General features: G+C 40.7%; 1 protein-coding gene and 1 long non-coding RNA gene across 3 annotated transcripts; one reads left to right on the top strand and one right to left on the bottom strand.

Moving 5' to 3' along the window:
• Positions 1–14,089: 14,089 nt before the first annotated feature.
• Positions 14,090–14,338, top strand: LOC124875487. The gene is made up of 2 exons (XR_007040038.1): positions 14,090–14,202; positions 14,307–14,338. It is a non-coding gene; the product is annotated as an uncharacterized LOC124875487 (long non-coding RNA).
• Positions 14,339–16,064: 1,726 nt separating this feature from the next.
• Positions 16,065–64,004, bottom strand: LOC124875486 (cytohesin-3). Of its 2 annotated transcripts, none has more exons than XM_047377689.1 (13): positions 63,606–64,004; positions 45,937–46,019; positions 45,436–45,500; positions 42,899–42,965; positions 42,594–42,712; positions 37,060–37,140; positions 36,858–36,970; positions 34,645–34,793; positions 34,392–34,503; positions 24,067–24,143; positions 20,219–20,290; positions 19,951–20,105; positions 16,065–17,883 (listed from the first exon to the last, which is right to left on the bottom strand). In XM_047377689.1, exons 1-13 carry the CDS (start codon positions 63,622–63,624, stop codon positions 17,811–17,813), a joined length of 1,185 nt encoding a protein of 394 aa, XP_047233645.1. In that variant the 5' UTR covers positions 63,625–64,004; the 3' UTR covers positions 16,065–17,810. The 2 variants fall into 2 exon arrangements, with proteins under 2 accessions (XP_047233645.1, XP_047233644.1); XM_047377688.1 differs by lacking the exon at positions 63,606–64,004 and adding an exon at positions 46,189–46,252.
• Positions 64,005–72,089: the final 8,085 nt, after the last annotated feature.

Genomic DNA, 72,089 nt, shown 5'->3' with positions numbered 1-72,089 from the left:
AAGATGAAGAATAATATTGTAATATTGTCTCATATTGTTTCTTATGAAGCTGTGGATGTTGTGTCTGAAAACACATTTTATGTAGATCTAAATGTGAATGTCATGGCCCTGGTGTGTGAGTGTGGTTAGGTGTACTTGTGTGAGATCTTTTAAACAGATGATCTATGCTGGAAGGTGTGGCTGCCTGATGAACAGCTGTCAGCAATCCTCCATTTGGCTGCTGGGGATTTAAGGAGTTGTTGGTCGACCAGACATCGTCTGATGATCAACCATTCTTTGTAGAACCAAGCCCAAGTATCTCATTGCTGAAATTCTTTGAGCATTTTTCATATTCTGTGGAAGATTACTTACGTTTGTTCATTTATTTCGTCTTGAGCTCACTTCCTGTGTCTTCTGCGCCTTTTAGGTTCAGCCCTTAGCTGGTTACAACCCCAAATTCGGATCTCTTTAGCAAATCTTCTCTTTGACAAGTTCTCTTCTTGAAAATCCACCCATGGCTGTCCATTGCAGCTCCACTGTCTCTACCCATCACCTGCCTGCCTGCTCCTTAGTGGTCCTAACTGCTCCTCTCTTCCACCAGACGCAGAACAATCCCAAGCATAGAAACCTTTCTTGTTGTACAGTTTCCTCTCTTCACTTTGTAAATAAACATTTATTGGTTTTATCTAGTGTCTGGAGTTTGATTGTGCATGTTGGTCAGGAAACTCTCTAGAAACATGACAGAATCATCAGGCCAGTCTGACCCAGCATAATCATCATTAACTCTGCCTCCGAACAGATGACTCTTAACCAAACACAAAGGCAGATTAGAATCTGTGTGAACTGGGGTTTTCTGCTATTTTTGCCAATCTCCTCAATCCTTCCCTGGCGATGCCTCCCAGATTTCCAATGTAATTGGATTACTCAGAGAAAGAACTTCAAGATACAGTATATGCAAAGTATGACCATTATGGCCCTTTTCCATTAGTACCCATTCGGCTCGACTTGACTCAGCTCTACTCAACTTTACACAGTTGAGTACCACCTCAAAGTGGGTGGGATTGTCACAGCAAGGCGGCCTTAGAGTCCAAAAAGTAACTTGACGTGATTTTTATGTGACATAAACACAATGCAGCAAAGGAGGATGTGGAAGCAACGTTAAACCTGCTGCTTGGTCTATGGCTTTTTCAGACTCAAAGTAAAAGAAGAGAGCCAGAGAAAGCTCCGGGCGGCAAGATGAAACACTCTGGTCATATTATATTTCTAAACACAAGGTGTGCATCCCAGGTGTAAAACCATCACACACACATATATGGAGGTGATAGTGTGATAGTTTGAGTCTGCTTTGCCACTTCAGGAACTAGACTACATGCTAGACAGAGCCACAAACTGGTTCCTTAAGGAGATTTCCCCACCATTGGTTTGGGCCAATAGCTTTTCATGGCACTATATGTACATATATGCTGTCACCATAGTGACAGTCCTCATTGGAAATACTCTGATATGGGTTAAAAATATCTTCAAAGAACATCATCACAATGAAAATGGTGGGGTTCTGAATCACTAAACACAATTTTTTGGGTTGTTGACTCTACCTTGAAATAGATTGTCATCATTATGGGAAATATTCCTGCTAAAATGTCACCAGTGCTGTTCAGATGTGTACAAGCAGTGAGTGTACAGAGGTAGTCATGCAGGAAGAATGACAATGAGTGCTGTTAAATGGAAGTGTGTTAACTAAACGTGACAGCAGAGAGACAAGTGTCATTAGAGCTTCAAGGAAGGCCAGCAGACAGCCAATAGCATGGATCCGTTCTGACTTCAGGTCACCAGAGGATGAGTGTGGGTGGAAGACATCCTGCAGAGGAGCCTGTGGCTTTGGAAGGTGATCTGGTTAGGTTTCCATGTGTGAGCTTGGAGTGGGGAAAAAGTATACCCTTTAACATCCTATCAAACATGTATATCATTAGCTTTTTGAATCCTTTGGCAGCTGTTTACCCCTGGGATCACATTATTCCAGCTTTACCTGGACTTTTTCCTTTGTCCTCACACATTTGTACCACTTCAACCCAGCTCAGTGTCCCTGATGTGAAGCAGTCCTGGAACCCCAGAGCTGCATCTCCGTGACTGAACTAACTTAAAATGCCACTGGGAAGATCAATTGTTCCAGGTCGATCCCAGGTCACGCAATTGGAAAGCCATTCAATGCCATTTTTTCTACTCTGTACTGAATATTAGGTGATTATCTTCTCGATGTATTTTCCAGAACATCTACCTAGGTGACTAGAAATGCTCAGACAGCTATTTTGTTTCCTAGAAAACATTAGTTGATTATCAGTGCTTGCACACGCATGTCCTTGACTCATACCTATTTTCTCCCATTTTATCTTGGGCCAGGGCATAAGGAGGGAGAGGCAGAAATAAAGTTAGATTAAACAGTTAAAATACTTGCTTGTCTCCCACTCATGAGTGTGCTGTGACTCCCTGAGGGGAGCATTCACTGGGATCAGCAGAAACTGACCGCTGGAACTCTGAAGGAATTATCTGCAGGAGCTCCCTTAGAAATCTTCAAAGGGAGATGAAATTGCGTTGATAGTTGTGTGTGGGCGTAGGAAGCAATGAGCGGCGTTTGTTTTTATGGTGTCACTCTACTCTCGTAATTACAGTCCCTCTGTCCTCCATAGTGTAGGCGTGTGCGTGTAGGATTATGTGCATGCTACTGATGAGGACCGATAAGTTCTCATATGTAGGAGTGGGGGGTTAAATACGCAACTCACTGTTGCTACAAGAAGCCTTTAGAGAGTAAGTGAAACCATTTGTACTTACATGAATATGCAGTTCTTGACTGGTGTTTTTACATGGAACATGTATAGAACATTAGAAACTACAAGCACATAATTGGGTTGTGGTAGGAAAATTATACATGGTTGTCTGAAAAGTGTGGCCTGGTTTTGTGGTCCCCTAATCTAAAAAGTTGTCCTCAGAAATCACATACTTACTAATACAAAGTACAAAGTTTTATATAAACTTCTGTTTTATTTCATTACTACTCAACTGACTGAACAGCACTTCACCCTAAAAGCAGAGATGTACAAACAAGATTGTGGAAGTACTAATAAAATCTTATCAGCTTTTGTACTGTAAAACAGATGGACAGGAATAAAACTAACACAGCTAGAACTGACTCTCAACACTTTCTTACTGCTTACAGACTACCTAGCTAGGAAAAGGTCCCTAAGTTTTAGAAGTTGTTTGATAAAACCGGCTGATTCTCTACCTCTATATTCTAGTGTTACCACTGCAGCAGAACTAGCTGCCACAGACCGCTAGAAAAGTTGTTTTAAAAACGTCCTTAAGTTTTAGAAGTTGCAGGATTATTCACAGTATGGTCCATTTAGAGATTTCATTTTCTACATGGCAAAAATGTTGTTTGATAAAACAGACTTTTCTTTTCTACCTGTATATTCTAGAGTTAACACTGCAGCCTAGCTAGCTGCAACAGGAAGTTAGAAAAGCAGTTAGAAACTCTTTTAAATCTTTATTTATTTTAAAACATTGCTAAGATTTTATCAAGTCTGTTCAGTTGTTAGTAACACTGTTGTTAACAAATCTGTTGTTGATATTGGTGATTCTTAAAAAATAAGACTCCTATTGAGTAGCTTTGCCATTTACCAATTTAGTTTCACTTTGGGACAGTGCTAGCAGAGTAAAACAAATTATATTTATTAAAATCATTAACAGGTTAATTGTCAGATGTTGAAATTTCCAAATGAAATAAAAAAAAGAAAGATTTGTCACTAAAGCTCTCCTATTTTAATAAACCTTATTCTGAGTAAACTGCTGCTTCAGGTTGTCCGTGATTTTTGTTTAAGCCATTGGTTAGGATAATTGTAGCTTTTTGGCCCAAATAGGCTCCCTTAACACTAATGAATCTCAGGAAGGTTTGATGGGTTTAAAACCTGAGGAAATTTGCTTTCACTGAGATAATATAGCATAATTTATCATGAACAGAACAAAAGGTATATTTATTTATTTTCTTCTTTTTTTTTACCGTGTCCTGTCCGGCAAAGTATCGCACAGAATTGTTGTCTGAGTGCCAAGAAATTGCCCAACAGATTTACTTTCACAAGCAGAGCATCACAGCTAATGCTTTAAAGCTCTGCTTGATATTTATAAAAGAAACTTTATTATAAACTTCTTTGGGAATATTTCAATTGTTACGGACACGGAGACTGAAATAAAAAGGAAAAAAGAAGCTCAAAAAAGAGAGAGATGGGAGAAAAAGGGGAAAAAATGAGGAAAGAGTGGAGGAGAGAAAGAAGGATGAAGAGAATACAATATTACACCCTGCTTGCTTATACACCTGCAGCTGTTTTTTTTTTTTTTTAACAAAATAGTACACGGTAATTCTGAATGTAAAATGTACTTATTGAGAGGTGCAGCCCAATATAGAACATCTGTGTATCTGTCAACACCTGAAGCTTAACACCTGTGAGTATGGGTGTGGACTCGCTTTTGTATACAAGGTTTCTCCACAAAAATATGCAATAGCGAGTGTGAGGACCCACAGGCCTGCCCCAAGGTCCCTGGATGGACACTGAGGAAATCCAAGCCACAGACATCTAAAGGCCCCCCAAAGCACAGGAACCCCAGGAGAACCACCGCCGGGACTACTGCAACCCCCCCAGAGAAGAGCAGTGGAGAGTCCCAGGGAAACCACCCAGCAGCGACAGTGCAGAAGCCCCAGGGAGCCGCAGCGACGAGCCCCACAGGCCCCGCCGGCAGCCGTCCACGCCCAAGCAGATCCAGCCATGGACCCAGAGGCCCAAGACCCCGGGACACACCACTCCCCATGCAGAGGCTCGACAGAGTTCAGGGGGCCAGGCCCCGGCAACCAGCTACTGGGAGTGAGCCAGCACACACCAAAGCAAAGCTGGACACCGAGAACCACAAGTACACCAGCGGGCAGAGACTCCAACCACCGGCAGGCGGTGTGGTGGGGAGAAAGCTGATCCAGGAGAAGGAGCAGACCAAGACCCAACCTGTCGCAAAAAAACAAAAAACAAACAGGTACACAGAGTCACAATCACCCACTCCCACCCTCATGCATACACATAAAATCACTCACACCCAACGTAAGGATAAACAACAACGGACGTCATACACTCACTCACACTCCCCATGCATACTCTATACTCCCAGGTCCAGGCGCCGGTACCCCCTTGGGGCAACCGGCCCCTGGACCCGGGAGGTGGTCCCCTTCCCTCCTGGGGCAGAGGCAGGCAGACAGCGCTGGTGCTGCCCAGACCCGGGCAACCCCGGCCCAGCTCCCGCCCCCACGCCCCGAACCCAGTCCCCAACAACCCATCCACCTCCGGAGAGGGGGCTATGTACAAAAGAGGGGTCCACATGGCCCAAAGCAACCCGGCAACCAGAGCCGCCCCAGGACGGAGCAGTCCCGACCCCCCAACGAGCTCAGATCCCAACCCCATGAGTCTCCTACCCCCAGTGAACCCCAACAAGAACCTCCCCACAGGGCCACCCCCAACAAGGACACCGATATCGAACACATCCCCCCGAACCCAAACGCCACGAATCCCCACCCCCACAGGGGCACACCCCCACAGGTGAACTCCGTGGCCGAGAAGCCGATGAAGCCACACCCACACAGTGCAAGCTCCACACACAGCCCCGCTCTAAAAACCCCCGCCGCACCCCGCTCCCCCACCACACAGCACGCCGCAACGGCAAGGCAAGGGCCCCGCGCAACACCACCCCCGCCCACTGGCGCAACAGGGCAGACCCCACCCAGCACCGCACCCACAACCAGACCCCCGACCCTGCACCATGACGGGACAAACTCATCCACCAAGAGGTCCCCGGCCAGCGGCAGGCACCCAGGGCCAGGGACCCCACCACGCTCCCCTCAGCAACAAAAAACACTACATCACTGCCACTGCAACGGCCGCTCAGGGAGAAACACTATCCAGCTCAGCTCCACCATCGCCGCCCAGCCAATCGAAATGCCAGTGACCCCATGCCCTAGAAGTGGACACAACCCCTCCACTCCACAGGCCGCAGCCCCTCCACGCCACCCCCCAGCCCACTGCCCCGATCCCCCCTCGGACAAGACAGCGAGCAGAGCAGCACACCTCCAAGCCCCCACAACCCCCCCAGACAGCGCCAGCAGCCCCAGCCCACCAGTCCATGAGAGGGATACATGCACCGGCCGGGGATCTGGGCCATGCAGGCCAACCGCTCCAGGCCAAACAATCCGCCAGCCGCCTCGGTGCAGTCACAAGACATGCTCCGCTGCCCCACCCACCCGACCGCCAACCACCCCAGGCCCGGACCACAAAAGGAAGCAGTGGAAAAAAGGCCACGGCGGCCCCAGTTACCAGGCACCCCACCAACCCCACCCCCAAACCCTGGGGGCGCCCCAGCCCGCCGGCCACCCGCACCACGGCCATGCGGGGTTGCGGGTGGCACCCCCGCATGGCCACCAAGCAGTCCAGCCGGCCAGCCCTTCCATCAAAGCGGGGCCACATCCCAATCAACGCCGGCGAAGACTCCCCTGCCGGAGCCCGGCACCCCCCCAGTCGGCAGACCAGGGCCCAAAGCCACGGGCCGAGATCCAAGGGAACCCAAGCGATCCTGAGAGAGCCGAAACGCCAGCCCCAGCACCAGACAATCCCCAAGACCCGACCCCCAACCCCAGCCTAGACCCAACTAGAGGGCCCACTCCCTCTCCTGGCCTCTGACCACAGATGGGAAAAAGCGAATGGGGGTGTGAAGAGACCCCAAGCCTGCCTCCGCCAGCTCAAATGTGGTGTTGATGCGTGTTGTTGTAGTGTGCTTTTAAAAAAAACGGTCCACGGCTGACCCCAATAGGCACCCCCATTTGCCGAGTCCCAACAAAGGAGGGAGGCCACAAAAGGTATATTTTAAAAAAGGAAAATATTTCATGGTGATCAGTCCATACCCAGCCGGTAATTACAGGTTTATTTCAGTACAAGCTTTGAGCTTTTGTTCTGCATGGGAACAAAGCCACTTACACACTACATTAGAAAAGCACAAAACGTGTTTCTGAATTCTGTCTCATGTTACTGTGTAGTGGAGGACTGAATGGAAAACTTAGACCTAGTTCAGCTTATAACTTATGGAAAGCCTTGAAGAATGGAAAATATTTCCAAATATATTTATGTTACGTTGAGGATTACCTACATTCCTTTATAAACCAAGTATACCCAAGGAAACTTGTACACTCTCAAGATGGAAGACCTAATAGTTTCTACAGCAACTTTTCACCAGCAACTGGAAAGGTCTTTGGTCAATTACTGGGCTAGCATGAAGACACACAACTATGCAAATACTATGCAAATAAAGTTCCGTGTACTAATCACTGCCATGAAGGTTCTTTTTTTTTTTTTTCTGGGTGCTCTGATAATACAACAGACAACTTTTTTCTGCAGTGATGCAAAAAATCTTATACCAAAAAGAATCATTTCATTTTTTTCCATATAAGTAAGATTTATCTTGTGCAATTCAACTAAAAAATGAATATTTCTGGTTAAAGGTAACACATAAAAAAAATCAATAATGCTTTGGAGAGGTGTGCACACGGTTAAACTAATACTTTGTTAAAAGTACCTTTAGATTCAGTTTCAGCATTCAGTCTTCTATGGTTGGAGTCCATAAATGTCCCACAATTTGACTTGGCAACATTTGCCCACTCTACCTTACAAAAATTTCACAAATCCTAGATTATGAGGTCACCACTTGTTCAAAAGTTGCCCTAGTGCATGATGCTGCCACCACCATCTTTCACTGTTGGAATGGTGTTCTTTTGGTGATGTACATTTTTTGTGCTAGACATGCCAAAGAAACCTGTTGCCTAAACTTCCATGTTTGGTTTCATCAAACGTCAAAACCTTGTTTCACAAGGTTCTGGGAGATAATGTAAGACTGGAATTTTTTGTTCTGGAAGAAAAGGCTGCTGTCCTCCTAGTTAGTCCAGACATATGGAGAAAATAGGAAATAATTTTCGCATGTAGAACACAGCTGGTACTTGTGGGAATTACTGCAGCTCTTTTTTTATGTTATAATGTATGTGAAAAATGTTTTGAAATAATTACTCAGATCAAGGGCGGCTTTACGCAGGGGCAAGAGGGTGCAATGCCCCTCAAACAAATTCTTAATCACAACGACTCTTCCCTCCAAAGGGCGAAACATCTACGCACGTACTTGTCTCTGCGGACTCAAGGCGGACGTCCGCCGGACATGTCCACGCATAGCTCAATTTTTACAGCCGCGTACGCAGTGTCACACAATAACTGCATATTATAGCGATGCTTAAAATAGCATGATGTTTCTTTAAAAAAGGCCACCTGCCACCTGCTGATAAACGCTTGCATTTTCTTCCAATCAGCATCCATGCATGAAACATTTTGTAAAATCTGTGATTTCAAAACCTTGTCCAACTGTTTGTCATGTTTAATGAAGAGAGAAAGAGAGGGAGATAAACAGACAGACAAATTGGACCATTTTACTCATTTCCCTTAATTATTTTAATGTTAAAGCCTGAAGAAGAAAAGAAAAATCATGGCCATAACCATTTGTCTGAATGTCTTGTAACTCTCACAATAAGGAGTTGATAATAGAAACAAACATACAGTATTTTAGAATTCCAGCATGCTGACCAACACTCTGTCCTTTGTAGGTAAAAGATACTTTAACTCAAGGAGCTCTTTTCATGCAAGCATTTCTACTTCAACAGTTGAGAAATCATTTTGCTCGGTAGTTAACATTACAGGCTAATGTATGTTGAAGGCTAAATATAATGCTCTATGATATAGAGCAGCAAACAAAAAATAGTAAAGTAGGTTTGTGATTTGAAATGAAAGTTGAGCTACATGAAAGTGTGGAGAGTTATATTGATGTTATATTGTTAATGTAATGTTTCAATTCTGTCAGAAAACAGTCAAATAATGTATACTGTTTTCTCACCTGATTCAGTGTCTCTTTTGATTATGCTGTATAGCAGAACATTGATTTATTTCTTTTAAAAATGTTGCAGCAAAATGCCAAGAAAATCTAGGCTATAAAAGCACAAAAATATCTTTTTTTTTTTTTTTTTTAATTGTATAAATAAATGGATGTCTTTTTCTGGCTTTAGCACCTGCCTCCACAAATGTCTGTGCATGTTCTGACCAGCACCAGCACGCCGATTGGCTGAAAAGGCATCAGGTAGCTGGGTTTTCACCACACAGACAGAGTAAATCAACAGCAAGAGAGAAACAGGACAAGGAGGGGAGACTTGTAAATTCAAAGACAGCATTCCAAAAGTATAGGCAATAATTCACGTTTGCTGAAGTAAAAGTTATGTCCGGGAACAAAGAAATTATCCACGTGACTAGCAACTCCAACCTTAAGAAACACCAAATGTCCCAATTTGTGCGGGTCAATTTCTGATAAGTCAAAAATTCGACTGGAGCTCTTCTGAAGAGTAAAGAAAGAAGAGCTGCAGTAATCATCACAGAGCTGCATTAGCTATCAATCAAAATACGCAGCATCGTCCCACATCGTCACCAACCTGCGCACCACGATGCTAGTTAAATAAAACAAGGAAATTATTATTTATGTTTTTTTGTAAAGCTTACATCAGTAGACTATACAGGATATAATTGAAAGTATGTCACGGAAAAGAAAAGGATTGTTATGAAGTTTGCCAAAGTTATTATAAATTTCACACGAAGAGAAGGACGATGTGAAACGACACTGTAAAAGTGAGTCACACAAGAAATTCACAGCTGAGAAAACCACCTGCTGATCTATGAAGTCATTTTTACTCAAACCCAGAGATGACTGCCAGACAGACAAGGTAACAGCAGCAGCCTGGTTTAATAGTGTTAAACTTTAAAAGTTCGTAAAGTTTTTTTGTCAGACTTGCTAATTCATTGTTGTGCACAAACAGGCAAAGCAGAGATTGATGAATGTAATGTGAGATCTTAGTTATATTCAAATGTTTGACGTCACCGTAGTGTTGGTAATGTGTCCAGCGCGAGCTCCGACCATCCTACACAGTCCAAACAGAAAAGGCTTGATTTTTCTGGTCAGCAACTTGTAACATCATTTTAGATTCTAAAAAATAACTGAATAGTTACTTTGCCTAGTAACTAGTTTAGTTAACTTTTAACTAGTAACGGAGTCACTAACTCAGTTACTTTTTGGAAGAAGTAACTAGAAACTAGAACTAGTTACTTTTTTAAAGTAACGTTCCCAACACTGGTTGTTTTTGCTTTTTTGTCCAATACAAAAAAAGCTTCATAAATAAACTTGATATGAGCCCATCATCACACAACACCTCAGCTTTATATTGCATAAATATCTTGTTACAATAAAAATACATCAAAAACAAAATTTATTAACTATGAAGCCAGCAGAGGATGAGAAAAATTTAAACTTTTGGCACATAAATTGAAAAAAATCTAGCTTATTTCAAACCTAATCCTGGCACCATATCGTGCATCTTTAGGGATCAACATGCTTAAATACAAACTGAGTCAGACATGCTTTGACAGGGATGATCCTCACAAATAATTCAATTTCTTTTTCCAATGATGTAATCTCGCTTGCAAAGTCAAATTTGCTGTCGCCGGATTAAAAAAAAAAACTTACTTTGAAAGATTCTTTTTAATATTTTGTCAATTGAGCTTATATTTATTGTTTCCTTCTCATGCGTGTGGGCCCTCAATGGACTTTCAGCTTTTTTTTCAATCAGCACCACTACAATTAATTTTTAGACATGGGTACCCTCTACTGGCTTGTCAGGGTACTACAAATAAAGGAAACTCTTCTCTTTTAGATCAGGTAACTTGCAGGTCTAAAGTGTCAGTCAGTTAGTCATTTTCTATACCGCTTCTTCCACAGTGGGTCATGGGGGAGCTGGTCAAGTCAAGTCAAGTTTATTTATGTAGCGCTTTTCAGCAACAAGGCACTCAAAGCGCTGCCTATCTCCAGCAGTCTATGGGCGAAAGGCGGGGTACACCCTCGACAGGTCACCAGTCCATCACAGGGCAACACACAAAAAACCAGGCACACACTCATTCACACACCTAAGGGCAATTTAGAGAGACCAATTAACTTAACAGGCATGTCTTTGGACTGTGGGAGGAAGAACCCGAAGAGAACCCACTCATGCACGGGGAGAAGATGCAAACTGAGCAATTTGGAGGTTCAAAAGGTTTAGGAAATCCCAAATTATGCAAAATTAACAACTAGACACATTCTCTTTTTCAGGCATGCTTCTTTATGGCAAACTGAAAAAAACGTGCAACCTTCTAGTTTGGGTATGATTTAAATTTTTATGTCCTATCTATCTTTTAATTACCCAAATTATAGAGTCCAAATTCAAATGAAGTGGAACTACCATATGGATCTTTGCTGTTACAGCTGTGGCAGTGATGAGAAAACCTTAATCTATTTCACACCCTGAATACACTACTGACCTAAACTCGACCCTTTACCCTGTACTCGCTCTCTTTGGGTGAGGAAGATAAACGTATTATCTATTCAAAGCTTCTGGTTTTGGAAAAAGCATATTGTACTATCTAGGCGAGATGCTGCTCTGTTTAATCATATTCAATGGTTTTTGGACATCAGGGTCTTGTCTCATGAGTTTTATTCAGAATCTGAGTGAAGACTTTGATAAGATCTAAGGTCTTTTCCTGACATAACGGAGGCAGTGATGCAGCTGCTGGATTGTGACTTCTTTCATTTCCTTTGAACTTGGTTGGCTTTCCTACAACACAGAATCCTGACGACACATCCAGCTTGGCAGTGATTTGCACCAGCAGGAGAACACACCATAACCCTCTTGGAATCATTTGTGAAAATGCATCAAGCAGCAGGTAATGAGTGTGTCAGACCTAATTCATACCTTTCAGCTAAACATAGAGAAGACAAAGAACATGGCTAGTCAGATCGCCAGTAGAAAAATAACAATGACACTTGTTTTTTAAGAAATACAGTGTGGTAGAACCAGATGTTTTCCTCATTAAGATAATTTATCTCTCCAAATTATCAAAGATACAAAAAATGCATAAACATACCAGTGAGTGATGAATCACTTCATTCTTTGTTTGTGTTTTTTTTTTTCTTCTTCCTCTCTTCTAAGTGGACAGTGTAAAAACCACTGCATTGTTGCCTCCTATGTGGCTGTAGTGACGACTGTAGCTCTAAATGCAGCTGATTAACTGAGTCAACAATGTTCTGAGGTGTTGGCACTTGGTGACTTTTTAACAAAAATGTATTGTAGTCTCTATGATATGAATAGGTGCCTTGTAGTGTACACAAATACATCAGATCTGACCTTTCACCTACGGTTTTGGAAAAAATATTTGCCCCTTCACAGTTTTTTTCTGTTTTTGGCTTTTTGATAATCTAAGTAAATACAAAAAAACACTTTTTATATCACGGTTTAATTGGTAAGTTGGGTTGCCAAACCGAAATTAAAATGAACAATTATGTTTCCTGACCAATAAACATAATGTATACCTAACAATACTAACAATGATTGCTAAAAATGCAAAACATAAAACTATCGTAAGATAGTAAATGTTGAGCACAGAATAAAAGGTGATAGGACTAAATAAGATAAGAATAGTAATTTAAAAAGTGGTAAACTGAACTCTCTTCCACTCAGCGTTCACTCTCTCACTCTCTCTGTTACTCAGCTCCATAGATTAAGTTACAGAGACAACACCCGATGCATTTGTGGCAATAACTGCAGATTTTAATCATAGCTTTTTCTCTTTAACTTTCCAATATTTCAACTGTTACGTGAACTGATCTACCACAGAAAGCAGAACATTGGATTTGCTTTATGGAAATGTCAGTGATTCATACACCTCCTCTGCAATACCTCCTATGGGCAAAGCAGGTCATAATTTTATCTTTCCATGCTCTTTTGTTCAGATGCAAACTGTTAAAATTAACTGTGAGATGGTCACAGGAAGTTAAGTTATTTTGAGGCTGCAGATTAAATCAATGCTACGACTGGCTATGTGAATGTTTAAACCTTTGTTTTTGCTGACAGCATCCCCACAAGAACAGTGAGGTGCTTTCACCAGAGACCTGAAGGACAGAAATCACCAAGGACTGTGAGTTAAATGCGCCATCTTTCACCTGCTCCAGTAAACTTAGCTTAGAAATTTAGCTCTCCCCTTAACTCTTAACCCATCTTCCTTTCCAAAAATATTTGTTGTGGTATTCGATTATTTCTTGTTCTGTGCATTACTTGACTGGTTTTGAATTTGACAAGATAAATACATTTCATTATTTTTGCTTAAAAAACAATGAATTTGTGTGCTCCAGATGTCCTACCTTATTAACTATCCTTATTGCTCTTAAGTGGCTATAGAGTACTTTTACATTCATTTCCCCAGATCTCCACACAGTAATTTAAGTATATTAAAACCATCGAACAATGGATAATAATAGTGATTTAGCACAATTTTATTTTTGCCAAAACTGCAAATCTCTTTGCTATTTCTGCTCTTACATATCTGATGTGATGCTTCCAACAGTCTTGATGGACCTACAAAACACCAAGAAATGTGTATTCATATATACTCTTTTCTATGCATTTGTTATCTATAATGAATTGTATTTGATCCATTGTTTTTCATTTTCCAGACTAAATAATCTTTCTTTTATTCATATTTATTAAGAATTTATTCCTATTACTTTTTCAGTTTACAAATTTTTGATGCTTTTGTCCCTAAAATTGCTGTAAACTTTCCCTCGAGCAAAATATATTGGTGTTACCTACAAATCACATAATTTTCTGTATATTTTCACATGCTTTTTTTACTGCTCAGTTTTAATGTTTTAAATGGCCTAGCCCAATCCTACCTATGTGATCTCCTCAACATTCACACACCTTTGATCCACCTGAGACAAACTATTTGATTTTAACAGCTGCAGGTTCCACTGAGGAATAGTCCAACAATGTCCATTTCAAACCTATGCATTCAAAATGAGACTGGTTTAAAAAAACAATTTTAAAGTTCTTCGATTTGTTTTCTTCTGCAGGGAAGGAGGTGAGGGCCTGGAACCCAGAATATTTAACGGCTTACATGAAGATTTAGGGCTTTGGTGAGTTCCTTCAGCTGGGACGCTGCTTAAAGACCAAAGAGAGAGGGGATTCTTGCATTAAAGTTTGTAAGAAATAATTTGTAGCTTGTGTTTGTAGCAGGATGCTGGATATCTAATAAGTCTTTTGTTTATAGTATTATCTGTTCTGCCATTATTTTTCACTGTATCAGCATCAAATAAAGTGACTTAAAAAGCTCCACAAGCAGATCAAGAAGGCTAGTTCTATTCTGGGGACGGCTCTGGAACCACTAGAGATGATTGTGAGAAGAACGATGCTTCATAAAAGGAACATTACGGACAACCCTGATCATCACATGGCAGTAATTAATTCAACAACAGAGCATCTTGAGTCAGAGGCTCCTTCAGATCCACTACAGCAGATACTTCCAGGCACCAGCCATCACATTTTATAACTCATTTAACAAATTAGATAGTTTTGCTCATTGCTTCATTTAATTAAAATCACATGTTGCTAAAAATAAGTTTGATTAAAGTGTCATAATGACGTCTGTAACATTTATATTACTAAAGACGAGTGCCTTTAGTCACTCTGTAGAACTGGTGCTTTCTGATAAAACTATGTTAAATCAGTTTCAAACAGGTATCTGGAAGACGTTCTGTGATGGACTGATGACGTGTCCAGAGTGTCCCTGATGTCTCACCAGTTTACCTCTAGAGACATAAACTAGACCCAGTAGGTAAATGAATAGTGCTTTAGAATAGCACCAAAGGGGTTCTGCACTTGAGTTTCTTCTAAAGAAAGAAATGTTCTCGAGAGAACAAGCCTTGTTTTTGACAAACTTATCATCACCAGTACAGAAAAGATTTCTGAGATCACCAATGCTCGTACTGGGATTGTTTTCCTCCTCCCGACCGTAGCTACGGAGACAGGAGTCAAGTTGGCTTGCACTCTTTTGGAGCATGAAGAGCAGATTTGTCACAGTGGAACACCGTTCTGGTGTCAGAGACAGCTTGGGTGAAAACAGCACTTAAGGAAATGGCAAAGTTTAAAGTCAGAGAGGAAATTAGGCGTCAAACTCTCAGCTACATTTGGGACATTTTAACATATGGTGAGCACAGCAGGTAGAAAAGATCCAAATCAACTCTTTTAGGAAACTTTCATTTAATGGGACTTCTCATGTTTTCCTAGATAATATCACAACATTTATATATTTGGTTTGTTAACGTATGATAATATCTGATTTCATGTGATTAAAGAATTTTAAACACATATTGTTTATTATTCACATAATACAATGAATTATGTAATTCCAGAACAAAAGAATAATTTTAGGTATAGCCTATTGGAAGAATGTCCTGGGTTTGAATCTTCATTGGATGCTGTCTGCATGGAGTTTGCATGTTCTCTCAGGGTACTCTGACTTCCTTCTACAACCAAACAATATTCATGTAAGATTAAAGGGCCAGTCTGAATTCTGCTTGTGTGTAAGGCTGTTTTTCTCCGTGTTTGTCACCATGTTCAGGGTGTCTCCTCCCTCTTGCTGGAGATAGGCACCAGCACCTCTGTGACCCTGCAAGGGTTTAGTGGGTATATAATCAGATCATCCTTCTGAAAAATCTAAAACACACTGGATTTTGTAACAGTTTTTTACGTATGTCTTACATATGTCTTATCTACTAAAAACTTTGTTTAGCTAGCTGACCAGCAGTAGGTGGAGGAGGGAAAACAATGTGTTGCTTAAAGCCCAAACTTTCACATCGGGAGCTCATACTAACTTGGACTAAAACAACAATTGGACAAACGTCAGTATGAGAAATACTGTGGTGCTCTAATATTGTGAGGTCTTGCTACACTACTAATCACAAAACATAAATCTGTTTTCTAACCAATGTATCATTTTTATTGGGTAAAATTCCACACCAGGATTTTCTCACTGGATTCACATGAACACAGAACCTGTCACCCATAAGGTGTATCAATTTCTTTTATTCAGATTGTACATCAAAGTATCCGACAAATGGCGATTGGTCAGATTAAGTCAATGTTAACCTGAAAGTCTCTGCTTGGCCTTCTGAACGGTTAAACAGCATCATTCATTAATTTCTCATCAATAACAGGAGTGAGGGGCCTTCATTTCTCCACCAGGAGCAGTCCCTCTATGTCCTCTATTGGCTGCTGGACTAAAAAGTCAAATAGAAATGGCTACAGCCATGATCAACACTACGTGAACATAAAGAAAACTATACATTTTATATTATACACACTAACTGTAAGGGGGGAAATAAATACAAAAAACAGAAAGATGGATTCTTAGAACAAAAATGCTTTCAGGAGACAAACTGAATTACAGTCACTTTAAAATTATGCTCTATATTGTAAGGTCTTCGGTTCTCAGTCATGTTTCCATTGCTTTGCAGTCAGATATTAAATACTTGGGCAAACTGTGTGAATAATTTTACAGAATAAATCAGAATGATTGAATAATAAACTCCTTTAAAGGCTACCAACCAGACCAGCTGACTGATGAGCTTGAGGCTTTCAGAAGTTGCTATAAAATATTGTTAACTGTTGGCAGTTAAAGGAGGTGGATGTCAGGGATGGCGACAGGAATCTTGGCTGCCGTGAATGGCAACAGATTCAGTGTTTTCTTTTTCCTCCAAAAAATATTCATACATCCAGAACTTTTAAAAAAATGTTCACATTACAACCAGAAACGTCTGACCGACCAACACAAATCAGTGCCAAAATATTTTAGAAACAGACTCTAAAACATGTGGAATGAATATGTTTCCAGCTCCTTTTACTCTGATACTGGTAAATAAATTGAATGCATGGCTGCCCAACTAAACGGACAAGCCAGGCAAGGATAGCATGGAAATATGGCAGAAAACTAACACATCATTCAAATTGTGTAATATGGCGATTGCAGCATCATGCTGTGGGGTTGTTTTTCTTCACCGGGTTAGAGGTGATTGGAAGATGGATGAAGCTGCATAGAGGACATGTAAGAAACTGAGGTTAAGGGTCACCTTACAGGTGAAAAACAACCCTTAACATACAGTCTACGAGCTACGATAGTGGCAATACTTTAACACCGATGTTCAAAAATGCTCTCCATCCAATCTGTTTGGCAAAGAAGAACCAGCAGGAATTTTAGACTCTACATTTAGAGACATACCCCGACAGACTTAAAGCTGTGATTGTAGCAATTACTATGAGGGGCGAAATTCACATGCAAGCCACACCTTTCAGATAAAAAAAAAAAAAAAAAAGAACACAACGTATTATCAAAATTATGCTCTACTTTGTGTAGGTCTATCGCATAAAATCCAGTTAAAATACAATGAGGTAACAAACTAAAAAAGTTCTAGGGGTTATGTGTGCAGGGAACTGCATAAGGTGAAGTACATTTAATTAAATAAGTGCCCAGCAGAGGGCAATCTCTCCCAAACATTTCAGAAAAAAAGCTCCCTTATTACAGTCATACTTGTCTCTTCTTCTGATGTTCTTCATTATAACTGGTGTTGGCGAAGAGTTCATCCACATGTTTTTCATCACAAAAGACTTAAGATGCAAACAGTCTTGAGCCAGAAATGATCCAGGGTCCCTTGTATCAGTGCTTGTCCCTCAGTCCTAAAATCAATGAACGGGAGACCTTCACTACGTCCATAGAAAACGCACAGAAAAATGTTCAGTCTGAGATATGCAGTCATCATTTCTTATTGGCTATCCTCCTCTTCCTGGTGGCTAGCATGTCATAGAAAGGATCCCTGCTGATGCTCGCCCTGTAGAAGAGAACAGGAAGGCACGAATTAATGACAGCATCCAAATGTTCACTATGAGGGTCAGTTTGTCAGTACTGTGAATTTGTTCCTTGCGACTGTCAGCAGATATGCTTCCTTCTACGTGTTTGCACTGCATTTTGGTCAAGAGGAAAGAAAATGCCACCTTGCTTCAGTTCTGACTCAACAAGAACAATTCATGTTATTTTATAATTGTCCAGTTGGTGGTAATAACAAGAGGGTAAAGTCTCATTAGTTGTCATTAAAAACCAACAGGAATGAATAAAACACTTAGTTCATCCAAGTGAGTTAAATGGAAAGAAGTTGCTAGTTAAGTGCCCTGTGAAAATGAATCAAATGATTCAGCAGTGTGTTTAACTAGAACTAAGCCAACAATTTACTCTGCTTTATCTTCTGGTTTGGTTTCCTTTAGCTAGTTGTTAACTTTGCAAGTCATCCTGTGTTTGAGGTAAAAACAGTTTCTTACTTTGCAGAAAACACTGACATGAAGATGAAACCAGAAGATAAATAAAAGACAGGCGAAGTCTCTTCATTTATCAGGGTCTGCAGAGTAGTTTTAGGGATGATCTTCTTTGTTACCTTTCAAAATTAATAAATCTGATTACAGCAGCTTTATGCGGTGTGTAAATTCTTCTCCATATTAGCCTTCGCTACCTTTAGAGAAATGACAGCCTCGTGTTGCACTCTGAAGATGGAAATGCTGGATAATCAACAGCTGATGTGCCGCTCCCTCCTTTGTATGTGTGAACCGCAGTCCCCACCATGGTGGAAGAAACGGGTCTGGATGGTGTGTGTGCATTCGTATAAATGTGTGTGTAAGAATGTGATGACTGTTGGGCATTCGTTTGCCGCCTCAGTTGTCCAGTTCAATCGTAACTGGAACAGAACAGCTCGGCCCTGCTGAATCCAGTCTGTGACAGAAATTATTCCCACAGTGAAAAGTAGGGCCTCTGCATGATGTGGGTCTGGATCTCTGTGTGTCATCTGGAGGGAAGCTAACTAAATGTTCTAAACATAGATAAACAAGCACCTCTATCTGCTTGGAACATGAAGCAGCCTGGCCCTCCAATGAGATTTCAGAAGCTCCCTCTGAATTATAGCACTCTCATTTAACAGATACACATCTGTCAATGCTAAGAGGCTCTATAACATCATTACAGCATGGAAAAATCAAGTAATATAATTTTCTGCCTTATTATTGATCGCATGTGCCAGTGGAGCTGATCAATAACGTCCAATTTACAGACGCATTTCCACTTTCCCCCCACTGGATAACAAGACAACTGTCAGACCTCTGCTACCTTGCAAAAGTATTCACACTGCTAGAATGTTTCAAATGCTGTCTTTAATGGCAGACATGGAAGCCAATTTTTAAGTTTTGGATCAACAATAATCCAAAACAATGATCACATCTCCTTTCTCCAAAAAGCATCAAGCATTTTCAATGTGATGATTTTTTGCCCAGGTGATAAAAAATTTGTACACCACTGGTTTAGATCAGAGCATATTTAGGTTTTGATATGGCCCAATCAAAGTCCAGAACTAAATCCAATCAAGAATCTGTGGCAAGACTTGAACATTGATATTTTCAGAAGCTATTGAATGACTAAGCTTGAGCTATTCCTGATAAAACAGGGTTTGGAGACTTTACAAGGCTCTTCAAACTGTAAATGCTCTTGAAACCTTCTCCAAGAATCCTTTAAGGTGCTTTTTCTGAGTCTGTGTTGGGGTTTTTTCTCTTTGCTTTTTAATTCAAAGGGAAGTGACTTTCTCCAGAAGAGCAGGGTTACCTCCAAATGATATCTGCATGGAAGTGTGAGGAGTGGATTTATGTTTAGCCACCAGCCTGTGTGTGCGTGTGTGTGTGTGTGTGTATGTGGTGTATGTGTATGTGTTTCTGCACATTCCTGATTAAACTCTCGTCTGTGTGAGTGTTTGTTTCTAACAGTGTGAAGGTCAGACACGTGAAAGTCTCATGAGGTAGCAGGCCGGCGCTGGCTAAGTGCCCACTGAGTGTAAATGGATCCAAACCAGCGTGCTGGGTCTTACTTGATGGACTTGATCCACTCCTCCTTCTCCTCTGGGGTGGGGGCTGATATCCTGTACACAACATGGTTACCCTCCACGACCCGCCCGTCTGCCTCAGTTTTGCAGGCCTTGATGACCTGACCTTTATGGTTGGGGTTGTAGAGCTCAAAGCAGTTCTGGGAAGATGGCACAAAGGCACAATCAATGTTATATTTTGTAGATCTTGTTTAGGCAACAAGAAGTGTGTAAACAGTAACTACAGAGGGGAGCTACTAGAATCTCTCCTTACAGGTTTTCTTGGCTCATCCACCTCTCTGATGCTGAGGTTTTCAAGGGGAATAATCCCACGAGGCTCTTTATCCTGAGGACACAAACAAAACATTTTTCAACATATTGTTCATTTGTAAATGCATTTTCCATTTAAGATCAGGACCAGGACAACACCTGTGCATACGGAAGGACATTAAGAGATGAAGGACTCCTCAAAAAAGCCTTTTTCAAATGTTACACCATTGCTTCTGTTGTGGTTATAAATTCATCTTTTAATGAAGTAGCATATCCTCACACTGAAAACATTTAGCAGAATCTGACCTTAACAAAATTACCCCAAGACAAGGTACCCCTGAAAATTAATATCCACTAAATAAAACAAAATCTTTTTATAATTTATAGATTTTTTTTAATTGATCATAGAATATTTCACTTGTATTAATGTGGCATACCTTGTAAGTCAGGATATAGCTACAAAAAAAAGCTTCCCACCTAAACTTGCCCATATCTACGGTCAGATCTGTAGTTAGCTGCCAGGAACAACACCTTTCTGTCCTACCATCGCAAATGTAAACGTGGAGTTTGATAAACATTACCAGGACCTTGGGCTCTGCTCACTTTGATGGACACATTGTGTTCACACATTGTGATCACTGGACTTAACCCCATAATAGCAAGCTCAAAAGGTTTTGCACAGTGAAGCAGGAGGCAATGATTTAGATTAGTAGAGGTGTATCATGTGACATACGTCAGTGTGTGTCATACACAAAATTTAGTATTTCGGCAAAAAACCCTCTAGGTGGGTTTGTTGGGAAACGATGGATGTTTATGGGGAAGAAAAAACACCTAATTTCCCATTTTGAGCATGGTGGAGGATGTGTGATGCTATGGGCCTGTTTTTCTTCCAAAAACCCTGGGAAACTTGTTGACAACCTTACATCATGAACTTGTGAAGCGCTTTGAGTGGTCTGTATGACTGGAAAGGCACTATATAAGTTCAGTCCATTTACCACTAACCATTTAACTCTGACATATTAAGATATTCATAATAAATGCCTGGTGAACTCTACTAGTAAACAGAAAATGTGTCATCTTTGAGTGTTTCAGCGGCATTCTAATCAAAAACCTATGGCCAAAATTAGAAATCATTTACCAAACACAAAATCAAACCTTCTCCATGGTCTGCTCAGCCTAAAGGCCTAAATCCTATAGAAAACCAGTGAGGTAAGCAGATAGGAAGACAGCATAGATCCTAGGATGACAATAAGTGTGGAGGGCCTTTTATAATTTACCAAATTAAAGCACATTTGGTTATGATTTATCATATTCTAGGTTGAATTTATCATTAGTATCGCAAGTGCAATGTAACACTTTTAGAAAATAGAACAGACTATCATCAGCATAATGTTTAATCTTGTACTTTTCATGTATCTTTATTTTCATTTACTTCTACTTACACAGGCATTATCACTTGGGATGCCGATAAGTGAGGGGAGAACAATAGATCATGACTTTGACAGTGACATATTACAAATAAAAGAACAATCTGAAACAAATTTTTAAGCAAACTAAACATCTCTGAGGGATTGTTGTTCCTTTGCTTTAAGCTCAGGAGAGTCAAAGTAACCAATAAACTGGTTTGGATTCATTCCAGTCACATCTGGGACAGAACCTTGGGGAGACATAACCTTGTGCTCTACATTCATTTACCCTCCATCGGTTGCTGTTGTGGAGACAGTTTTAACAACTGTTGTAGACTGATTGCGTTTTTATTTTTTTCACCTGGCTGCAAGGATAATTTCCCTATGGGATCAATAATAAAGTGATACTGATGTTGATGATTCCGACCCAATGAGTGTGTTTAGGGGAAAACCTCAAGAAACAGATGGACTGCTTGTCATCTTTCCTCTGATTTGAGGGGTGGGGGGTGCCCACAGCAGGAGCAAGGAAATGCCCTGGGAAAGAAGCTCACAGCTGGCTTGGTGCAAACCATGGACCCCCACCACCACAGCAGGCATTTGTGTACGCTCAGGGATTCCAGGCAGTGGTGTGCTTGAGGGGGGCTTCCATCTTTGCAGTGCCAGATGTGTTGCTGTAGGTTTTACAGATGTTTTTTCAATAAAGCCTCATGTTAATTGCAGGAGTGTGGCTCATTTAGGTCCAAAGGGATACACATGTTAAATAGTAACCTGGAGGGCAAAAACTTGTGCCACTCTCTTGTATGCATCTGTGCCTAGAATATTTTATTTAATTTGTTCCACCAAATTCTTCCCAACAGCCGTTGCTTACATTTTAGTTTGAACATTTTTTTGCATTTTTCTATAAAACAACTGATGTTGTTTCAAGTATTTTTATATTGCATGCATTCCATTAAAACATCTCTTGACATTCAGGTGAAAATGTTTGAATGCTGAAGTTCAGATCAGCAGGAGTTACGTTGTGTGAAGTCTGGTTGAATACTTAAAGAATCACAGTTTGATTACCTGGAGATAAAACAAAAAGCTTGAAAGCAACAAATATAAATAAATCTGAACTTTTAAAGTGGATAATTTACTTTAAAACACACTTTTCTGAATCTAAACAATTATTTTCTTTATACCTATTTTAGTGAGGCAAGGGTCACTGAAAAAGGAATGTACCACCATAAATGGATTACAATATACTGCCTGGTACAGCACCATGTTGAAATCTCTCATGGTAAACTGACTGTTTACTTGACAGAAATACGTCTTTGGGAACAAACATGATTGGATGTGTGACCCCTTTCTGGTGGGCTAGATAAAGGGCAAAGCACCTTTGCTTTAAAGATCCTCTAATGCAGGAAGTGTGGGTGAGCTGCATGGAAGTAAACACAAGTGAAGAGGACAGGTTTCTCCACAAGAAACTGTCTCTCCTGGACACATGTTTTGCTCCAGGATTATGAAACAGTTCAAATCTTGGATTTGAGGGAAGCAACGAGCCAGAAAAGAGGGAAGAGGACAGAACACACTTCATTCCAGGGCTATGACCAAGAGCTCAAGCAGAATCAACAGCCAGAGCATTAAAGTGATCCTAGCTCTTGTTTGTGAACATTACGTTCATCAGGTGACAAAATGTTTGCTATAGCTGATAATCAGCTGTAGCAGCATTGTTTTTTTCTGTGTCTGAGCTAAATGCAGAAAAGGACATTTGGCTGCCACCTGAGCATTTTAACTTTCCGTCCAGTTACCACATGTGAATTTACTTTTTAGGGCAAAAAGAAGATACGGTTGTGAGACAACTAACCGTAGACAACCTTTCAGAGGCAGACAGAGTCCTTGGACTAATGTTTTAATTCAATTCAATTCAATTCAATTCAAAGATACTTTATTGATCCCCGAGGGGAAATTAGAATGTTAAAATTTCACAAATAAAACAGACTTATTTAAAGAAAAGTGATCCTTACACAATTAATGCATAGTTTCCCAATTTTAATTCATTCTGGTGATGCAGTTGTTCAGATATAGCTGATGCCTAAGGGGCATTAGAGTAACAATGCTGCTCAGAACCCAAGTGGAATTTGCAACATCTACCTGAATTTTAGTCTTTGGAATTGCATTTTTTTGTCACAAGCAGACATTCTGCAGTGCGGTGAATTACAAGCAAATTGGGCTCTTTACATTGTTGCTGGCTTGTTAGGTGTACAACTAGCAGACAACATTTCGATTGACTTCGTCTGTCTCACTGAATAAATAACCGTATAGAAATTCACTTAATGAAGTCAAATTTGACCCGGAGACTTTGCCATCTTTACAACTTTCAACTGTACTGTGCTCATTGTTTTCTGTCAATACTGTTAGTTAGAACTATTATACACAACAGAATTTACTTCCAAATGTTGTTACTTACTGTTGTGTATTCAAAGTAATAGAGGCAGTTGTCGGTTAGGATAAACCATCTTCTCTTCCACGTTTTGACTCTGCCTCCTGTTGGGGAGAAACAAACAGTATTTGAGCTGAATCGCTGAGATTTTCCACTTAGAAGGTAACCTACAGGAGACCCCAGGTTCATGTGCCACATCTGGTTCTGATCATAACACTGCATAGGGGCATCTAGCACTTTTCCCCCTCCCCCTCAGTCCCCAGGGGGAAGCAGAAGACTAGGGTAGGTGGGGGAGGTTTGTGAAGTCATTTGAACATCAAGAAACAATCTCCAAGACACAGAAAACATGACAGCTACAGCATTGGGACATATTGTAGCTCCGACCAGACACGGTTAAAACGTTGATCAGCAGAAAACTGTTATATGATTCTGGATGGTTTCAAAGAAAGTTCAGTTGATCACTATCTGTTCCAAGCCTTTCTTTACTTTATATAAGGCAAAATCTCTAACTGCCTTCATCTCACAGTAAACTGAAGTAATAGGATTATCAGATTTAGTGTTAATTATCTAATCAGCACTTTACCTATGCAATCAACGTGTAATCTGCAATTTGTGCTCCATAATGACATGTTTGCTGACTTTGTAGAAAGTGCATAAAACAGTCGTTAATGATGTAATTAGACACAGTATTCTGAGGTTAACTTCCATGTTTAGGTTTAATTCAGCTGCAGTCGAGTTGCTAATCTTCCTCAGCAATTAGTTTGATGTCATCCTTAAAAACTGACATTTACCATGCGGTGCAGAAGCTCCTGCATTTACAGGCTTCTAATGGAGATTTAGAAGGATTACCTTATATGCTAAATAGTCAGAGCACTGTATAATAATTTTTAGAGTACCTTTGTTTTCACCAAAGTTTGGATTTAAGACTTATAGAGAATGCAAAGTGCCTTCTGGTTTTTAATGCATGTAGCACTGTCATGCTTTACTTCAATTTTAAATTTTATCCTAATATCTCATTTATATCTTGTTTTTCGTAAAATGGCGAACAAGCATTCAGATCCAAATCCAGTCTTCTCTGCTATTTAGATCATGCTGTATTTACTGTAACTTAGAAATAGGAGAACATAACTAATCCTAAATGTATTTGTGCATACTTCCGGGAGGTGGCGCTATGGATTAGACACGTGACGTAATGTAACTCCGCAAACTCCACCCAGATTAAACTCTAAACCTTTCTAAAAGTCCAGTCTCTCTGGCACTTTTTCTCGCATATCATTTGACAAAGCTAATATTCTATTAGCGGTACCACAGAACACTTTAATGGTTCTGAAGGTGTAACCTTTGGTAACTATACCTGATATGCTTTGGTATCAGTAATGGGCCTATGCCTAGTCCTATTATAAAAGGATAAGATGTGGCCAACAAATGTTTTGGCGTACTGCCTAGATGTGATGATGACAAGATCAGGCACAGCAGCAGCCTCGGTGTTATGAGAGAACAGACATGGAGCTTCACAGCAGCAGAGAGCTGACACTGGAGAGTGCCTTCATTAAGACATCAACAACAATGTTCCCTCATTACACTCAGTTAGGGCTTTTCTGTTGGAGAGCGGAGTTACAGGGGAATGCATTAATGTGAAAAAAAAAGAGTCCTGATGAAGAGCAGCTAGGTCAGAGAGCGGGCAAAACAGGAAAAGAGGATATCATGACAAAGAAGTGAGAGGCTTGCATGGCACTAACACAGGAAGGCGGAGGGAAAGAGGCAAGGTGTACTTTATTTCACTGCATGAGCAGTCGGAGAGCAGTACACTTGCATTCCCACAGCACAAACTCAAGCATCCGCTGAAGCTCAAGCTATGGGTTCCTGCTGCAAAGGAGCACGATGGGAAGGGCATGGGTTCACCTGTATAGCAAATAGTGAATAAGCCTACAGAAGTCACTCTGTGATTACCTCGCTTAGTGAATCCAGGGAGTAAAAAAGGTGGGCTGATTTTTAGCCCCCTTGGCGCATAAATCCTTTAACAAAGCACACGGAAAGGGCAAAAATGCGCCTTAATCCCACTTTGAAGTATTTTCCGAAAGGATTTATGGAAGCCCAGTTTGTTTTAATAGTGGCCTTCAGTGTCTCTGCATTCCTCCAGACTCTAGGACCTTGATTTCAAAATTAAATGCAAAATTTACTATCATCTGAGAAGAGAACTTTGGGCCACTGGCAAAAGTCAGGTCCTTTACCTTCTAAGCCCAAATAAGATGTTGTTGCTTTGGATATGTCTTTGTGTGGTGGATCTTGAAGTGCCAACTCCAGCTTTAGTCCTCGCTCTGTTATTTTAATGTCAAACTCAAGAATGTACTTTGCTTCACAATCCTCTCAAGGCCCTGGTTATCCTTGTTGCTTGTGCACCGTTTTTCTACCACCGTTTTTCTTTCCACTAAACTTTTCAGTGGTATGCTTTGATAAAGCACTTTGAACAGCCTGCTTCTTTAGCAATTACCTTTTGTAGATATATTCTCCTTGTGAACAGTGTCAGTAACTGTCTGCTTTACAGGCACGTCTGCAGTGTCCCCACTGAGTGTGTAGACCAAAACATAACATCTCTGTATCAAAAGTCCTTTTTTAAGTGTTCTTATGTAATATTCTAGTTATTTTTTGATGAGCTGTAAGCAATAAGCATCAAATGAACAGAAATAAATGTCATAATGTTTCGAACAGATTTGACCCACATGCAGAAAGCAATTCAGGAGACAGAGTTTTAACGGTAAGACGTTTATTAACAGTATGTTGAAATGTGCAGGAGACTGGAACCGGGACACAAACTGTAAAATAAACAGAACCATAAGCAAGAGGAAACTCTGGACCTATATTCACAAATGATATTTCTGCCTTACTGATTTGAGGGAGAGATCCGCCAGAGGGGGGTGGAGAGACCAGGAGGTTGTTTGCCCGTGGGACCGGAGACAGTGAACACTGGTGTGCCAGAATGATTGATGGTCCAAGAGTTTCTGTACGGGGTGACCTGAGAATTTTGCTGTATGAAACCACCGGACTAACCTAAACCTAACAGATGTGGGAACATAAATCCTGTTGGTAGGGCCAGTGCCTGGGTCTGATTCGTTACGTTGGGCTTGATTTACCAATTCCTCCACCTCCCAAACTACGGCTCCAAAAGTCCAGTGGGATGGTACGATGGGTTCTGCCTCTTTCTCGGTGGTGTCTGGTGAGTAAAGCCGGGAAAGAGCATCTGGTTTGAGGTTTTTTGAGCCAGGCCTGTAAGAGATGGTGAGATCAAAACGAGAGAAAAACAGTGACCAACGTGATTGTCGTGAGTTAAGTCTTTTGGCTGATTGCAAGTAAGCCAGATTCTGATGATCGGTCCATACTAAGATGGGGTGTTTAGCACCCTCTAACCAATGTCTCCATTCTTCTAGAGCTAACTTGATTGCAAGTAGCTCTCTATCTCCCACATCGTAATTTTGTTCAGTGTTTGTTAAGCGACGAGAAAAGAAGGCACATGGGTGGAGTTTTTCATCAGAGGAAGAGTGTTGAGAAAGTACGACTCCAACCCCTGTATCTGAGGCGTCAACCTCCAAAATAAACTGTCTGGAGGAATCGGGGTGAACCAGTATGGGAGTCTGAGAAAACCTCTCTTTTAAGGTTCGAAAAGCCTTATCTGCTTCAGGTGTCCAGGAAAACCTTACTTTAGTGGAGGTCAATGCAGTGAGAGGGGCAGTTATTAGGCTAAAGTTCTTGATGAACCTTCTATAAAAGTTCACAAATCCAAGGAACCGTTGTAATTGTTTGCGGGAGTCCGGAACAGGCCACTCCAGTACTGCCTTGATCTTCTCGGGGTCCGAGCGAACCTGTCCGCCCTCCAGGATGTAGCCTAAAAATGTGACAGATGTCTTATGGAATTCACACTTTTCAGCTTTCACAAACAGTCTATTTTCCAAAAGTCTCTGGAGGACTAGACGGACGTGACGAATGTGTTCTTTAATGTCCTTAGAATAGATCAGGATGTCGTCAAGGTAGACGAAAACAAAAACGTTCAAGAAGTCTCTAAGGACATCATTAATTAGTGATTGAAACACTGCTGGTGCGTTACACAGTCCAAAAGGCATAACCAAGTTTTCAAAAGTTCCCAACGGGGTCTTGAAGGCGGTCTTCCATTTGTCCCCCTGGCAGATCCTAACTAAGTGATATGCATTACGGAGATCTAACTTAGAAAAAATGGTAGAGCCATGAACTGGTTCAAAAGCTGAGAAAAGGAGTGATTTGATTTAATCCCCTATAGTCGATGCATGGGCGAAGTGAGCCATCCTTCTTTCCTACAAAGAAAAACCCTGCTCCGAGTGGAGATGAGGAGGGGCGAATTAACCCAGTTACCAGTGACTCATTAATATAATCCTCCATAACTTTTCTTTCAGGTCCTGAGATATTATAAAGCCTACTGGAAGGCAGGGGGGCTCCGGGAAGCAAGTCTATGGCACAGTCATATGGTCTATGTGGAGGCAATGATAAAGCCTTGGATTTGCTAAACACTAACCTCAGATCATGATACTCAGAAGGGACCTTTGCAAGATCGGAAATCTCATCTTCTGCAGCAGCTGAATCTGAGGGGAGTGAGGTGACTACTGACTGTAGGCAAGAGGAATGACAGCTAGTGGACCAGGAATCAATTCGGTTCTCTGCCCAGTTAATGTGATAATTGTGTTTCTTTAGCCAGGGAAAACCTAAAACAACGGAATTCAAAGCAATGGGAAACACAAAAAAGAAATCTCCTCCCTATGATTTCCAGAAAGTATTAATGTCAAGGGTTTGGTACGATTCGTGGTAAATTTTGTCCGTCTAATGAGGACACCCACTGGGGTGCAGAAAGTGGCTCAGTCTCGATCTGTGCTTCATTAACTAACCTTTGATCAATAAGATTCTGATCACTACCAGAGTCAATAAGGGCAGATAGGTTCAGAAAAGGGCGGTGTGTAATTATTGTGGCCGGTAAACAGAGTCTAGGGGTAAGTGGACGGTCCGTCAATCTCCCCTTACTTACTGACGGACCTGGCCTTTTGGTCCCGTGGGACGAATAGAGCAGTCAGCAAGGAAATGCTCAGATGAGCCACAGTAGAAACACTGATTAGTCTGGCAGCGTCTCAATCTTTCCTCTGGAGAAAGTCGAGTCCGCCCTATCTGCATGGGTTCTGTTTCGGTAATATGTGAAACTGAGGTGGGGCGAGATGTTTCAGTGATTAGGCCAGGAGGACGGATCCTAACGGTGCTCTGTTCAAGTTGAGACCTTTTTCTCTCTCTCATCCGATTATCGAGTCTGACAGGTAAATTGATAAGTCCATTCAAAGTCTTGGGCTCGTCGATTAATGCTAACTCATCCTTTAAAGACTGGAAGAAGGCTGCTCTGAGTGCACAGTCGTTCCAGCCAGAGGCTGCTGCGAGGGTGCGAAAATCAATGGAGAACTCTGCCACTGACTGGTCTCTCTGTTTAATTGACCATAAATGGCAGTTAAATCTATCTCACAGGAAAAAACCTGTCGAAACTCCTCCTCAAAATCAGAGAATGTACAACCAAAATCTAAACAGTTAGAAAAATGCGCCTCCGCCCATCTCAGGGCTTTACCAGTGAGTAACCCCAAAACATAAGAAATCTTTACTGAGTCAAATGGAAAAGACTGTGGGGGGCGATTAAACACAAGAGTACATTGGAGGAGGAAACCCTTACAATCACCTTTATCCCCGGAGAATTTTTCAGGGTTTGGGGAAGTGACATCACGTGAGTGCGGAAGTTGCTGGGAGACCGGTGAGGCTGCAGCGCCCTCTAAAGCCGGGGTAGTGAGATTGCTCAGGGTGTGCTGAAACAGGGAGGTTAGTTGTTCAATCTGCTGGTTAGTGTGTTTCTGCTGTTCAAAAAGAGAGCGGAGGGAAGAGTCATGAGTTGTGATTTGATGATGTTGTTCTGAGAGAGTTCTCCTGAATGCTTCTGCTGGGTCGGGTTGGCCAGAGTGTTCTGTCATACTGTTTCGAACAGATATGACCCACATGCAGAAAGCAATTCAGGAAATAGAGTTTTAACGGAAAGAAGTTTATTAACAGTATGTTGAAATGTGCAGGAGACTGGAACCGGGACACCAACTGTAAAATAAACAGAACCATAAGCAAGGGGAAACTCTGGACCTATATTCACAAATGATATTTCTGCCTTACTGATTTGAGGGAGAGATCCGCCAGAGGGGGGTGGAGAGACCAGGAGGTTGTTTACCCGTGGGACCGGAGACAGTGAACACTGGCGTGCCAGAATGATTGATGGTCCAAGAGTTTCTGTACTTGGTGCAATGGAAGGAGGAGGGTGGACAGGGCTCACAGAGGGAGACCCATGGAACGAAGGAATCAGGAGACTGCCAGCTGGTTTGATCCAATGAGGAAACAGGAGGCTTGAGTCTTGGTTCATGGAGCTGGATAGCTTCTTTCCAGAAGACGGTAATCCAGGCAGGGTTCGATGCTGAAGGCAAAGTCAGGTTCAGGTGACCTGCGAGGCAACAAATCCAAAATTACAAAAGAGCAAAGCAAAGGCAAAGTAAATGTGGCTTGAGCTGTACCACAAAGGGCAACACTCTGGCAGTGAGTTGCTGGCATCCTCCTCCTTAAATACTCCTCAGCAGATCATCAAGGAGATAGAGAACACCTGTCACCTCTCCTCCGGTTCAAAACGCCATCTAGAGGCTAAGAACAGAAATAGCACCAAAACAGACAGACATGGCCCAGATCCTGACAATAAATGCATAAAATATATCAGTGTGTCAGTAACCAATTATACACACTTAATTGTATTAGTGGAATAAATTAACTTTTTGATTATTTTGTCTAATCTATTGAGATTCACCCCAACATATAACATCTAAACAAATCCTTGCCCAATTACTAATAGACCCTTAACATTTTAGTTTGATTCAGAGGAAAGAAAACAGCTAGAAAATGAAGATGTACTGAGCAGCGCCATGGTTCTTGGAAAAAAAAAATTAGCTCCACATTTGATCACTACCTAAGAAAAACCCTGTGCATCATCCAACCCCCTGCAGAGCTACAAGAAGAATGCAGACAGTCTCCATGCAGATCAAAGACTGTGCATGAGATAACCCATCACCTCACAGCGCTAAGGAGCCTTTTTGTCCCCTCACAGCTCTGATACAACAAGCCAGTATTATGAGGTGGCCTGCACATTTGGGGCCCCAGTATGCGGGAGAGATATGGCAGCCGTTGCTGATACAGGCCGCTCTGAGATGGAAAAGGATGGAGTGTTACGCATCTCCTAACGCAAAGATTTAAGGTGGAACAGCCATCACAGAACAGAACGAGAAAACACAACGAAGTTTTGAGAGACCGTCTCGGTGGAAAAAAAGTGCTGAAGGATCCAAGAAGAACAGTGAGCACATGGGAGGAGGATGGAGAGAGGTTTCTTAGATGTAGACAGAACAAAGATAAGATCAGACCTACCAGAAATGGAGGACTAATCCTGCCATAATAAGGAATATATACAGAAATAAATAAATGCTCAATAAACAAATAAGCATATGATTAAATAAACAAAAAATACAGTAAATAAATAAATAAATATAGGCAGTAATTAAATCATTCAATGAGACATAAATGAATATATCTAATTTTATTTGGTTCTTCATTAATTCACCTCGGTAATAATTACCTTATTTATTTATTATCCATTATCCATTAAACTTTATAACTTTATTTATTAATGACTTATCTATTAATGTATTTATTTATGTGTATGTTTTAATATTTTCTGTCGATTTATTTTTCATTTGTATCTTTCTACTCCATTTATTTGTTCAATGCCTTTTATTTATGCCTGTGCTTTTTACATTTCCATATGCATTTCTGCCTTATTATGCAAATGAGGAGGGGCTGTGTCTTCAGGGGTCTATTTCTACCTATCAGCAGGTTAGTTTTAGCCTGCATAGCTTGAATCTGTATGGCTTTTCCCCACCAAAAAGCATTTAACAGTGGCGAACCCGGCAGGCAGATGTTCGGTGTTTGACCTCTTAAAAGTCTTCTAATTCCTACAGTCTATTAGCAGCTTCCTTTAAGAGGTCGGACACCGTCGGAGGTTGGAAACCGAGAAGCTGAAGTGGTTGCCTTGCTTTGCGGCGCCGCGCGTTGGGTGGTGGGGGACGGGATGCGTGGGTGCTTGCAGTGGGGCTTTGTGCTTGGCTCGCTTTATGAAGCTTCAGAACTCTTAAAGGAAGCTGCTATTAGACTGGAGGAAAAGGTCAGACACCGAACATCTGCTTGCCAAGTTTGCCATTTCTAAACAATACTTTTTGGTGGGGAAAAGTCATGCAGATTTGAGCTATGCAGGCTAAAGCTAACCAGCCAATAGGCAGAAGTTGATGCCTGAATACACAGCCCCTCCTGATCTGCATGAGGCAGAAATATATACGGAAGGTGAATAAATGAAGCTAATTAAATTAGATATATACATATATTTATGTCTCATTGAATAATCTAATTATTGCCTACACTTATTTATTTACTTCATTTTTGCATTGTGTGTTTAGTTGTATGCTTATTTATTTATTGAGCATTTATTTATTTCTGTATATATTCTTAATTATGGCAGGATTGGTTCTAATTAAACAAATTTTCCAGCAACCCTGATGGAGGTGCACAATTTACAGGGCATAAATATGGTAGGGCACAAAAGGTTTCCCTAAATTCACTGGATCAGAGGTCACAAAGTAGAAAAACCGTGTTTTCTGTGTTCTGACAAACAGAGCTGTCTACATCCAGGCTCGGATACCGCTGTGTTTGAGATAAATTATTTGCATACCAAACATGCCCACAGATACAAAGATATTATGTGACCCGTAATAAAACCAAACATTTATGATTAACTCCCTGCTAAAATTTATTCAATCCGTGGGCTGTTTAGGCATGGTGACTACCTACAATGCTCTTTGGAAGTTTATTATGTTCAATAAAATGGTGCCAAAGTTGATTTCAGTATTAAAGTACTTAAAAACTATAAATACCCAAATGAAATGGCTAAATCTGTACTGCTGAGTAATCAGGAAGTCCAAACTTCCTGTTAGCTTCCTGTTAGCAATAATGGCTGACTGTCGATGGACGTGGTGACCTTCCTCTGGGAGGAAATTAGTTTAAGTGACCATGAACATGGCAGGAACCATGAAGGTCTGTAAATGAACTGTAACATGCTGATCTTTTCTTATTTTAAAGTGGTTTTACATGAGTAAAGACTGGCAGGATACTGTAAAGACAGATGCCACCGCTCAAAATGAAATTAAAAATATGACTTTTAATAAGACTACAAGAAATAATTGTAATCCCCACATTTCTTATTTTTAATTAGAAACAAGGTTGTGCTAAGCTAACCTGAATATTATCTTTACACAAAATCTGGTAACAAGAAAACTCGTCAACTTGAGAGGTTAATGATCCAATGAAAACGTTACAAAATGATTGCATGTCTATAGAAACATACATATTTACATGGGTTAAAGAGATCCATTCAGGTCTTAAGACAGGTGGTGGTGACATTTGTGGTTGACTGTTACTATGGTATCTTTGTGCTAAACTAAAATTTTCTCCAGTAAATAATTTAATTAAAAACCAAATGTATGTAAAAACTTACTTACATTTGGTTTTTTAGTTGGTAGAACTGTTGGTAGCACTGTTGCCTTGCAGCAAGAAGGTCCTGGGTTCAACTCCAGGCCGGGGGTCTTTCTGCATGGAGTTTGCATGTTCTCCCCGTGCATACGTGGGTTCTCACCGGGTACTCTGGCTTCCTCCCACAGTCCAAAGACAAGCCTCTTAGGTTAATTGGTCTTTCTAAATTGCCCTTAGGTGTATGAATGAGTGTGTGCATGGCTGTTTGTGTGTTGCCCTGTGATGGACAAGCGACCTGCCCGTAGACTGCTGGAGATAGGCACCAGCTTCCCGTGACCCACTATGAAATAAGCGGTAGAAAATGACTGACTGACTGACCAAATGTATGTAAAAACCTTCAGACAGTTTTAAGTTAAATGAAGCTTTATTGTGTGTTTTGCAGATGACTCTGTGCTTATGATGCAACCTGACTTATACTTCTGACACTAAGGTCTCAGGAGGGAAGGACCTCTCAAAGCTTTACTATCATTGGCTGATACATTTTTTTAAGCACAGCTCAGTGCAACAGATGTTGTTCACAAAAGCGGAGTCAAGGGGGAGCCGCGCTAATCCACGCAACTGCCATATTTATTCATCATGTCATTGGTGTAACAGTGGAAAGCAGTGGAAAGAAACCAGCAAAATCCAGGTTCTGTTAATCCACTTACCCAGCTTTAAGAGCCAGCCTTCTCTGTCCGGGTTGAAGAATGTGTGTGTCAGGTCATTCCCATCGTCCTCTGGGATTTTGAAGGGCTCATTTTTGATGCTGTCATAAAGATTCTGCAGACGGATCAGGAAAAAACTATTAATCAAACTGGGGAACAGGGGAGAACATGGATCATTTGTGTTGAATACAAGTGGCAGAGGCATCATAGGTTATCTATCATCAGACACACACTCCCTCTACAGACCAACCCTCACCCTGAGAAGCTCCTCTGGCAGATCCCCTCCTTCATTGATGCCCCTGTTCATGGAGATGAAGCGCTCCACGGGAGGCTTGTCTCTGACGTTTGGGTTGTGTAGACTGGTGTTCAGCATGATGATAGCGAATGACAACACATAGCAGGTATCTGCAACAGGAGGGGACTGAATATGTTAATTATAACTTCCTGTCTGAAGACTAATTTCTTTGTCTGTATGTCATTAGATGTGCAACCTGCAGTCAGCATTTCTTATTTTCCTAATAGAAGTATTCCTTTAAGTTGATCAGAGTGTTTAATTAGAAATCCATGACTCCTTTTTTTCTCTGGGTAATAAAATAACAACACTGAGGCCCTTCTCTCTCAGCCAGTGTCACACTTCTGGATAAGGACCCAGGTTTAGCTTGTCATACAGTAAAGTAAAATATATCTAAAGCTCACTGTTAGAGAACTGCATCAAAGAGTAGCATCTCACTCTCACCAGGTCTCCATAACAGTAAGACATTGTCAATAAGCCTTTTCTGTCTACCATTACAAATATAAGCATTTGCTACACTCTACTGGGACGTTAACTGGTTCTATGCACTGTAGTCAGCACTTTTAGCAACATGGATATGTGGTAAGGCGCTACATTTCCATTGTTGGAAATCTGTGCTACTGTCGGCCTGTTTATTTTCCAGAGTATGTTACCTTCTAAACTCTTTTAAATCTTTTTATTTTATCATTTTAATCAAAATAAAATAAAATAAAATCCTGTAATTATGCACATGACTTGACTGAGAACCAATTTTCATTTACAATTGGACGTGGCCAAGAACGAAGACCTGGCCAGTAATACCAGGACCACAGAACTAAAAATATGGAAACATAGAAAAATGAAAATGAGTTGTCAGTGGGTCTTCCAGCAGGAAATCAGGTCCAAAATATGGCCAAATCAACACAGAAATGGTTCTGGAACACAATATTAACCTTCCTTCACCTCAGTCCCAAGACCGAAATCCTACAGTAAACCTGCGCAGTCCTATTGGTAAAAGGGGGTTAAGTATTACCTGCATGGGTCTAAGTACTTTTCACATTAAATTCCCTGTAGTTCAACATTTTTATGAACGTTCAACAAATAGTCATCAGCAAAATATTCTATCTTCTGCCTCCCATGTATTTGTATTTACTTTTACACATGTACTGTGGGCATCTATCATATCAACAACGGACAATTAAAGAAGGCAATCTGGTCAGATAAGAACAAGATTGAACTTCTTGACCTACATGCAAAGCACTACGTGTGCACCCTGAACACACCATCCCCAGGGTGACTCATGATAGCAGAATCATGCTGTGGAAATGCAGTTCTTCATGAGTGACCGGGGAGCTGACTGACAGATGAATCAATGGAAAGGACAAGAAAAACCTGGAGACTAGAGCAGAGGTTTACCTTCCATACAAGCAGAGCAACAACGAAATGTTTTAGATCAGTGCTTTCCAACCTATTTTACTGGAGGGCCCTCATTCAACACTGCACCCACCCACCACTATAGTGCCCACGTGCACAAGTGTGCACGTGGGCACTATAGACTCATACATGTACACAAGTATCTGCGAGAAACTAGTCTAATACAGTCATTGTCATGCACTTATTTCTGTTATCTCATTTTAAGTCCATAAGCACACTCATAATATGAAAATGTTTGTGTTTAAAAGTAGTATATAATGCAATTAAAGTCAATTGCTCTTTTTGATCATCTTAGTGTGTCATTATTTTTAACATTGACAGTTATTGACAGTCTCCTTGAAATGAAAGCCCAGGATCATTCCTTAGCTACCCAGGGCCCTCCTCTATTCACCTCTTATCTTTTATATGTAAAAACTGTATTATTTTCCTCCCACTTTACAATTCGGCACTACTTTGTGTTGGAATATTAATATGCTTCATGGTAAAGACTCTTAAACGTAAAATCATATTCAATTACATTGCTAGTCATTGGGAAGGGCTAAAAACACAGTTAAACTCATGTTCTAAGTTTTTGTTTCTCATCCTTTCAACCCCCTCCCCCCAATCCCAGCATATTCCTCCGTTTTAACACTTGTCATAGTGGGGAAACACGGGCTGGTGATTGAAGAGGTCCTGGAGCTCAACTGACAGCTTTGTGAGGGCACACTGAGAGAAACATTGAGGAATCTCTGGTCTATTCCACAGTAACCAGTGGTTCATCTGACCTGTCGACTGGAAAACTCCAGGGTTGCACTGACAGTAGCGCGAGGCAAACGCCTCCATCATACGGTCAATCTTCTGGGCTTCACCTGGCAGGCGGAAGCTCCACAGGAACTGCCTAAATGGAGAGAAAGTGACAGGATGAGCAAGATGTGTTTAATAGACTGTTTCTTCCCTCTGAAAATAGGAGAGAATCATTCTTCTCACCTCAGCGCTTGGACGAGGTTTAGGTCTGCAAACTCATGCAGTTCCACGAAAGCCTGAAGCACCTTGATGTTAAAGTCATCCCTAGTTTAGAAAAGAAAGCTTACAGTTGGATTTCAGATAAAGCTATTTAATGTCTCTTCACATGAAAAGATTATTCCAGGAGGTGCCAGAACACTTGTGGAAACAATGTGAACAAAGAAGAGAGGGCCGAAAATCAGCATGTTTTTCTCTGCAGTCCTGTCGAATTTGTACCCTGTTGTGTCAGATGTTCTGTGGGTCTGGAAGTAATTGTAACATCAGGCGGAGTTGGAGGAGGTGGGTGGATGGAAAGCTTTTGATATTGATGGAAAAACAGGCAAAATTCTACAGTTTCTTTCTTTTTCAGAGGTTTGTTTAGACGGTTGAGGGTTGTCAGAAATAAAGTTTATCTCCTTTCTGAACACTCAGTTTTTATTGTAAACGGAAATCTTAATCCTGAGCCTGTGTCTCCAAACCATATCAAGATTGTTCTGACAGAGATGTTTATGTTTAACGAGGCAAAATGCATCCGAGGACAACAACTATCTCACATTACAATAACATTGTGTAATTTATTTGGAGGATTGGGGAGTTTCTGCTGATTGCCAGTTTGTATTTGAAACTGTGTAGCTATATTGTAGCTGTTATTGCTTTCTCTAAGTAACACATAAAGACGCCTGTCCTCTGAGGGTATGAACCTATTTCCGGACGCCTTTATTGCATATGAAGTTCAGTGAAGATAGCTGCTTGTAAAGCTGAAAGTAAAATACTAATATATGTACATGTATGGCTGTGATAACATCGAGTGTACTGCAGAAAGCAGTCATCTTCATCTTCACCTCTGCTCAGCATGTAATGATAGGCTCCTGCTTCTTGTGTTATTTAATTAGTGATAATTACTGAGTGCAGACCCTCAGCATATGTTTAGTGTGGGTTCAGTGGGTAAGTGGCCTTTTTAAAGATTCTCAGTAAATAAACCTTCAGTAAATCATCTTATGTATCACTACAACTGCACTACAGTATCTGTGCCCAGGCAACGGAAGGAAATGGGATCTAATATCGGAAAAACAACCAAGCTAGTCTTTACAGCCACCCCCACCATATTGGCACCCCTGGTAAATACATGTACAAAGCAGAGATGCACCGTTCAGGGTCTTGAAGCTGATATTCAACATCCAGTCTATGTAAAGCCTTCCTGTTATCTGCTAAAAGTCTCACTCTCTCTCACTCTTTTGCAACCTGAACAAACCACGGACCTACAGGGGTTGGACAATGAAACTGAAACACCTGGTTTTAGACCACAATCATTTATTAGTATGGTGTAGGGCCTCCTTTTGCGGCCAATACAGCGTCAATTCGTCTTGGGAATGACATATACAAGTCCTGCACAGAGGTCAGAGGGATTTTAAGCCATTCTTCTTGCAGGATAGTTGCCAGGTCACTACGTGATACTGGTGGAGGAAAACGTTTCCTGACTCGCTCCTCCAAAACACCCCAAAGTGGCTCAATAATATTTAGATCTGGTGACTGTGCAGGCCATGGGAGATGTTCAACTTCACTTTCATGTTCATCAAACCAATCTTTCACCAGTCTTGCTGTGTGTATTGGTGCATTGTCATCCTGATACACGGCACTGCCTTCAGGATACAATGTTTGAACCATTGGATGCACATGGTCCTCAAGAATGGTTCGGTAGTCCTTGGCAGTGACGCGCCCATCTAGCACAAGTATTGGGCCAAGGGAATGCCATGATATGGCAGCCCAAGCCATCACTGATCCACCCCCATGCTTCACTCTGGGCATGCAACAGTCTGGGTGGTATGCTTCTTTGGGGCTTCTCCACACCGTAACTCTCCTGGATGTGGGGAAAACAGTAAAGGTGGACTCATCAGAGAACAATACATGTTTCACATTGTCCACAGCCCAAGATTTACGCTCCTGGCACCATTGAAACCGACGTTTGGCATTGGCATGAGTGACCAAAGGTTTGGCTATAGCAGCCCGGCCGTGTATATTGACCCTGTGGAGCTCCCGACGAACAGTTCTGGTGGAAACAGGAGAGTTGAGGTGCACATTTAATTCTGCCGTGATTTGGGCAGCCGTGGTTTTATGTTTTTTGGATACAATCCGGGTTAGCACCCGAACATCCCTTTCAGGCAGCTTCCTCTTGCATCCACAGTTAATCCTGTTGGATGTGGTTCGTCCTTCTTGGTGGTATGCTGACATTACCCTGGATACCGTGGCTCTTGATACATCACAAAGACTTGCTGTCTTGGTCACAGATGCGCCAGCAAGACGTGCACCAACAATTTGTCCTCTTTTGAACTCTGGTATGTCACCCATAATGTTGTGTGCATTTCAATATTTTGAGCAAAACTGTGCTCTTACCCTGCTAATTGAACCTTCACACTCTGCTCTTACTGGTGCAATGTGCAATCAATGAAGACTGGCTACCAGGCTGGTCCAATTTAGCCACGAAACCTGCCACACTAAAATGACAGGTGTTTCAGTTTCATTGTCCAACCCCTGTATTTCAACATGTCGTAGTGAAAACAGTTTCCTTTTAACAAGCTTCTTTTATCTCTGATATGAGCAAAATGAGTCATCTTTAATCAGTAACAACTTCCACACTGAGGAGTGCAGTTGGCAATGCGACCTGGTTTCGTTTTGGTGTGGTGCATCCGCTAAGGTTAAAAATCAAATCCCTGGTCAGAGCTGATCAACCTGAAAGTTGTCCAATTCTGGTCAGCAGCTGATCTCTAGTAAAAGAAAAACCCTATAATGAATTGTTGTAACAGCAACCCTAAGATGCCTCTCTCTGCTGCACATATTTCTTCTCATATTTTTTTATTATCCCCTTCACCGTGTGTGATTACAAGAAAAAACTGGTTCCTCTTCCAGCTGTTTGTCACAGTTAAAGTGGTTTTAAACTTTTTAATTACTGCTCTGACTAAAGATACAGAATAGGCAAGTTCAAGTGAGTAACTTTTCTTCTAGCCACTTTCTTGACTTATGAAGATCAACAGACCTGTTTAAACTGAATGACATGATCTCTTGTCTTTCCCATCTTGAAGTTAATCTTGTAGTTAAAATGTGTCACTCTGTCATAGCCTGTTTAAACCCCAAGAAAACAAAGTCATGGTAAAAATAACAAAAAATGGCAAAAGAATGGCAGAAACTGGTGAGTTTGGTAAAAACAAATGCTTTCTTTTTATGTCGGTTTTTTCACCATTGAATAAATAAATAACACATAAAAGGAAATAATTTTTTAGAATATGAAAATGTATGAAAATTATTAGCATGAATTTGTCTTATATAAGATGAATTTCTTTTTTTATATATTTTTAGCAGGTTTGCAAATAACTATATATTAAACAGATTTTCATTAAACCTTATTTTTTCTAGCTCATTTTTCTAAAGGAAGAATCTTTTTTCTGTTTAGGTTACAATAAAAATATTAGTTAAAACTTAAAAATATGAGATGAAAATCACATATCTTTTAAATATTCATGTTGAGTTAATACCAAGGAGATTTAGCCTTTGAAAATAATCCCTTCATAAATTTAAAAGGCTTAGATGTCACTGCACCTGGGACTCATTGAAGATGCATGACTCTGACTTATGAATATGCAAATAAGCTCCTCCCTTTTCCAAACAGCCCGCCTGGTTGTAGCCACTCATCATTTACTCAGTTTTCTTATTTTTGTTTCCTTATTATCCAACAATTTATAACGTGCTGCTAATGTCCAGACTGACTGCCTGGCTTATTTTTTTATTCAGCAAATGAGCTGTTCGGTGTCACTTTAGCTAATTTCATTTAAATGCTCATCCTCAGTCTTTTGAGGACTTAATTTAATCCATACCACTTAGACATCACTAATATTTGAGCCAAATCTGCAATACCCTTCAATATTTAGGCAAACATTACTGAGCAAATTCATAGATTTTACATTTAATAACAAACTAAAATAGTGTATACGCATAGTTTTTAAATGGGGATCAACTGAGCAGAACAATTTGTATAAATATGGTTTCAAATATGTTATGTCAAATTTGGCACTTTAATAAAAGTAAATTAAGAAGATTCATGGTTGGGGCATAAATTAAAAATGCGTGAAGATGTAGGAAAAAATATAAGAGAAGGAAATAAAGTAAAAGTGAATACAGTAAGGAACCCTCAATGATTTCAGCGGGTTTTATTTCTTCTATCATTTCCTAATTAACAATTAACAACCAGACTAGGCCTGGTTGAGTCAAATTAAATAATTTGAATATATCAGTCCAAATTGAAATGTAATTTCAATGAAAGTAGAAACAGAGGTGATCAGCTGGTCAGAAGCTAAAAATCCAACTTTTATCCAATCATTGAACACATCATTTGTTGTGTTAATAGTTTGCTGTGACAACAACTTTCAATTCAGTTTCGATTCAGTTTCAATTCAGTTTATTTATATAGTCCCAATTCACAAAACATGTCGTCTCAAGGCACTTCACAAAGTCAGGTACATACATTCTCTTTGGTGTGGAAGGTGTGGCTGCAGGACTCAGACTCAGACATTCATTATCATTGATGGGTTTAAAAATGAGGTCACAAGAAGCACAAAAGCTGCAAGAAGATTCCAGAAGGGAAACTACTTCCTACAGAGGGGACCCAGCTGTTCACTGAGTATGCTGCATTCGAACGGTGGTTGATAGTTCAACAGATAACAGGAAGCTGAATGTGTTACAGCTAATTATATCGCTTTAAGAGACCTACTCTGTTCGTCATGGAACATGCTGGAATAGGAAATGTTAGCAAATCTTTTTGGCAGCATCAGATGCAGGTGAAAAAGTCTGCCCCTATTATTTCCTATCAAACAACCCACTATGTCTGCAGCCGTCGGTTACCGACGCTCCCATGCGACACCCAGCAATCCTTTTTGAACCTGTTCTACTGGATAGTTTTAGAAGCTGCATTGTTGTAATTTTATGTTGGAAATAAAGATGAATTGTGGATCAGCAGAATGCAATCAGTGAGCAATAAATGCTGAACTTAGCGCTGTCTGATCAGCAATGTTCCACAGAAAGATCGTTCACCCTAATGAAATTCACTACCTTCTTGGTTTCTGCCTTTTCAGCTATAGATGTCAGCCATATCTGATAATATTATCCTTCCTGTGTTTTTCTCTCTACATCTTGTTGCTTCTTTCTCATGTATTTGAATGCATGTGCGACTCACAGAATATGTTTAACTATCTTAACTTTATCTCATAATTCTTTCTGCCTGTTACACTTACAGATGGTTTCATTCTTGTTTTTTACAGCCTGGCCTGAGGTGTGAGGAGCTAGATGGTTCTGTTTCTAACCAGCTTTAGGATCACATGGGTGGACTCCATACAACACAACACCCACACTGCCTCAAAGCTTCATTTCTGAGGGAGCTTAGTCATGTTCTCCTTAATTAGTCAATAAAGATTTTCTTCTTTAAACACAAAGGTGGGTGTAAATCTCTCATAAAGAAGATTTTTCTCCCTCACCGCTCGCCCAAGTAGTCCCCAATGATGGTCTTGTTGAGCCCCTCGCCTTTGTAGAGGAATTGAGCGATGTCTTCTGGAGTGTTCTGGAGGAGGTCGTTCTCCAGCAGGAACTGGATTCCCTGCAGGAGAGGGGAGGAAAACAGGATGCCTGTTAGTCTAGGTCGTGTGTGAGTGATGGAAACCACAGAATTTCCCAGCTGAGACTGGGTCACTATGCAGTGCTGCCCAGGAGAGTGGTTCAGTTTCAGGCTGTGCAGATACCAGAGGTTTGGATAAAAGCATCAGGAAGAAACAGAGCAGAGTACCTTTTTGGGATCCATGTTAAATTTCTTCCTGCCCATAGCGATCTGTTTGTTCCTCTGAGATGTTTTGCTGGAACACAAACACAAAACTGCCTCAGTTTATGTTCACATAAACTTAAAATATTAATTCTTTACTTGAATAATTATGCTCGAGTCCAAATGGACAAATATTAGGTATTGAGGGAAAATAATAAAGATAATAATCTTCTTGAATTAAAAGACAAACAGAAACAAGTAATGATGATAGAACTTCGGTGTCAACGCCTCCTGGCAGCAATGACTTTAACAGTTTATCTATGTAAAAGGTTACAGAAGATATGACAATGAATCCAATCTAAAGGCACGTTTTTGTCCGGATACAACTAGTTTTCCGTGTGTTTTAAAACAAAAACCAGCTTTAGATAGGGTTTTATTTCAAAAATAAATTATATACAGTACAGACTGACCTTCATTTCTTAAAGTAATGATGGCCACTCGTTTTTTTTTTTACTTAGCTGCTTTTCTATTGCCATAATACAAATTCTAACAGTCTATTCGGTAGGACTATCAGCTGTGTACTGTATCCACCTCCTGCACAACACAACTGATGGTCCCAACCCCATTTATAAGGCTCTAAATCCCACTTATTAAACCTGACAGGGTACACCTGTGAAGTGAAAACCACTTCAGGTGACTACCTCTTGAAGCTCATCAACAGAATGCCAAGAGTGTGCGGAGCAGTAATCAAAGCAAAAGGTGGCTACTTTGAAGAACCTAGAATATAAGACATATTTTCAGTTGTTTCACACTTTTTTGTTCAATATATAATTCCACATGTGTTAATTCATAGTTTTGATGCCTTCAGTGTGAAGCTACAATATTCATAGTCATGAAAATAAAGAAAATTCTTTGAATGAGAAGGTGTGTCCAAACTTTTGGTCTGTACTGTACATCGTTTTTCAGTCTGTTGTAGAATGAAAATCTAAAAAGTGCCGCCTGAATTTTTATTTAACCCCCTCATTCAATACTTCGCAGAACCAACATTTGCTGCAATTACATCTGCAAGTCTTTAGGGGTATGTCTCTACCAGCTTTGGACATCTAGACACTGACTTTTTTGCCCTTCTTCTTTGCAAAATAGCTCAAGCTCAGTAAGACTGGATGACATTTTTCTAAGGAATTTAGGTCTGGTCTTTGACTGGGCCATTCTGAAAGATGAATATTTGAATTGATCTAAACCATGCTATTGTAGCTCTGATGTTTAGGGTCATTGTCCTACTGGAAGGTGAACCTCCACTTTAGACCCAAGTCTGGAGCAGCCTCTAAGAGGATCGCTCTGTATTTAGACCCATCCATCTTCGCATCAACTCTAACTAATTTTCTGTTAAAGTAAAGCATCCCAACAGCATGTTTCACTGTGGAGATGGGATGTTCATGGAGATATGCAGTGTTCAACCACACAGTGTTTTGGATGTAGGCTGAAAAGTTCTGATGAGAGACCCTTGGTCCACATGTTTGCTGCATCCTCTGATGGCTTGAGGCAAACTGCATACTGATGGTTTTCTTCCTAATAGTTCTACCGTCAACCAGAGTAGGGAATCTCTGCCGCCAATACCACTGGCTACTTGGTTGCTTCTCTGATGAATTATCGCCTTGCTCAGTGTTTGTTTTAGGTTGAACGGCATCTCTTGGTAGGCTTGGAGCTTGGCCAAAATCTTTCCATTTTTGTGTAATGAGTTAAAACATTTCTCCATGAGATGTTCAAAGCTTAGGATGTTGTTTAATAACCTAATCCTGCTATAGACCTCTCCACAACCTTCTCCCTGACCTGTCTGCTGTGTTCCTTTGGTCTTCATGATGCTGTTTGTTCTCTAATGTTCTCTAACAAACCTCTGAGGCCAGAAACAGAACAGCAGCATTTATACTGAGATTAGAAAAAACCCATTTGGGCTCTATTTAATAATCAGGTGACTTCTGAAGCCAAATGACTGCACTGCATTTTATTTGGAGGTAGCAGAGTAAAGCAGGCTGAAAACATACGTGCCACCATTTTCATACTTTTTTTTGCGAAACAATTTTTACCTTGTATGATTTTCCTTCCACTTCACATTAATTAGCCACTATGTGTGTGTCTATCACATTAAATCCCAATAAATACATTGAATGAGAAGACAAAATGTGGAAATATATATATATAGATATATATACAGAACCTTTTACAAGGAGTCGCCTTAGAAATGCTATGGAGAGCTAAAACTATCTATACTCTTCCTTTAAATATACTCTGTTGACAAAATAACAACTGAATTGATGCAAATATATATAACGTACTTTTTTACTGGGAATTATATACTAGAAAACATCAGAACACATCCAAAAATACTGTTTTCAGATCCTCTGTGTTCTAGTGCTTGCAGAACCATTGGGATAAAACTATTAAAACACAGAGTAGGTCCAAGAAAAATAAAAACCAAACATTTGCAGGAGCTCTTACAAATAAAAAATACAAGTTAGCATACTAAATCCAATTAACATAACCAGGAGCACAACAATCTGACCTACCTTTCCCCGACACACGTCAGCTGTTCGATCTCTGTCATGACCTCTGCAATCTCAAATTTCAACCTCTGAGGGAAAGAAAACAGATCATCATCCAGCTGTTTTTGTTCTTTATGTCAAAAGAAGGAAGTGGCAAACAGAAAATGGACCAAGAATGAACTTTCAGTATTGGATCATACATCAGTTTTATTGAGTAAGTAAGTGGGTGTGTAGAGATCAGTTGAGATATTGGCATTATCCACAGCATGCAAATAGACCCACAGAGCTGTAGCAGGGATAAAGAGCAACTGATCCTGATAAAATGTGAGACATTATACTAAGTAAGCACTGAGAATAAAACAGAGATATCTTTTATTTCCAAATTAAATTGCTTCCATCTGCGAGTGTAAATGGTGGCTGGCAAAAAGTTTGGGAACTAAATAATCAATGGATGTCCAACCATCTAGTGATGTGACTGATGCTCGATGGAGTCCTTACTGTATGACCAGGACTGCAAAAACGCACCTCAATGTCATCGAGCAGCTCTCTCTTCCTCCGTCGGATGTTTGACAGCTCATCCCTCTCCTCCAGGGACAGATCCTCAGGGACTGAAAGACATGATGGAAAAAATACATCAGCTTTAACTGTAACAAATCTCCAGAATCTCTTTCCTTTCAGTGTGTGCTGCATCTTGCAACAGCACAAAAATAAGTAAAAACATTTGCCATGTCAAATAAGAAACAGGGACAAAAGTGATCCCTAAATCAAGTCAAGTACCGAACTGGGCCAGAAGAGCTGCAAAATCAGCTGGAGGACTCCACTCCATAAAACAGTAAAGTGAAAAGCTGCAGCTGTTCTACCTCATTCTACTGGAACAGCAAATATCAAGATCCTGGTGGTTCTTCTTAATTAACTGCAGAATGAAAGAAGGCAAAGAGCCTTAACCATTCCAGTTAAAAAGCTTTTTGCCATGTCCCTCCCTTCTTCTCCATTTGGCCCAGGGGAAAAGGCTATTAATAAAACTAATCCAGATTTGGTTTTCTTTCATTAAATGAGAATTTGGCAATTTAACACAACCTCCTCTAATTCTGATCCCCACGCCCTGACTGTTTCATAGTTCAGAGCAATAACATGCAAGTGGAGAGGATGAATTTTCTTTCTCTTTGTACCACAGTTTGGTTTTTCCCTTCTATCATCGCTTTTTTATTTCAACTTGTTTAATTTGCCTCAGTAGATGTCATTCTCTTTAGTTTCCCTCAGTATTCTCTAAACACAGACAGGCAAATCCATGTAGCTATTTGCAGGTGCTAAATGTTTGCAAACCTGAGTTTGCATGACCTTCAGATTTTGACACTAGATGCAAAGGAAGATGTGCTCCTAAAATAGCTCTGTTAAGAAAATGGGGTCTCTCTATGTGAAGCAGCTGGCCCACAAATGAGGCACTGAGCACGCATTTATGAGAAAGCACACCCATATCTATACATATTCAATAAAAATAACTGGCAATTGACAATTTGCGTAATTTTCATAAACCAATGCTGCTTGCAGTATGCATAAAGTAGAAAAAATACCATCTGCTGAAAGCTGCAGTATTCTTAGCACTGAAGTAGAAAAAAAGTGGCCTGGAGTACATGCAGAATCCAAGTCTTATGATTGCAACAGAGTTTTCACATGCAAAGGTTAATGAACCCAACTCAAATAAATCAATTCTGTGAGAAGATCTGTCTGTGCTTCATAACCTAAATGAGGCCCAGTGAGGAATCTAAGCCATGCTTGGCGCTTGCGGGTGAGACGAGGAGCCACATGAATGGAGGCAGGCGGGGTGAGAGGTGCGGTTGAGAGCGAATGAACAGCTTGCATCCCACAATCCTTAATTCAATTCAAACTTTTTTTTAAGAGAACATTTAAAAAAACAACTTTAGACAAACGGATGAACAAATAAAAGGTAAATATACTTTTGTGCTTGTTTGATGAATAATAATAGTAATGTGCAGAACTGCAAATTGTGAAACTGAAAATAATAGATAAAGATGTTGTTCCTGTTCCAGAACCTGGGGACAGCCGCCCCAAAGACTCCATCACCTCTGGTCTTTAACCTTGTCTCAGGGATTTCCAAACGTAGCTGATTTGACGATCTAAGCGCACTGGCGTATGGAAGTTCAGAAGGTTGCTGAGATATTTTCACTTATCAGTAAGAAAATGAGCAGCAGCAATCTGCATAGAATGAAGACAATGTTTGCATAGAAACTAAGTGTTTCTTTCTTATTAACATATACTTATAAGCACAGAATATTTGCATAGATATGTAACAATTGTATGGTCTGAAACCTATTTAACATAGTTAAATGAATTATTACAGAGAACGTTATATATCGTTGATCATTTCCACAGCTGCTGTGTTTGTAGCTAAAAAGAGAAAAAAAAAACACAACCTGCTGCAAAAATAGGTGCAAATTGCTCTGTAGGACTTGATGAACATGTTTAAGTTTGTGTGTATTTGGTGCAAAACAAAGCAAAAAGCACAACCAAAACATAGAGGAGATCGTATTTCCTCATGAATTACTCCAGACATCTGATTATTCCAAATTCTGCAGGAATCTCCACCAATTAAAATAAAACTAGGTCACTGGGCTCAAGATAAAGAGGAATTCAGCCCATAAGGTGCACTAAGAGGCAGCCAAGTTACATACAGTTGAGCAAATAACACTGAAGGGGCTTCCCTGCCCTGTTGTATAGTGATGATGACAACAGGTACACAGGAGAGAGGGTGTGGGATTCCCTCTGTGGAGTGTGTTTTAATAGACAGCAAAGGGGGATATGAGGGAAAAATGGTTAACAGTATGGAAACAAAGATCTTTAATTAGCGCTGTGGACTCCGGGCTACCTCTCTACTCTTATGTAACACAACTGTGAGCGCTCAGAATGGGGCTTTACAGCCAATTAGACCTTTTAAAAAGTTTCAAGGCTGTTTTACATAACTCTTTGATGTTGCACTTAAGGAACTGCTTCTAAACTTTCAGCCCACTGTACTTACATTAAAAGAAGAAATAAACTTTTTGTTCTACAGGATTGAAACACAGATCCCGTTAATTAGGCTAACAACATCTAACTGGGCTGGATTGTACTGTTCTGAAGTAAAAATGATGAAGAGTTATAGGTTTCCCTGGCTAAGGCTAGAGGCGATAAAGAGTAATTTCTTGTGTCTTCAACACAAAGCCATGGATGCATCTGCACAGCTTTCCCTTCCCACCCAGAAAACATGACGTATCTGGGACTGCTATTATCTATGTCTGCAAAGCCTGAAACGTGTTAGACTGTTGAAGGGAAACTATCCTTCCATGTATGTATTGCACAGGTCTAAATGTGAGTGAAATGACAACAACTTCAATTGGACACCAAAAGAGTGCAAAATACTGACATCTCCTACACCTCATTGGCAAATTTACACAAGCTTGTAATAGGAGCTATTTACTTTGCCAAAAAGATGATGAAGCAGGGCAGATAGTCAGCAGAAACCATGGGATGGAGCTAACAGTACGTCTTACCATAACATGATGTGAATGACAAAAGTGATCATCAAAGTGGTATCACTGAATTAAGATCTGAAAGGGTTGAGTGTGAAACACACTCATTAAGACTGAAGAAAGTGTGTTTCTGTCCAATCATTTCTCACATCATTGTGGAGGAATTTTCTTTGTAACTTTGCTTCAGTTCACTGAGGTTTGCCCCAATTTCTTCAGCTGTCAGACAAATGGTCTCACATTCAACTCTAAAACGAAAACCATGATAGAACAAAGACCTCAGAAGGGTTAGAACAGAGGTGGGCAACTCCAGTCCTCGAGGGCCGGTGTCCCGCAACTTTTAGATGTGTCCTTGTTCCATCACACCTAAATCAAATGGCTGAGTTACCTCCTCAGTTTGCAGTCAAGTTCTTCACAGGTCTGGTAATTAGCCATACATTTGATTCAGGTATGTTGGACCAGGCACATATCTAAAAGTTGCAGGACACCCCCCTCAAGAACTGGAGTTGCCCACCCCTGGGTTAGGATGTCTGAGGAATTCACAGAAGCTCCTGAGGGTTTCAAACTTCAATGCAAGCTCCCCAAGAACAAGAGCCTCTAGGATTCTCCCCTAAAACTAAATCCCTCAAAATCTGCTTTTAAGACCTAATCCACTGCTTCTCTTCACACCCAAAACTAACTGTTGCTGACCACCCACTGGAACCAGAAGCTATCAGAAAATACCAGCCGTCTGCTCCAGTAACTTTAAACAATTTATAGTCTGGTAAGTCTGATCACATGACAATCCATAAAAAAAAATCTGAAAGCCAAGCTATGATAAACAGATTTAAGGATTTCAGTAAACCAGCAAGGAGTGAAAATTCCACGCTCACTTAATACTGGCAGTAGTCCCAGTCACACTGGCTAATGTGGGTGAGAGTAGAATTATCGAGATTCACTGGCTCAAAACTAACAACTTTACCCTTGGTAATGACTTTAAACGTGGATAAGTTTTAAAAAGTCAAACAGGTAACCCTGCTACCCAGTTTGGCCCTGCAGCACACCGTGTCTAGTGCATGGAAGCGAGAAAAGCGAGGAAAACTCCTCTGGATCCAGATACTAATCAGAGGCCCGCTGTCCTAAATCCCTCTTAGACATGCTCTGTATTACAGCGTGGGTCATTTGCACAGACAGACGGACATGTGGCGGGACCGCACATGAGCTCAAAGACACCACAGCCAGATGGCACTAATCCCACCCACACTCAGCCGCCCCGACGCTCTTTAATGTGTCTGTCAAAGCGGAGGTTCAGGGTATACACAGATGTTCTCTGCATGGTTGCAGCTTGATGCAGCTCGACTTCAACCTACTTTACTTTACTGATGTTGGGTAAAATAAAGAGAAAGTATGATTAGCAGCATATAATCTGTTGTAGCTATCTGCAGGAACACCAAACAGGATATCAAAAACTAACCCTGAGGAAGCCACCCATCACACATTTTATGGCCATTATCAAATCTCAGATTTTATAAAGATACGACAAATTCTGATGTCTCTGATTCTGATTTCAGGAGCAGAAGCACCTTCACGCCATGCATGTGACAGGTAGCAGCTGATGTAACACAGCTCTGCAGTTAAACAGGATTGCACTAATATTTCAAAACAAACACAAAGTGACTACAGAGTTCACACTAAACTGTCTAGTATCAAATATTAGTTATTGCCATGCACAGTCACTGTTGTACATGTAAACAGCAGTTGTGGGGTAATACCTGTGCATTTAGTAGTGGTTACCTTAACTGAGACGGCCAAGAATTCCTAATCTAACATGTAGGTTTAGACGCTTTTAAAAGGAAACAAAGCAAACTTTTTCTGCTTCCTCTGGCTTCATTTTTAAACACCTCACTGATAACAGTTAACTTTGAGTCTTCTTTCTACAGAAACAACTTTCATAAAGAGGAATGTGGTTGTTACTGCAAACTGTCAGAGTTTTGAATAGGGCAAATTTTCTGCCTAAATAAGGAACTTTTAATTATACCATATGCTCTTTATAACACCAGAAAAATACAAAAATACAACTAACAATTTTACAATTTTTGTTTAAAAATCAGCAAATATGTGACTGAACCAATTTATAAGTGAACTCAATCAACTCTACCATTTTCACTTCCTGCATGCATGTTAGGTGATTTTATCCAAATCTGATTCGACTGTACTTACTTCAGCCTACATTATCACAGTATGCTTGTGCTGCAGATTGTTCAGTAATACTTCAGTATAAAATACCAAGCCTTTGCGTGACTGAAGAGATTAGGGGAGCTAATATGCCCTTTAGTTGTTAACTAACTTTGGGGTCACAAGGAGAATCAGGATCTTGGAGGAGATGAGGCGCCCCCACACTGATTTGCTGGTTAATCTGCAGTTTTTGAAAGGACTTCCTGCTGTGCCTGTATTTGTGGGGTTTGGTTGCATAGGAGGTGGTCTGTACATTATCTCCTCTTTATATCACACATCTGCTCAGTATCTGCCCCATGGCAATGTTTGATTCAGTAAATCTGGGGGCTTTGCGACCATAAGATGGTAGCCAATGCAACCAAATTCAGCCTGAAAAGGAATGAGATTGATGCTGTTTCTTTTGGCAATCTAGGCAATAACGTATTTATGATCCATGGTCACTCTTTGTTCACTCACACTATTAATAATCATCTACTTTCAAACCCAAGTTGAAATATTGTTCCTTTTATTCATTCAGAGCCGGAATATGCAATAAAAATAAACCTAGAAATCAGCTGCAAAATATTAATCCTAAAATAATGTCTTTGTGTCTTGCATATCGTCTAGTGAGCTAGATGTTTTGTTCCACCCATGAGTGAAAACTGACCCAAACATTAGATGGCTAAGGTGTGAAGAAGCTAGGTGTTTCCCATTTCCTGTTCATCCACAAGCCAAGAAAAAAATGTCTCCTCCCACCTTCCCCGTACTCCTGGTCAGCTGGAACCTGTGCTCTCTTACTTCTCTCTTACCACTGACATTGGGTGCAGATTACTTGAACACCATCTCTGCTGTCTCTCAGTGCTGCTCCCTGATTTAATTTGCCATGTCTTTTATCTCTGCTCGCCATCTTGCTCTTTAAGAGCGTCTCCTCCTACTTCCAGCTCCAAGTAATAATTCTAGGCCTGTAGAAATTCTGCCTTACAAACAGATACAATGTTTCACCTCACACACACACACACACACACACACACACACACACACACACACAGAGACTACCATGGAGATGGCAACACGAAGGGAAACCTCCGCAGACCCTTTTTAATCAGCTCCATATGTAGTCTCTTCTTTCAGCCCCGACTCAACCTGAGCCCATCTTGCGTCACCACTGTCTGTGTGTTTGTGCATTTGACTTGTTAATGTACTGTGTGTTAAATCTTCCAATGCTGACCACAAAACCCATAATCCTGGCAGTTTAAATCATTTTTAAATCATCCATAAGCCTTTAAATAACAGCGTCCCCCCACTGGGCCAACCACTGGGGCTGTAAAGAACATATTTTAGCACATTATAGCGTCTGTGCTTAAAATCACAAAGGAGTCTCATTTGTTTGAGCTAAAATAGGTTTATTTCAGCTTTTATAGGTGAAAATGTTTCCATTACTGTCATTACGATCATGGGGAAAAGTAATTACACTCCTGCTGCCCCCATGGGATATCAGAGGGAGAAAAGCAAACAGGTACTGCTAAATAACCAGTCATCAGTGGGGGAGGCTGCTAGGGGTGCAAAGCTAAATCCACAGATATGAGACATGATTTTGGCAAAATCTTTTCAGCAACTAAGAAATCCATTGTTTAGGTTTTCACAAATAAGACTGATGGTTTCACAGATTATACATTTTGCTTTAAATAATGTGTAATTAGTGCAGTTTATACCAGTCCATGTTTAATAAGTCCATTTATTTGGGTTTTTATGCTTGTCTAATTCTAAGGTGGTTCGAATTACAAACAAGCATCAGAAGCTATTCCTAGGTAATTATCAAGACTATAGCTACTACTTACTTTCTTTCTTACTTCAAAATAAGAGTTTCAAATGTATAGAATTCCTACCCATTTTTCATTTTAAAATTCCATACTTTTCTAGATTTATCAGACAATATTTAAAACCTTGTTCATGTATGAATACGCATGTCCAAACAGCATTTCAAACACTGGTTGTATGGATGGTTGGATATGTAGACTGATTCATAATGAATGGATGCAGAGACTGACAGATGGATGGATGGATGGATGGATGGATGGATGGATGGATGGATGGATGGATGGATGGATGGATGGATGGATGCAGATATTGGCGGTTGGATGGCAGGATTACGGAATGGCTGGATGGGTCAAGAAATTGGGGGATAGAAAAATGGACAGATAGATGGACAACCTTTTTTAGAAATTCAGCTATGTATCATATTGACAATGGAAAATACAAACATTTTCTAATTTCATACTTCATCCTGGAAAATACTTCAAATCAAATTCCAATCATTTCCAGAATTTTTAGGAACTCATAACACCTTCATTTCAAGGCTTCATTTTAATAGGTTCCAATTAAAAATTATTTTAGCATTTTATTTCATCATGCTGACTACCTTTAAAGATAGGAGCTTTGGCAGTTTACTGGTCCAAACTATACTGATGGCTGAGCATCAACACAATGTCAAGAAGGAAGCATATCAGCAATAACCCTGGAGAAGCAATTGTTGCTGCCCATCAAACTGCAAAGGGTCATAGTGCCATTTTCAAACAATCTGAAGTCAATTAACCAGTAGTGATAAATATTATTCACAAGTGGAAAACATTTGAAACAAAAGCAATGTTAATAGAAATCATTAATAACCCCAAACAGATCTATTTCAGACTCTACAGGCCTCTTATAGGTGGACAAATGTTAAAGTTCACGGCAGTACAATCAGAAACAAGCATGTTTAATTTCAAATAAAGAAAGAAGAAAGTTCTTCAATTTAAAGGGATCAGGTTTCAAAGTTGCACCTGAATGAATTTCATTCACGATCTAAAAGAATGATGACTGGCCATAACATCCAGAGATGATTAAAGCCAGTTCAAACAGCTAAATGGTATTTTACTTTGGGACCTAATCAGAAGCTGTGATTTGGTTGAGAAAAAAGAAACGATTTAAAAATGCTGGAGGTGGGTTTTCAATAACGATTTTACCAGACAAGCTATGCAGACAACTGGATGGTGCTTGTTGAGCCGTACTTCTCTTGTGGGACTTTGGATTTGAAAAGATTCCACAATATGCCATCTGATCCGAATAAATTGGTATCTATGGCATTTGGATGAACACCTTCAGGATCTTTATTGTGTTCTTTCAGCATTTCCCAGGCTGTTTATCAGTGACCCACTGCTGCCTGTGCCACTGTACCGGGGCTTCTGTTGCTATGTAGGGTGGGTGATGTAAAAATGTTTAAGTGTTAAGTAACATTTGTAATAGCTGTGATGTAGCACTTCCCAGACAATCATGCCGGTATACAACGGCGGATTAATGCACGGTACAGGGCCCTGCACTTTACTGCTTATGGGTATCTTTACCCCTTGGAACATCAGTGTTTTTTGCTGTCATTTTTGGGGATGATTTTAATTTTAACTAATAAAAGTGTGGCTTCCATTAAAATTCAGCATTCCTGAGTTTGCTGAACCATATTTTGATGAAATTACAGCAGCAAATGTTTTCTGCCCTGTCTCTAACAGGTTAGGACATCTAGAGCCCGAAATCTTTGCTCAGTCTTCTTCGCAAAATAGCTGAAGCACAGTCAGATTGGATGAAGAGTGTCTGAGAACATAAATTCATCAATTTTCCATTCCTCTCTTGTCCTTGCAGGGTTGCGGTGGTGCTAGTGCTATCTCTAGCAGTCAATAGGGGAAAGGCAGGGAACACCTGCCAGTCCATTACAGGGCAACACAAACACACACAGGACAATCAAGCCATGCATGCACACACACTTCCTTTCCTCGAGGATTGTCCTATGTTTAGCTCCATGCATCTTCATTTTTTAAAGCATTTTGCATTAAGTCCAAAATGTTTTTACACATTTTCTGTGTCCCTACCTGCCTAGAGGCAAAATGAAATAATGAGTTATTTTGGCTTTCTACATGCCACTGTGCCAAAATGAAAGACTTCTGGAGTGCAGGACTAATAGTTATCCTGTCAACAGATTCTCCCACTTGAGCTTAGGATCTCCGCAGCTAGTCCAGTGTACTCTTGGCTGATTCTCCGATCAAATACTCTTCTTGTTTCGCCTGTCAGTTTAGGTGGACGGCCATGTCTTTGCATGTTGGTCCATACTCTTTTCATTTTCAGATAATGGATTGAACAGAGCTCTGTGAAACACTGGGAATAAAGTGTATAAACCAACGTCTCCTCAACTTTACCCTGTTGTGTTTTTCTTGGACTTAATGATGCTGTTTGTTCTCTCATGTTCTCTAACAAACCTCTGAGGCCAGAAACAGAACAAATGCATTTTGCAAAACACTGTGAATTCTTCTTAACCAAGTCTTATATTTACAGAAACTGCCCTCTGTGCATAAATCAGGCAGGTGATTGAGTTTATGACCTGCTTATGACCCCCTGTGGGTGTTTAAGGTGCAGACTCAGTGCAAACAAACAGGGGACTGTCCCACATTACGATGCCATTAATAGAAAGCTTTAACTTCCCGTTCAGCAGCAAAGAACCAAGACACAAGATGAACAGCTAGTTTGGCATGCTTATTACTGGCTTCTTTATTCTCTAATTGTCAAACCTGGCCCACAAATATTTGCCAAACTATCTGAAAAAATAAACTATGAACAGCAAATCCCTGACTAATCCCAGCTCAGTTGAGGATTCTGGATTAGCAGCGGGTACATGAAGCACACCTGACAAAAAAACCCAGATGTCGAAGTTCTGCTTCGCCTCCGACGAGTCATTCACCACCAACCAGCTCCTCCAAGTTCTCCAGCTTCACCACAGACAGGGCAGCCACAGCTAGCCCCAAGTGACAGCCTGATGTCCTCCCACGTACTCACCCTGCAGCCACAACAAGATCCACAATCTAATTACACAAACTTTTCCTTCTTAGCAACTAATCTCCCCAGAACTGCAGCGTTGAATGCCAAGAAATGACACACACAGTGTTTGACTCTCAAAAGCTGTTTTATCTCGGGTTTCATGCCTGCTGGGGCGAAAGAGATCGAAAAAATTTGGAAATAATTGCACACAATCAGATGGTCATTAAGTCCAAAGGTGGCGATTGCGAGAAATATGAGAGGCGTGTTTTTAAGCTTTTAATGAAGACATTTCATAGAGAAATCATAAAAAAAGGCCTGTACAATTGTGATTCTGCACAGACTGCAATGTGTTCACCATTAACAGCTCCTGATGATAACACAGACCTGCTGCAGGCTAATATGATTTATTTCAGCAAATGTTCATTCTGGGTACAAAGAAGGCAGAACAGAAGGAAAGACCTTTTCCCACGGTCATAAAAGAACACCAAAGACAAACATTTCTGCATGTATTTTATTCTGCATGTCCTTCTACTAAGATAATTTGCACACAGGAAAGCTGTTATCTCAGAAGCTCTGCAGGAGAACAGAAGGTCTGCAAAAGAACACAATGACTGAAGCACCAACTTGATGCTGTGAAGCAGAGAACCGTGGCCTTGATCCAGGCATTCAGTGTTCTGCTTTCCAGACCAGTTCGGCTTTTGTGCTTTTTCCACATCTCCATCCAACTATATAATGTTGCTAAAATTAGACTCATTTACAAGCCTGTTGCTGATTTCCTGCATTCTGCGGCCAGGCCAGGCATGCAAACAGAGCAGAGAAGTGCTAAGTCTGATAAGTGAATGCGGTAAACATGTGCTGATGAATCCAACATTGCAGCTGATGATCACAGTGGCACAGCTTCATTCGGGTCGTGGACACTTTTAGCCAAAATATGCTTAACTTGAACTTTGCTTAGCAACAGTCATAACTGTTGTTTTTTTGTTTTGTTTACTTCACCTAGGTTTTTCCCATCTTTTCCCAAGAATCGCTTTGACTCCATCACATATATAAAAACAAAAATCCTTCAAGATTTTGGTGATTTGCAGCAATTCATTTACACGATTTGCAATCGTGTAAATGACGATCGGATAATCTGCAAAAGTATTTTTTTGGCCCAAGCCATTTTTTTTCCTCCTGCTGGTTCTTTAAACAAAGCATATCAGATGCTTCCAATACAATGAGCTGTGGCACATGCTACAGATGAAAGAAAAACGTTTTTTTTTTAATAAAAAACGAAATTTACAAAAGTTAGATCAGTGATTATGAGCAACTTTAACCAACAAAGGAAAGATTTATTTTTAAAGAGAACAGCCATTATTGTTAATATGTTTCTTTTTTTTTTGTCTACACCTTCCAATTGATAAAAAGTTGGGGGGCTGGGGTTGCTTTTCTAGGAGGCTGGTTTCTTCAGATCCCTGATCTGTTTGATAAGGTAGGTCTTCTCGTCGTTGAACTGGTCGTCGTCTGTTTGATCCTTCTGGAAGTTGCTTAAGAAGTCGATTAGTTTGGTCTGGTTCTTCAGCAGGATGTTGGGATTGCTGCAAAGTCAACGCCATGGACTGTCCACTGTCTCTACATGCTCATCCAGAAGGAGCAACTGCTACAAGTCACTGACTTGATGCAATCCACTGGGTTTCCTAATATAGAAACACTTTTTACCCAATTCGAATAAATAACTGAATCTGACTATTGGATGGTTTGGATTAACTGGCATGTATGTACCTGACTTGAAATCTATATGATTCGATTTAATTGACTCAGCCCATTTTAAAGTTACCCACCTACACACAATGCAACAGGAAACAACACTCTCCAATTATTTTTACCTCTGCCTTCCTCTGTCCCTGTTGGATGGAGTAAGGGGGAGTCAGGTTTAGCCTAAACTGGCTCAGTTATGGTTGCTCCATTTCTGCTACCTGTGTGATCCCTTCTCTTTTCTAGTGGTTATAATCAATCTGACAGAGAGAGGTACCCTCAATCCTTGTGGTTTTTTGTATAACAATGGCCACCAGTGGGCTCTAGATGGACAAACTTTATCAGTGTATTATTTTACTTAGTACCCCTACACATAGCCCATTCTAAAATGGCCAAACTAACACTCAGTAGTTTATTCTTACCTCCCCAACAACCCTACACCATTCCAGACCCTTTATGAAGAGCCTTGAGACGACATGTGTTGTGAATTGGCGCTATATACTGTAAATAAACTGAAACTGAATTGAAATTGTTTTCACATTTTGTCACGTTCCACTGAAACAATCCCAAACATTTATGGATTTTATTTGGATGTTTTGTGATTTACCAACACAAAGTTGTGCATTACTGCTAAGTGGAAAAGCTCAAGCTCAGTGAGATTCAATGACAACATTTAACATTATATGTCTTCCTGTGTAGGGTGGTTTCCCTGCTGGAAGATGAACCTCCACCAAAGTCTCCAGACTTCTGCAGCCTCTAACAGGGTTTCTTATAGGATTGCTCTGTGTTTAGCTCCATCCATCTTCCCATCAACTCTCACCAACTTCTTTGTCCCTGCTGGAGAAGAGCATCCATCCAGCATGATGCTAATACCATGGTTCACTGTGTAGATGGTGTGCAGGTTGATGTTCAGTGCATTTTGCATTTAGGCCTTATTTCCAAAAATAGCTGCTTTCTTGCTTTTCTTGGCCAGACTTGTGGAGCTCATGATTAAAGCTTTTCTTGTCAACTGATACTTCCACCTGAGCTGTGGATCCTTGGTGCTCCAGAGTTATCATTGACCTCTTGGCTGCTTCTGTGCTTTATGCTCTCCTTGCTAAGACCTGTTGGTTTAGGTGGACTGTTAGTGGATGATGGATTGAACAGTTATCTGTGGGATGCTTAAAGCTTGGGATATTGCTTTAGAATCTGTCTGCTGTGTTCCTTGGTCTTCATAATGCTCTTGGCTCATTACTGTTAATGAGCCAAGAGCTCTAACAAATCTCTAAAGCCTTCATAGAACGGCTGGATTTATACTGAGATTAATTTTTACACAGGTGGAGTAGGTGACTGAAAGCAAGGATTTTACTTATGGGTATCAGAGTATGCCCTCAGGTTTTTATTTTAAAAACCATGTAGCTTAATTCTTCCAGTTCACAAATTTGTGGGATTTTCTGTTAGCCTATCACATGAATGCCCCGCTTCCTGTTTTTGGTGGCAACAGCATAAAATGTAAAACAGCTCAAGGGGTATTAATACTTTCCCAAGGCACTGTTTGTCCAGGAAAGCTGGTACTGCTGCAGAAAGTTAGAAAACCTTAAAACTTTTATTTGCATTACAAGTTTCTTCAAGATTCCTTCTGGCTAGCTCCAAGTCAGTTTTGTGTAGACCTCTGGTTTATCTTACCACATCGAATGAGCCTGATCCTGAAGAAAGCCCAGCAGTCAGTTTAAATATACTATGAATTCTCCATTTTATTATCCCACCACAACACATGTGATGGTCACTTGGTCATAAATGGAAATCGTTATGCTAGAATATCTTGCTTCCCAAGCATTTAATATTGGAGATCCATTTGTTATTTCTGCAGTATGTGAAGGCTTTTGTTGGCTTGTTACTCTGTTGTTGTCAGATTGTTTCATTTTTTATTGGAGCTGAATAAGCTTCCACTGAAAAACTGCTGCAGTTCTCTAATAGTGATTTTCTTAGATTCTTGTTTAACCTCCAAGGGTGTAAAACAAACTGACTTCCCACAATTCCAGTTGTTTTAAATGTTTGAATTATTGCTCTGAATATAGATTTGGGATAGTGTAGGTGATGATCCAAATTTTCCTCCCTTACTTGAATGGCATGGTTTCTTGTTTTTCCCATTTTGATGAGTGGTTAAGAGAAATGGGCCTATGTGCCACATCGTATTTATAACACAGGGAACAAACCTGAGTATAATATGTAATATAATATGTGTGGGGCTGCTGATTTTGTAAAATAAACAAATTGTAAGATTGTAAGCTCTGTTGTGCTTGTGGGCAGAAGCCAGCGGTGGCATTGTGTGGGGCCCTTGCCTGGCCAGTGCGGCGCGCTGTGTGGTGGAGGACAGGATGTGGCGGGGGTGCTTGGAGTGGGGCAGTGTGTGGAGCTTGTACTGTGTGGATGTGTCTTCGGCTTTTCGGGGGTTGAGCTCATCTGGCATTTGGGTTCGGCGCACATGTTCGATATCTGTTTCCTGGTTGGGGTTGGCCCTGTGGGGACATTCATGTTAGGGGTCATGGGGGGTGGGTGTTTTATGGGGTTGAAATTGGAATTCATTGGGGGGTTGGGACTGTTTAATCCTGAGACGGGTCTAGGTAGACTCCTCTTTTGTATGTGGCACCCTCTCTGGATGGGGGCCACATACCGCAGCTCCCTGGGGCTTCTGCACTGTGGCTGCTGGGTGGTTCCCCTGGGGCTCTCCTCTGCTCTTCGCTGTGGAGATTACTCCTTCAGTTACCGTGCTCTGGGGGGCCTTTGGATATCTGTGGCTCAGATGTCCTCCATGTCTGTCTCGGGTCCAGGGGGGCAGGTCTGGGGCTCCTCACACTCGCTATTGCATATAATTATAGAGAAACCTTATATACACAAGCGCGCTCACATTTACTCACTCACTCACTCACTTGTTATTTATTGAGTCCCAGTTATCACTAAATACATCTTGCATTCATTAGTACTGTGCACTTTTTGGTAATGCTGTTGTTATATATGTTTCTGCAGGTGAAGAAGCAGTCTTCTAGGGTGTTATCTTGTAATCTCTTCATCCTTCTTTCTCTCTTCTGTTCTTTTCTTCTCTTCCCCCATTTTTCTTTTTGCCTGACCTCTCTCTCTTTCTTGATTCTTTTTCCCTTTTTCATTTCTGTCCCCATAACAATTAAATAATCCCAAAGCGGTTAAAAGAAAAAAAAGATGGAATTTACTTCCCCTTGTAATATAATAAAATGTTACTAAAGTTTAATTTTGAATTTATGCAACTTAATTAAACACTATTCACCTACAAATATGGAGGATGACATATGTTTTCATGTTAAATATTCAGATTCATTTTGTGCACATAATCAAAAGGTGAAGCAGCTCAGACCATCAAAGCTCAGCTCAGTTCCAGAAAATGACCAGTTTTGGTCTGAGGCTCATCTTTATCCAGTCAAATTTTTGTGACCTAATCTCATTTTATGAATGTTTATTTTTGCAATAAATTCAAAACAGACACACCTGTGACTCTTTAACGGTTGCAGCTCAAGTGTTTTTTATTCAACTTTGCCATCATAGTGCTTGACAGGGACAGATATAGCAGCGCTAAGTGCCTGTGTTGTGATAACCTGCATATCAAAGTGTTCCTGTGAACAATATTAAGAGAGGTGTGACAGTCACTGAGAGCATGTGCAAACACTACAGCGCTCTTCATTTGTTTTAACATGTACAGTTAGCTGTTAATGACTCTATATGGACAGCATGCCTCTGAGCTCCCAGACTTCCTGTCACATGACCCACTGGCCTTTCCCATTTGATTAATTTGAATTTGACTCTTTATTATTCAAGTTCTTTGAGATGTAGCTGTTGTTGCTTCCTGAATTATGAACATTATAACAAAACAGGGCCACGTTGCCCAGATCAACTATATTTTTACGTATATTTATCATGCTGGTGAACTCATAAAAAAGGTCACAAGCATCCCTCTTGGCTCTTCTAATCTCATAGTTTAACTGACAAGTTCTTATCAGACTACAGCCATTTGCTTACACCACGCTTTCTCCGCACCCTTCAGACCCACAAGGCAGCTTGGATTATCAGCTCAAAAACATTCTGCATGTGTCTGTGGATCGTTATGATAACCGACACAGAGCTGCAGCCGCTGCGAGAGCAGTGATCTGCAGAAAATACAGCTACACAGGTGGAATCCCACTGTTAGGTGTCTGTGTCAAAGTCATGATCAGTGTTGACATTCAGTAAGTACGGATGCAAAGATTCAGGTTTTAATCTTCTATTCTTTATTAATGAGTTTTACTCTAGAGATGCACCAATTATAGATTCTATGGCCGATTTCTGATTGCCGATTATGTAAAGCTCCAACTTGCAGATATGGATTTTAGCTGATTAACATTTATCTTTAGTAATATAAATAACATCACAAGGTTTTTACTACTTTTTGCATGAACTGTAACATTATACTATCTCAATAAAATGACTACAGTAAACTAAAACATCGATTTCTCAAAAAGAGCCAATCAAGATGAAAACTAGGTAAAAAACATATCAAAGCATCTCCATTACTCTCAGATTATAGCTTCTTCTTTATTTGCAATCCTGCCAAAGTAATTTACACCAAATCAAAAGTTTTCTTTGTACAAGATTTCAAAATAAATACCTTAAAGCGTCAATAAGCTTTCTGTTATAATCTTTATCATTATTAATATTAGCAGCAGAGGCGATGTCACACTGTGTGTGAGAGGGAGCAGTCAGTGTTACACAGCTCTACATTTAAACAAGTTTTTATTTTTATTTTATTACTGCATTTTATAACAGACATTATTGAAAGGAATGGAGTTAACTTCCAGAAGGAACTAAGAAACAACAATTCTAGTATTATTAGCTGATAAAATGTTTCATTTATCAAAACATTTTCTGTATTTATCTGAAACTTAAGGGTTCTTGCACCTAATTTGGAGAACTTCAAAGGAACATTTGCAGAGGAAGGTCAGATAAAATGGATAGAGAGCAGATATGAACGTCAGATGCTCTGTGTTGTCTGAATTTTGACTAGGCCATTCTAATGCATTAAGGTGCTTTAAACTAACTGGTGATTCTGATGCTTTTCATAACAACTTTTACCATTCTCACTGACATATTAGAATAGAACTGCAACCAGACTTTAGAATATTTAGTATTGATGCATTATGTCATAAAGAAAATACAAACACCTCATTTTTATCCTTAATTTATCCATAACTGCAATATAATAAGGTGTTTTATTTTTACTCAGAAGTTGAAACTTCCAAACTTGCCGTTTGAAAATTTGACAGAAACCTTTGAAGTTTGGATTCTGAGTGGGAAAGTTGGATGTTCTTTTTCAACCCCGACCTCCTTTATGGTCGCTCTACTTAAACTTTCACAAATAAAGCTGCATTAAAAATCAATTTGTTTGCACCTCTTAAAATTAGTATCATTAAATCCTTCACAAAAATAATTTTAAAATCTCTTAAGAGGCCAATTCAGGTACCACCAGTGGTACTACTCTGCTTACAAAAGCATCCCCTCAGCATGATGCTGCCACCATCACTATGGTTCAGTTTCATCAATTTCCACCAGTTTGGAGGCTTCAAAAGGCACCAGATGATAGTGAGACATCAAAGCCCAACAAAAAAACATATGGACATTACTTTAACGTTTCTAACAGGAGCCTCCTTACTCTTACAGTGATGACCAGCATTAATACAACTACCAGGTTCTTTGTTTATTGCTTCTTCATGAGATTAAATGGCAATCCATTCAGGGTAATTTTCAGTGTGTCTTTAAAAACCAAATAACCACCTCATCCGTGTGCCCTGACTGACTCACTCACACATCCATCCATCCATCCATCCATCCATCCATCCATGCCGGGGAAACCAGTGAGACCAGCCTTACCATGATTGTCTTCATCCATTTGGATTTGAGGAGCGACTTTGAGTCCAGCTGAAGGTGTGAACCTCGCGTAAATGTTTTTCCTTTTTCAACCGGATCTTCTCTCCATCCACTGGTACATAAAAGCCAGAACCGGTTCCGTGTTCACAGCCAGATGGGAGAAGCGGACCGACGCGCGGCTGTTGTCAGCGACGAAATGAGGACACAAATGAGAGAGACGCGAAACCAAACTCAGCGTGAAATTAAGACGAATCCTGATGCGTGGACGTGATGTTTTAGTGATGAGATCTGAGGTGGTTGCTCCTCTGTCCCTCTGCTCCATCCTCTATCAGCTCCGCCTGGATTCACGCTCAGACACTCTCTGCAACCAGGGCGGCGTCACCAAGCCACGCCCACAAAAAAGATTTTATTGTTTAACTTCAATCTCTATAAAATAATGTTCATACATCAAATGGCTTGTTTAACAAATGAAGTCTCTCTATTCTGTAGAAAAAACACCAACAGCAGATTTTTATAATAACTGTGAGTAATGTTGATTATGATCAGTTGTTAAATAAAATCTTTTTTAACGTCTTATATGCAAACTGATATGAGCATATAAAACGTATTAATCTAGTAGAAAACAATAAAAGATGAAATGCATAAAATTGAATAAAATGCCAAATTGGTCTATTTAGGCTTTAAAGCAGAACATAAGTTTGTTCATAATATCCCTTAGTGCCCTTTAAAATGTGAAGATCATGTAAGAAACCTTTAGATATTTAGATTTTGGTTGTTTGTCTCGTTTGTCTCTGTTGCTTCTATGAGAAACTAAAAACCCCGGCTAGATGGATGGAAGGATGGATGTAAAGAAGCATGGTCTTGCTTGTGTAAGTGATATCAGCTACTTCTAGAAGTCTATCAGTCTTCTTAGTTAACAGAGGTCTAACAAGTTCCATAACTTATTAATACTATTAATACTTCTCAGCTCCGCGATATTTATTGAGGAAGAGTTAATCAACAGATGAATACTGTTTTTAAATCAGCTAAAAATCAAAAATCTCTTTGACTCTCAGCATGTCAACACTGCTCTTAACTGCCCTGATAGTGGTCTTCATACAACCAAAACGTCAGTTATTTTAAGAAATAAACCTGTTGGTTCTAACAGCATAATAAAGGTCTTTTTGGTCTAATTCATGATATCCAGCTGGCCAGCTAAAGTGGGCACGAGGGTCTCTGGGGAAACATCAAAAATTATTGGTTGTTTAGTGCTTGAGCTCTAGTTTTATCACAGAAGAGGGATTTGTTGGGATAAAGATGATCAGGGCAGTTGAGGAGTTGTTTACAGAAGATTTACTGGTGACCTTTGTTTTTGAAAGTGGTTATGAGAGCAAGTGTTCACCAAAAAATACTAAAAGAAAGAAAGCAAGCAAAGGAAGAGATCTACCAGAGGCCTTACTGTAAGGCTGTTCTGCTGATATTTTGACCTTTGCATTTATAGACAACATGATGAAGTCAATCTTTCATCAGTAGTTGTATAATAGCTTTGTTTTTATAATCGTATCTTTCAAAAGTTAGTGGATGTCTAGATCACACCAAGTTATTTTGTATTTATTTATTTAGTGATTTTTTTAAAGGATGTTCATACAATTTTATAAACTGTTCCAGAGAAGTTTCCTCATCAGGTCCTGATCAGCATGTCATTTGGCAGTGCCTCCAGGTCTACATCCTAGATTTTGGTGATGCTGGTATGACAACATCTTTTAGGTCAGCCCTGGCAAGGAGGTCCAACTTCCAGCTTTTTCCTGCCCATATGAGTTCACTCATTGAGGACTTTCCAGGAAAGATCCCTGTCACACCGGGCAGCTGTCATACTGCAGGAGAGGAACATGAAGGCTAAACTGGGCTGGGCACAGCAGTTGGTGCCGAGTTCAGGAAGGGAGTTGTGCTGAGGACACATTGTGCATCGCTCCAGGGGTACAATGGAAGAAAGTTACAGAATAGGAAATGATGGGCCTATTTCCTTCTCCCTCTCAGTATGAAAAAAATAACATGTGGCATCTAACAGAGGCTCAGAAGAAAACTCCTCTGCAAGCTTCAGAAACCTTTTTAATGATAATTTATTTTATTTTATTTTATTCACAAAGGATCCAGTCCACCTTCATGTTACACATTTACCTGATGTTACACTATTCCCTGCAAGCAGAAATACGGAACTGCTTTTAGCCACTACTAAAAAAGATGTGTGAAAAAACTACAGAGCCACACCTAGTAACACCCTTACTAGTTTGTACCACCCTGTGTTGCCAGTTGGACAGGTCATCGACTTCTATAACATTTACAACTTGGCCACTGTGGATATTTATCTTGATCAAAGACCCTGTGATGACCCGTTTCAGTTTTCTGGGACAGGCCCAAAATGTTCCAAAGTTAATGATGCCATGCATCTCTTTGGAAGAGAAAGTATAACCCACAGCTTCATAGATTCTCCATCGTACTTTACCGTGATCATGATGTGCTTTTTTTATATTAATCCTTTGTTTTACACCAGCTCCATCTGGAATGTTTGTTACTGAAAATTGTAGGTTTTAGTGTCATTCAGTTCAATTCAATTCAATTCGTTCGTTCGTAAACAGTGTTGGCAAAGCACTGCTTCCCCCTCCTGAGGCGCCGGACGGTTTGCCAGAATCGCTTCGAGGCCAACTGGTAGTCCTTCTCCATGGCCTCACCGAACTCTTCCCAGGCCCGAGTTTTTGCCTCTGCCACAGCCCGGGCCGCAGCACGCTTGGCCTCACGGTACCCGTCAGCCGCCTCAGGAGTCCCACAAGCCAACCACAGCCGATAGGACTCCTTCTTCAGCTTAACAGCATCCCTTACTGCCGGTGTCCACCACCGGGTTCTGGGATTGCCAGATTCCTCGGGAGGTGGGAGTTGAATACATCCCTGGCCGAGGGCTCCGCCAGGCATTCCCAGCAGACCCTCACTATGCGCTTGGGCCTGCCGAGTCTGTCCGGCTTTCTCCTCCTCCAGCGGATCCAACTCACCACCAGGTGATGATCAGTGGACAGCTCAGCCCCTCTCTTCACCCGAGTGTCCAAAACATGCGGCCGAAGGTCTGATGATACGACAACAAAGTCAATCATCGACCTCCTGCCTAGGGTGTCCTGGTGCCAAGTGCACTGATGGACACCCTTATGTTTGAACATGGTGTTCGTTATGGACAATCCGTGACTAGCACAGAAGTCCAATAACAAAACACCACTCGGATTCAGATCGGGGAGGCCATTCCTCCCGATCACGCCTCTCCAGGTGTCACTGTCGTTCCCCACGTGGGCGTTGAAGTCCCCCAGCAGAATAATGGAGTCCCCGGGAGGGGCGCTATCCAGCACCCCCGACAGGGACGCCAAGAAGGCAGGGTACTCTGCACTACCACTCGGCCCGTAAGCTGAAATGATAGTCAGAGACCTCTCCCCAACCCGAAGGCGCAGGGATACAACCCTCTCATCCACTGGGGTAAACCCCAACACGAGACGGCTGAGCTGGGGGGCAACAAGCAAACCCACACCAGCCCTCCGCCTCACCCCGTGGGCCACTCCAGAGTAGAAGAGAGTCCAACCCCTCTCAAGGAGATGGGTTCCAGAGCCCACGCTGTGCGTGGAGGCGAGCCCGACTATTTCTAGTCGATATCTCTCGACCTCCCGCACAAGCTCAGGCTCCTTCCCCCCCAGCGAGGTGACATTCCACGTCCCTAGAGCCAGCCTAAGCATCCGGGGATCGGGCCGCTGAGGTCTCCACCTTCGTCCGCCACCCAATCCTCTTTGCACCGGTCCCTCACGGTGCAAAATTCAATTCACTCAATTCAATTCAATTCAATTCAATTAATTTTAATTCAGTTCAATTCAGTTTTATTTATATAGTGCCAATTCACAACACACGTCATATCGAGGCACTTTCTAAATGTCAGTTCAATCGAATCATACAGATTTCAAGTCAGGTACATACATTCCAATTAATCCTAACAATCAAACAGTGCAGTCGGATTTAGTTAATTATTTAAATTGGTTAAAGTTTTTTCTATCTAAGGCAACCTGGCAGATTGCATAGAGTCAGTGACTTGCAGCATTCACTCCTCTTGGATGAGCATGTAGAGACAGTGGACAGTCACTGGTGTTGACTTTGCAACAATTCCTCATACTGAGTATGCATGTAGCAACAGCGGAGAGGAGCCAGTTTCAAGTTTAGGATATGAAAGAGAGCACATACAGTTAGTCACAGCAGAAGCTCAGCCATAGCTATGTCTAGGAGAGACAGGGTTAAACACTGAAAGCGAGGGGAAAGTGTATCATCTGTAAAAGATGAGCATTAAGTTGTTGGCAGCAGCAGTGTGGCCGATGTCCCCCTCCAGGAAGGTGCCACAGCTAAACACAGAGCCAGGCCAGCTGTAGCCTCTATAAAGAAAAATAACAGAGAGAACATAAAGTTAAAAGCTGAAATAACAGCAAATAACGCAAAATTGGAGAGTAGTATGAGAATGTAAGAGAGAGAATGAAAGAGGTCATTATGTCATCCAGCAGCCTAAGCCTATAGCTACATAATTACAGAGATAGCTCAGGATAACCTAAAGCTGCTCTAACTATAAACTTTATCAAAAGATCTCATCTGAGAAAAGTACAGCGTTCCAGTTAAAGTCCCAGTAGAGCTTAGCTAAGCCCACGTTTATGTTTGTGATGGTAGGTGTTGGACCACTTGTTTGCTGAATATTGGACCATTTGCACGTTGCTGGACGCCACTACGCCTTTCCAACGTCATCGGCCATTTTGTACTGCAGGGTAGTCTGTTCCTACAAATCCTAGCGGGCACCGCGGCTGATGGGACGGGGACGTCCCAAGTCTGACATCACAGGAGGCTATTTAGGAAGGTGGCCCCTTTAAGGAGGTGCTTTCAGCTTGGGACCTCGACACGGTTACCACGCAACTGGAGCATCAATTCTGGAGAAGAGATCCCGCGTGGATTTTCATTTATTCTCCTCCGTTGGCCAACGAAAAAGAAAAATTCATGAAAGACGTTTCCGGAATAAGAAGGCCAGAAATTTCACTTTGCCGATCGAAGACGTGAGTTTAACACGTAACAGAAGAAAAAACCCTCACAGAGGTTTCAAGGAGATGGATCGCCACCTTGTTTTGTTCCAGTCGACTCCTGACGGTCAGATCATTGTTTCCCCTTTCGCCAAAGGAGGCCAGAGGACGGAGATTGACCGCTCTTCTTGGAGTTTAACTGTGGACGCGCAGTAACTCCCTCCCCCTTTTCTTCACTCGCTGCCCCAGAAGGAAGACTCCACCAGGTAACTCCGTTCTGTTTATTATTTTATTTCTAGTAAAGTAGTCTGGGCAGGGTAGCGATAGGATTTTAGTGCGATTAGATTCACCACTTATAGTCTGATGTGTTCTGAATTGTATGTGCATGCCATTGTTTTGAAACTTGCTGTTGGACTCTGAAGCCGCCGCACTTCTCAAGTTGTGTTTTTACCGTGCGAAAACCTGAGCGTAGGTGCGCCGTAAGACTGACTGCTATAATAACCTCATGGCAGAATTCACCATTTTCTTTGTCTCCAACTTCGGGTTTTATAAGTTGCCGCCAAAAGTTTTATAACCCTTTGTGTTCTCGAACATCCCCAGCGGTGGGGGAAGTTTTATGACTCGCTGTAACTAAGCTACACGTTGGGGGGGCTACGCTCCCAAAACTCCGTTCAACACCATATTCCTTTGTCACATTATCACTTTTATGTGGTATTACACCCAGCTCTCCTTGAATCTTGCGTTTTCAAGTGTTTGTCAAAGCTAAGCTCCTTAGTAACTCTACTCCTTCCACACAGGTCTTGCTCTATGCATCGTTACCTTGGTTTCGAAGAATCTTTGGAAATCTGTTTCCATTATCTATTACTTACCCTTGTTCCTCCCCCATCACAGTTCAGCCTGGCTTCCTTGTCACCGGACCCTCGTTCCAGTCTTTAAATAAAATAACTAAAACGTTCTTGGTTTCTGAGTGTTCTCTGCATGTGGGTCAAGTCGGCAGTCAGAACTATGACAAAGGGATTCTAGTCCCTAGAGTCAAGCTGGCACAGATGTTCCCCAAAACACTTACACCTGTAAACACTGTATAATGTGGTTTTACAAAATATTGCCTCAGGAGGACTGAATACAACACACTTTTTGGAATTTAATTCGTAAAACTAATGTGGAATTGTTATAATTTTCTATCCGCTTCAGAATTATGCTTTACTCCTTGTTGGACTGTCACATAAAGTCCCAGTAAATGTAAAGTGACATGTGAAAACGTTTAAGAGGTACCAAAACCTTTGTATAAACCATTTAGTTATATTGAAATTGTGTGCTGGAAGTCCATCTGTGATTAGTTTGGTTTCTCTTACCCATACCTTGCATATCTCCATAGTGTTACACAGTAACAATGATCTGATTGTTACCGGAGCTATGGACAAATAGCATTACCATATATAACCAGAAAAGCCTTTTGTTACATAATAATACACTTCCAGTAGAGAGTTTGTACTCTTTTTATATGTCTGAGCACAAGACTTAATTATTCTTTAAATAAACCTTAGTCAAAATGAAGTGTCTTTTTTAAGTCTTTTTTACTCCAAGTCCACCTAGTCCACTCGAAATTCTCTTTTCATACTTATTTCAAACAATCGAAACAAATATTAATTTTTTCTTTGAAACACAAAATAAAATGTAATGTTCTGTCTTCTTTTCCTCACAGATGCAGCAGGCATAAAAAAAACACTGCCTTCGCAGTATTGCAACATGTTTTGGATAATTCCTCTTCTAGAACCCCACAGAGGCTTGCTTCCAGGGAAAACCCACAGTTGACTTTGTGTGAATCCTGAAAGAGAAACTAGAGGAAAATAACAATCTCTTCTTCATCATCATCACCACTCTTTGGCGCTATATGTAGCTCCATCTCAACCAAAAGGCAGGGTTTGTGGCTGAACATTGTGGGAAGCATCATGTGTTAACTAGGCAAGCATGTCCAGAGAAGGCGTATTCCCAGTTTTCAAATCACTGGAACAAGACTGGTGGATTCCAGTGGAAAAATTCCTCTGTTTTATAACTGACTCAACAGAATGAAAGTTGTTAGTTTTGATCTCAAATGTTTTCTGTCAGTTTGAAAATGAATTTTTAAATCTTTGCTTGGCTGAGCCTTCTTGTGAATAACCTTTGACCCATAATCTTGGTTCAGTTCACCACCCTTGAGCGCAAAAAGCCAGAGGAGAAAATTATTTATGTGAACACCCTCCAGATTGAACTGGAAGCATGTTGTTTTCCAACGTATCTCCATCTGTATCTGCGCAGATTTCTTCTGCTTTCTTCTGTTTCTGTCTCATTAGTGCAGCAGACAGAGTTCATCTCATCCAAAATCCTGCACCCCTCAACTTTTGTTTCACTTAGCACAGAAACAACCCTCTGTTCGCTATGCACTGTAATTATGTTAGCAGGCGGCCTGCTTTGTGACCCATGCTGTTATAATGAGGGTGAGCAATACAGATCTACACAGTTAGAGCTTTACGTAAGTCTAAAGCCTCCAAATCATACAGTGCTTTGTAAAAGTTTAACTTTTTCACATTTTGTCACATTTGAACCACCAACTTTAATGTATTTTATTGTCATTTTATGTGACAGACCAAATTGACACAGCAGCAAATTAGATGGAAAAGGATACATGTTTTCAAAATGTTTTTATAAATAACAATCTGAAATGTGTGGGGTGTATTTGTACTCAGCCCTCTGGGGCAATACGTTGTAGAACCACCATTTGTTCCAGTTCTTGGTCTTAGTAGTCTTTTTAAGTATCTATTTAACAGCTTTGCAAATCTAAATATCTTGGCCATTCAAACATATGAACACGATTTGATCTACATGTAGCTCTGGCTGTATGTTTAGCGTCTTCGCCCTGCTGGAAGGTAAACCGCCTTCCAAGGTCAAAGCTTCTGCAGCCTCTAACAGGGTTTCTTCCAGGATTTTCCTGGTTTTAGCCTCACTTATGTTTCCATCAACTCTGACTAACTTCCCTGTTCCTGTTGAAGAAAAACATCCCTACAGCATAATGCTGCCACCACCATGTCAGAGTGAAGTTGTCTTCAAGGTGGTGTGTGGTTAGTTTCTGTTTTGTTAATAAAGGCCAACAAGTTTATTTTTGGGCTCATGTGATGTTTGCATCTTAACTTTATTCACCTCTGCACAACTTTATGCCTGATCTGGTATGTTCCTTCCTCTTCATGATGTTTGCTCTCAAATGTTCTCTTGCAAACCCCTGAGACCTTCACAAAAGGGCAATATATACTGAGATGACATTAAACCGAAGTGAACTCTATTTACCTAGTAGGCAAAGGATACTTTTTATTGGTATCAGAGTGAAGGGGGGTGAATAAGACCGCACACCAAGAATCTTTAGCATTTTCCTTCTACTTCACAGCTATGCACTACATTGTGT

This window comes from Girardinichthys multiradiatus, chromosome 10 (genome assembly GCF_021462225.1).
Source record: "Girardinichthys multiradiatus isolate DD_20200921_A chromosome 10, DD_fGirMul_XY1, whole genome shotgun sequence".
Taxonomy (NCBI): Eukaryota; Metazoa; Chordata; class Actinopteri; order Cyprinodontiformes; family Goodeidae; genus Girardinichthys; species Girardinichthys multiradiatus.
Note: the sequence above shows the minus strand (reverse complement) of the source record. Positions and strands in the feature narration are given on the sequence as shown.

What these genes read in the sequence shown, in the direction of transcription:
- LOC124875486 (XM_047377688.1), bottom strand. Translation starts at nt 46,237, where the DNA reads ATGGAGTGGAGTCCTCCAGCTGATTTTGCAGCTCTTCTGGCCCAGTTC. An exon ending in GGGGACTACTTGGGCGAGCG is followed by an intron (nt 37,141 to 42,593) that starts GTGAGGGAGAAA and finishes TTTCTAAACTAG; the next exon opens with GGATGACTTTAACATCAAGG. An exon ending in AGGCTGGCTCTTAAAGCTGG is followed by an intron (nt 24,144 to 34,391) that starts GTAAGTGGATTA and finishes TCTCCCCAACAG; the next exon opens with GAGGCAGAGTCAAAACGTGG.